General features: G+C 43.2%; 1 protein-coding gene across 2 annotated transcripts; it reads right to left on the reverse strand.

Annotated features, from left to right (window-relative positions):
• Positions 1-890: 890 nt before the first annotated feature.
• Positions 891-51,534, reverse strand: LCP1 (lymphocyte cytosolic protein 1). Of its 2 annotated transcripts, none has more exons than XM_054848357.1 (16): positions 51,451-51,534; positions 21,282-21,372; positions 19,450-19,601; positions 18,563-18,692; positions 17,162-17,294; positions 16,474-16,555; positions 14,507-14,672; positions 10,906-11,048; positions 8,773-8,868; positions 8,049-8,244; positions 7,276-7,354; positions 6,943-7,057; positions 5,986-6,119; positions 4,865-4,988; positions 3,832-3,956; positions 891-2,385 (listed from the first exon to the last, which is right to left on the reverse strand). In XM_054848357.1, exons 2-16 carry the CDS (start codon positions 21,346-21,348, stop codon positions 2,253-2,255), a joined length of 1,875 nt encoding a protein of 624 aa, XP_054704332.1. In that variant the 5' UTR covers positions 21,349-21,372; positions 51,451-51,534; the 3' UTR covers positions 891-2,252. The 2 variants fall into 2 exon arrangements, with proteins under 2 accessions (XP_054704332.1, XP_054704342.1); XM_054848367.1 differs by lacking the exon at positions 51,451-51,534 and adding an exon at positions 31,553-32,012.
• Positions 51,535-72,089: the final 20,555 nt, after the last annotated feature.

Here is a 72,089-nt window from a genome sequence, read left to right on the forward strand (position 1 = left end):
TTATAAGGGGCTTGGGGAAGAGGAAGGGGGCGGGGGGGCGGCATTTGGAGTGATGGCGTTTGTCTTCCCAAGTCACCATTACACATGACAGAGCCCTGCTGTCCTGGGGATGGCTGAACACCTGCCTGCCCATGGGAAGTGGTGAATTCCTTGTCTTGCTTTGCTTGTGCGTGCAGCTTTTGCTTTACCTATTAAAATGTCTTTATTTCAACCCACGAGTTTTCTCACTTTCACTCTTCCGATTCTCTCCCCCATCCCAACACGGGGGAGTAAGCGAGAGGCTGTGTGGTGCTCAGCTGCCGGCTGGGGTAAAACCATGACACTCCCCCTTGATGGGTAATAGTCTGGGGTGACATCTCCATTGTATAACACTCAAAATGTTCTCCTCCTCTGCCAGCACTGGGAAATATTGTGACCAGACGGGACTGGCCTTGGGATGCCGTTCCTTTCCCACCCTGTATTAAATACACAGATAGCTTCATGAGAGGAACGGGGCAGCCAGATCAATCAGGAACAGGATCTGACCGTTAGTACAGAAATCAAGTGGCACATCTGCATTGCAGAATACATAAAAAAGCAAAATTTATGGGTATATGAGCAAGGGAAGAGGATGACAGGTATTGCGCTGAATGGGGAAAATTGTACCGGGTCAGGCAGCAGGTCCAGCCAGCACAGTGTCCCATCTGAGCACAGTGCCTCAGAGTGGCAGGTACAGAAATGACCTAGGAAATAATGCTTCCTGATTTCTGCAGTCTGTGGTTTCAATAACAATATGGAAGACACATCCTTAGCGAGCCCACAGTGTTTTTTAAAAAAATCTATCCCCATTTCAGCTATATGATACACATTTCCCCATTAGCACATGCATTACTGAAAGGAAAGACTACACATTTGACTTTATAGAATATTTATTTGGAGAGACTTCTCATGTTATTGAATATTGGTTTTTATTAAGGCAATTCTGAAGGGGCTGGAGGGGCGGGAGGAGAAGAGGGAGGGGACTGAGACTGTGTCAACGGGATTGCATTAAGGCAAAATTCCCTCCTTCTGCATTTCACCACAGTAAAATCCGTGTAAAGGCCAGAACAGTAAATGACTTATGCCAAGGAAGAGATTCAGTGCAAATATAACCTACTGACTATCCGCAGATGGGGCTAGGTCCTTGACTGAGGCAAACTGACAGCGCCTTGTTAGCTGCAAAGCTAGCTGATTTAGCTCCTTTGAGGATCCCAGCCTGGGTTCAGGGAAGCATTTTAGTATGTGTTTCATATGCAAGCACAGATTTAAATGCTCTCCTGAACCAGGGCCACAGCCCTTTGAGTGCAAGTCTGTGAAGTTAAGAGAGTTTAATTTTTATTCACCCCATCATAAATATATCATTCTGCATCCCTTTGGTTCACTTATATTGCTACTAACTGGGTATATCCCCTTAGTTTCTTTAACATGTTTTTCATTTCTATCATGCTTTGCGATCTGCTTATGTTTTAAGTGTATTGTGACATAAAAATGAATTATCCTTTGGAGAGCATTTCTGGCAAAGGTTCCAGATTTTGGTGTTCTTGGAGGACCAGGTTAAGGTATGGTTTTTTCAGTGAGTAGTAACGTACTCTGTGAGTAATGCCACTGATGGCAGAGGCATAACTTGCAGGGAAAAGTACTGCTCAGATTACATACCAGCAACACATCGCAGACCCCAAACACTTGTCTCTTTCTACAAGAATTTCCTAAGAGGATCGTACTGTTCCAAAAACATAGTCACTAATACTTGCATTGGCTTGGGGAAACCCTTTCTGTTATCCTGGGTGCAAACCGAAGGAAAGTATGGCAGAAATGCTACCAAAAGCATGAAGACATTTTCAGGCAGAAGCAGTATATAACATTTCATAATCCTAAAAGCTGTCCGTACATTCCAAGACAAAGATCTCCAGGTGACCTCTGACAGAAAACCCTGGTATCCATTAATAAAAGGATATGTATAGGCCTCGCTATTGAAAACTTATTCAGGAATATGAAATGGGTATATCTAGCAAAGTGGAAAATAAGGCAAAGAAATCAAGCACATGTTACTGTTCAAAACAAAACATTTCCTGGATACACTCAGATACACAACTTTTGTACGATCGGGAACTGTGTATAACATTCACACCTGAAAAGCATGAGCACCTTGCATTTTTCCTTGATACGGAGAAGAGCATCCAGTTTGAGGGAATCAAAAGGGTGAATACCAGGCATCAGTACAAGTCTTTTGTGCTTTAAACTTTCTTCATGCCTTTTCCCATAAGGCAAGCAAACACTGTCATGACCATTTTGGGTTTTACTTCAACCAGGTCTTCTGGAAGGGCATAGACTCTTGCTCCAATTTTTCTTGCCATAGAGATGGCATATCTGCATTGCAGGGGTGAAAAAAACCACAAAAACAACAGAGAAATAAATAAATCAGTGCAGTAGCATTAATTTTCCCTCTGTTAAGAAGTTTTTAACATGATCAATAGTAGAGTGGGTTGGGAACTTCCTTACTGATTCATCAAAATTAAACTTTTCTATACGAATGTATGAAAGAGGTTCATAGAGAACTGAATTTCTAGTAAAAGGTGGAGTGTATTCCCTGATGATTAGAGCACTGATTACCTGCAGCACGGGACACTGCAGGTCAAACTCTGCTATGAAACATTTAGTCTCCTATCCCCTGAAATATTATCCTCACAACCAGCCACTCTGGTCTTGCTCCTCCTCAATCTCTAACTTGGTCTTTGTGCATAAATACACAAGGATGGAAAGCAGAAGGCTGATGTTGATGGAGATCAGTGTTGTTGGAAATCAACATTCAGGGACTTATCTTCTGCTTGAGTCACACCCAGAATTTGCAAGCTGACCTTCCCGTCTCCATGCTCAGAGTGCACTGTTGCATGGCTACTGGCTGTTCTCCAGTGGGTATGTCTCTTCTCTCTATTTTTTCATGAAAAAAAGCTAGAAAATCCCAGGTTCTTCCCACTGCAGAGCACATACATTTTTGAAATTCTCCCAAAAATGCAGAGAAACATATTGGGGGAGAGAGGGGTGAAGAAAAGGAAGGGAAAAGAGGAAAGCATCAGCAGAGGGATGAAGAAATCAAGTATGGAGAGAAGCACATGTAGGATTGCAAGGAAAGAAAGAGAGCAGATGGTAGGAAATGGAAGGGGGAAAGAGCAGTGGGAAAAGTCTTTATAAAAATGATGGCAGTTCTGATTGCCTTACAGTCATCCTCTTCTCTTTTGTTATTGCCATATGGCAAAGGAGAAGCTAAACTGATGGCCAGGCTGGGAGGTGATCTGTATAACTCTGAAAGGAAAGGGAGATGCCCCCAAGATTGGCGCTCTGCTAGGAAATGGTTTGCACTCAAGAAAAAAAGATCAATATCCACATTGATAAAATCAGTTTTTCAGTCATGAATCCTGTCCTCCCCCTTCTCTCTTAAATATGCCCTTGTTCCACCTGTGACTAAAGAGGTACCATGACCTCTAATCACTGGTTTCTATGGCTCACTATTGTTGGCATTGTTCTCTGATCTCTGAAAGAATTTTAAATTTAATGAGAGAAAATAGGAGCTTGTGAAGCCAAGTGATTTTGATCCCTTCAAGGGAATTATAAAGCAGGAATTATAACATTACACACTTCATTTCCATTGATAGTCTTTTTTACTGCCTAACTCCTAGCCTTCATGCTTCTAACTCTGGAGGTATTTCTCAGTTGAGGTTGTGCCAGATGAGAATGATAGCAGAGCAGTTTCCAAAGACAGAGTCAGGCAAGCCTGAGCAGGTAACCCGAGTTAAGTGTCACTTGGCACGAACGTACTTAGCATTATTTAGTTTCTCCTCATCATTCAGGTCCTCTGTTTTCAAGAGGTCATATTTGATTGATCCTGGCTGAATGGCATCAATGAGATCCAGGACTGGCATACTGGTGCTGATTTTGCTGTCCTGCATAGATGAAAAATAAAATTAGATGCAAGAACAGGATGACAGATTTCCCACAAAGCCAGAGTCTAGGCTCGAGAGCAATGGACAGCTTAGTCGAATACCTTTTAGATCTTCACAAAGGGCTACTTAGCATCGCTTTTCATTTAAGGCAGACTAAGAACCCTTTCAAGGATTTTTTTTTTTTTCCCCCTGCAATGGATGAGACATCATTAAAGCAAAAGATGGGGTGCTGGGCTAGTGAATTTGCTTCCTGTGGGGAGATGACACTGATACACGTCTACTGATGGGAGGTGCGAAGGGGACCAGCTGCGTGACTCCTCAGCTCATTACATGAAGTCTGATGGATCTGTCCTCGCCTGGTGCAAACTGCTGATTTACATTTGCTGTGTTGCCCAGCTTGGGAAGTGTCACAGATGCGTTAGCAAAACTAGAAGCTCTCTGGAACTGGTCTGTCTCTGTGTTTATATGGTACATTGCAAAATAGGGCAAGGAGCCCCGAATGGTACTACCAGATTGTAAAAGTATTGCTATTGTTCTTTTTAATACTGTCATTTGTAATTGGTATTGTTTAATAACCAACAGCACAACAGTTCCTTAATTCCAGTCATCGTTCCTGGCTCCACACTTTGATTTCCTATGTCAAACTGGCATTCAAGGTGTTTCCTCTTACATTCATATCATGTTTCTGTTACCTTTTCATAATAAAGCCCCTGGAATAAAATCTGTATATCTGAACATGCCTTTAAAAGGGAATGAAAAATAACCAAACTATGTAGTTAATTATATCATAATGTAGTGTGTGCACGTATATGCATATGTACATCTATATACAGGCAACATATATGACATACACACAAACACACTGAATATAAGATTCCTAAGCAGCAAATTCTAACAAAAAACTATACCTTGAAACTGGAGATGGTTGAATCCTTCCCGGCTGCAATCAGTGTTTCATTGACCCAGCTGACAATGATTTCATCATTGACCTTCTCTCCACCACCAATGTCTTCAAGGATATTCAGGGTGTACCTTAAGAGGGAAGCCAGGATACCTGCATTTGCTCAAAGCCTACCGTAACCTCAGAACCATGCTGTACATGCACAGCTTGGCTGGGATCACGCCAACAGTCCTCTTAGACCTGATATTGCCCTGCTTCCCACACACTCACAGTGTATATGAATTATAATATAACATGATAATTAATCTAATGGGTCTGATCCCAGTTCCCTAATCATTGGTTTGGGAGTGTCAAAAGTTTTTGATACTCAAAATTACTAAAAGGTCCCTCTTAGTGGATCTTGGTGTAAAACCCCTCATTCTCATAGTGCTTAAATAAATAATCACTGACCTTAAGGCCAGAAGGGAATTGTTATGCTCATCTAAGGCTGACCTTCTGCATAAACACAAGCTTATATGTCAGCATACACCTTGGAAAGACATCCCAAATTGAGGTAAGTAATCACCACATCCCTAGATTAATTACCTGCCTGATAAACCTATACCTTGCTTTATAGGCTGAATTTAGTCTGTATTCAGTTCCTAACCACTGGGTCTCTTCACACCCAATTATGGAGCTCTTAAACACACATACAAACACACACACATCCAGAATTACATTAAAGCGGGGACAGCTACTGAGTTGCATCCACTTCAGGTAGCAGATTACAAAACTTCTGCATCAATTCCTTTTTTCCAGTACATTCTCCTCATTCCCTGATACAGAGACCTTTCAACTTCTTTTTCTCTCTTCCATGCAATGAACATTTATTCGTGCTATACAGAGAGTGACAATATTAATCTTCTGCATGAGCTGACTGCAATGGCCTTGCCCACAAGATAATGTGCTTCCTGATCGCATCCCTAACTACGAGTGAGCAAAAGGTTACTCTGTCTTTGCATTTAAGTGCAAACAGAAAAGTGAGAAAGCTATAGCCTGTACAGCCTTCTCGGTGACAGCATCAGCAAACATTTACAACGCAAACTGAGTATACCAAAACACTTGGAAGTTTGTGTCGGACTGCCATACCTTCTCATCAACTGCCAGATTAAGGCCAACGTGAGCGTACGGTTTCCTTCATTCAGATCTTGCCCAGCGATGCCAACAAGGGAGAATTTGGCTTGATTCTTTCCCAGTTCCACTGCATAGTTGCAGTTTTCAAGCTGTTAATGACAGGGTCAATTAGCACGGTTCAAAAATACAGAAAAAACACAAGACAGTGTTACTTTAAATTCTTTGGATTGCTTAGCCCAGATCCTCCTGGGCAAACAGGAGCTTTGGGGCTCTGTGATAATACACCTGTTTGACTACCAGAAGCCAGTTCCATCCCAAAAATACCATGGTAAACAGTTAACATAGAAGGAAATGTCATACTTCATCATCAGGGCCTAAAAAACAGATTGTCCTGGAAAATACGAATCTATGGCTCATGGGTACATCAAGCATCATGGCATTGCGGAGACAAAGGATTAGTGTCCTAGTCAATAGTTTAGGTCAGTTAATCACTCTGGCCTAACTGGATGGAATTACTCATCCAGATAGCTGGGAGAAAGCTTTGTATTTAGCAGCAATTCTGTGATCGGTTCTTGAGGCATCTGGTCAAGAATGCTTATCATCACTGTCTTTCTTTGATGTGGAGGGCAGTGATCCAGACAACTGCAATTAAGCTGGTGCCATATGACTCACAGTGAAGATGCATTATGATTGGTGACTAAAACAGTAGCAAAAGTGGTCTGCAAATACAGTTTTTAAATATTGACACAAAAAGCATCAAGTCTTTTTACTTCACCTGTCAACAGAGCCAGTGAGTCAAATGTATGTTTCTTTCTCAGGATGAAAAATTATTCACTGACTAGACAAAAAATCATTTAATGTGCTGTACTTGGGACTTGCAAGCAACATGAGTGTCCACATTGCTGTTTGAAATTATATAGACATCCTTTGAGGATCAGGCAGCGCTACTGGAGCTATTCCAGCTTTTTGTACCTTCTTCATGTTGCCACCCAGTTTAGGATATGGTGGTTTGTTCACTCTGTTCCAGTCTACTGGCACTTTGATCTTTTCATAGAGCTGGAAGATAACCAAGGCATCTGACAGGTCACTGAAAACAATAAAAAAAGAAAGATATATCATTGTCCAAAGAACAGAGGAAAGGAACCCAACTAAACTATTAGTAGAAGTAAATGTAGTTTCCTACCAAAAAAAAAAGAAAAAGAAAAAGAAACATATATTCTTATAGGGCCCAAAAGTTTTTATGTTTTCGTAAACATTTTGCTGGCTGTATTTATCATCTGAAGGAGGTGTAATACCTCCTCTTACCTGTATAAGTGATTTACACGTGGATTAACGCCCAGGGAGTTCATCCAGTTCCTGAACGTCCTCTCTTCCCTTGTCTCACCTAAAACAACAGATACATCAATCGACAGGCCTGCAAAACACAACACTCCAGTAAAATAAAGTGTCTTGTGATGAAACCATAACTCAGAATTTACAGCACACTGAACCATAAACAGAAGGAGACACTGGTTGACATGTGAAATAAGAGAGCACAGTGCAGCATGTAATATTTCTTCATGCCCTATATATTATAGTATTTCAACAGATCAGCCTTCAAATGCCTTCAAGAACTCAAGAACAGCCCGTGCCTTAGCATGAACAGTTTCACTATGAGGCTGAGACAGAAGGAACTGGAGCTCAGCAAATGATGCGTACAACGGCAGTCCTGACCCCAACCCAGAGCAAGCAAGCAGCAGGTTTATGCAAGATCTAATTTTTAAATTATGTTCTCAATTAAGGGAATGCCAGATCAACTCTGATTTTAACTAACAAGCATGCTCAATAGTCCGTATTGGTTCAGACATCCCACAAACATTTTTGTCTTTCAACATGTGCTATCCACAGAACAGTCCCCCAAAATACCAGAAGCGACATGCAGGTGAAGAGCAGCCTCCCTTTCTCAAGGCTGCCTGTGCTAATGGTGCAGCGAAAATATGTCTGAAGGACAGAAGGTTAGGATAACACATCATCAACTCAGAGCTGGGGATACTGTGGCGTGGGTGGCCAGAAACACCCTTTATATGCATTTTCCTTACCTTCAATAGAGCTCCAGTCAATGTCCTGGTTCTCTGGCTTATGCAGGGCAGGGTATTTGTTGAACAAGTTGGCGATGAAGGCCAAGTTTAGCTTTGGGTTCCCCCGGACGACGTCGGTGGCCGTGACGAACTGGCGGCAGCCCAGCCGCTCCGCCTGCTGCAGCATGCACTCCGCTCGCTGCACATCGTCCTTCTCCTGCACCGGCAGAAAACGGGGCCGTCAACCTCACCCCACCAACCGGCACTGCACGCAAGACCCACTTGGGGTCTCCAGGTGTGGAGCTAGGTGTGGGGCTGTTAAATCAGGTCCTTGTCGGATTTATAGCTATTTCCTTTCCCACTTTTAGTAACAGCAGGTCTGTGTTTTCAAATGGGCTTTACCTGCAATCCAGCCATCTCACCATCTTTCTTTTACAGTTATATTCCGTAAAAAAGGAGATGGTTTGATGAAATTCCCAAATAAATGTATTTAAATATACTTGTTACATATTAGTAGTTCATCAGTGCGGTTCAACGGTTGTTAAGGTTTCAGCGATAATATCTAATGAAAGTCAAAACACATCATTTAATTCTTTGAAAGCTTTGATTTCTGAAATACAAGATCATGTTGCAATGCTAAAAAGAGTTTGCTTGTTCTGGCATCTCAGTGCAACTCTGTGTTGGCCAGCAATGCGAGTAATAGACAAAAAATATCGGCATTTACTCTAAACTTATCTCATCTTACCCTTAATCCTGACATGTCAATAGTAATAGCCGGAATGCCTTCTTCATCTCCCTTGGGGGCAACTTGGTTCAGCAAATGGTAATAAGCTCTTGAGTCCTGTGACAGACAGAGAAATTAAAGGGAGGAAAAATTACATCTAAAGCTCAGGTTTTGCACGCCAGTGCTCTCCTGAACAATGTGCCTGCATGCTTCGTTTTTATTACATCAGACATTGGGCTACATAATTAAATTAATTAAGCTGGAGGCACTTAGAAATTCCTACTTTATGCTGTATTTGCTGGATCTATTTCTTCCCTAAGCCAATATATACATGCTGCAGAACATTCAACGCACGAGACAAAATGCTGTGTGTTGCACTTACAGAAAGGACAGCAACAACAAAGAGATATTAGAATTTACTTAATCTGAACATTACATTAGAGATAAGAAAATGCATACCTTTATAATGCTGTAGAAGTCAGGCTGCTGAGCATTTAATAAAAGAAAATGCAGAAGGAGAAAGCAGATGTTTAAAGCGGATTTCAAAGCAATGCTAGAACAGTTATGGAAGAGAAAGCATAGTTTTCAAGGACAAAAGTTAAAACCGACAACAGTATCAGCATTTTTCAGGCAAAAAGGCAGGAACAAGACAAGGATTTAACATGTTGTGTCTTTAATATTTTATGAAATGTAATGTTGCTTCCACGTGTGGAAAATATTAATCTCACTTCAGAAATAATTCAAAGAACTAAAAATAAAGATACATGTTAGTGTCTAGAGACTTGACTAACTAACCCAACTAATACTCTTCAAAATATAAAGCAGATTACCTGATTTGTTTTAAATCTTATACATCTGCTTTACTATCCACCATATCCAGAAATGGTTATTTATAACAGAAGGGAGGTGGAGAGACACAATTAGAGAATGGCTGTAAAGGCTGGCCTCTGAGAGGTAAACTTGCACCTTATTTTCCAACTGTAAATATGGTAAGTGTGATTTATCTTTCAATTGCAAAGATGATTTAATCAGTTGCATTATGGTTCTCTTGGCCAGCCTACAGAAAGATGGGAAAGACTCCATTCCCTTCCCTTTCCATGGATATCCTCCAGTCACCTCCACCCAGTGAACCAAAATCTGTTACAATAAAAATTGTATTGTCAAATGTGACTCTCAGACTCTCCTGTTGCCTTCTCTAGTGGTTTTTTTTTTCCTGTATATCAAGTAAGTCATGGTAAATGACTTTTCATGCTTCAGTTCCTGGTGAAGCCTACAACCAGGCAGCTCTTAAGCGGGGCTTTTCCTGTGCTATGCTGGGAGTGGGCAGGTTGGGTCATGGCTGGTGAGGTCGGTGTGCCGGCAAGCCCCTGGCTTGCCTGGAATCCAGCTCAGACACCCTCCCTCATATATCCCCTACAGCACTGGGATGCTCACACCGTAGCTTTAGTGTCTGAAACTCATCAGTGTGTACCACTGAGGTTCAAATACATCTGTCTAGGAAGAATGAAGGTCCTACAGAGAAAGCTCTGCTGAAATCTGCATCCACAAGTCCATGAAGTCCCAAGTATGTGAAATATTCTGCACGGACTAGAGATCCATCCTTGCAAGTGCCGCCCCATCTAGCTATATTATTTAGAATAGACTCACTGATTTAAAACTTGCAGGTAAGTGCATGCAGGGTTATAGCAAAGGTTGGGACGGAGAAGCACATAACCCAGGTGCTGTACTGAAGGAAAGATCAAGTAGGGGAATTGGAAGAGCCCCATCCTCTTCCCCTACACCTAGTTACATGTCTGGGTAAGGTCCCAGGTCAAGAGGCATTTAAGGACATTTAAGAAGGAGGAGAGCAATAGAGGCAGGCAACTGAAAATACAGCGGTAGAGTCCGTATGCCCTGTCCAGAGCCAGCAGCCATTCCTTTCCCAGATGTTTGGTGTGCTGGGGCTGGCAGTGATGACTGGGAAGTCAGGAGGAGGAGGAATACTACTGAGAGGAAAGGTAAATCCCACTAAAATGATTTTATGTACCCCGCTCCATGTGTTCAGCAGAGCAGTCTCAGCTGCTTGGATTGTTTCAGTGCAAAATCCCTGTTTGGAGGACAGGGATTTGGGTATGGAGCTGCTGTTTTGCTGTTGTTGGCCAGTGTTTCTCATACCTTGATGTCTGAGCTGAAGTTGTTGACTTTGTTACATCCCGCATTCTCCAGGTGATAGTTTGCCCACCTCAGCAACAGTTCCTCTGGAGACAACTTCATCAGATCCTCCAGGCTCTCTCCTTCTCTCAGAAGAGCGATCAAGGCTAAACAGGGAAAAAATGAAAAAATTAATGACGTTGTGAATACTTGTAGAAGAGAATATATAACTATTTTCTCTCTTACACATTTTGCTACCCTAGTTTCTAAAAGTGAGCAACCAAAATGTTGCCAAAATTCAAGCTGGTTTAGCATGACAGAGGACATAAAAAAGGTTCTCAACAATAAAATGAGGACAAGGCTGTTTGCTGTGTATCTAGTAGTGGATCATATAGAAACACAAGACAATTTCATTGTGGTCTAAGAACTAGCAGATTTCCTTGCCTCAGATCTTAATGAAAACAGGATCATTGAATCATAGAATAGTTTGAGTTAGAAGGAACCTTTAAAAGTCATCTGGTCCAACCCCTCTGCAATGAGCAGGGACATCTTCAACTAGATCAGGTTGCTCAGAGCCCCTTCCAACCTGACCTTGAATGTTTCCCGGGATGGGGCACCTACCACCTCTCTGGGCAACCTGTTCCAGCATCTCACCACCCTCATTGTAAAAAATTTCTTCCTTATATCTACCCTATATTTACCCTTTTAGTTTAAAACAACTATCCCTTGTTCTATCACAACAGGCCCTGCTAAAAAGTTTGTCCCCATCTTTCTTATAGGCCCCCTTTAAGTACTGAAAAGCCACAGTAAGGTCTCCCTGGAGCCTTCTCTTCTCCAGGCTGAACAACCCCAACTCTCTCAGCCTGTCCTCACAGGAGAGGTGCTCCAGCCCTCTGATCGTTTTTGTGGCCCTCCTCTGGACTGGCTCCAATAGCTCCATGTCTCTCCTGTGCTGAGGGCTCCAGAGCTGGATGCAGTGATGTTAAGCACAGGGGCAAGATGGGAATGAAAAAATCAACACAGACTTTCTGCAGCTTAGATGAAAGAAATCTCAGTGACTTTCACACTGAAACTGGATCCACAGAGGTATGCTGAAGAACTTCCATATGACTTTATGGGCTCATGGGCCAATAGGGTTAACTCATCTGTCAGTTGGAGAAGATACCCTATTTATAGAAACATTAACATAGCAGTTATGTTCATAAAAGGAGGAAGAGGCAGGAGGGAAGGATAGACTCTTGCAACTGCAGTATGTTCAGCTGATCTCTGGAGCACTAAAGGCTTTAGAACAAGTTTTGAAAAGAACAACTAATAACATGCAAACTAGTTGTTATGTGATAAGAAGGGAGAGCGTGTCACACTACTCTGATCTCCTTCTGATATCTTTTTAAGCCTTTTTAAGATGAAGGAGGGTAGATTTAGATTAGATACTAGGAAAAAATTATTCTCTATGAGGGTGGTGAGGCACTGGCACAGGTTGCCCAGAGAGGTTGTGGAGGCCCCATCCCTGGAAATGTTCAAGGCCAGGTTGGATGGGGCTGTGGGCAACCTGGTCTAGTGGAGGGTGTCCCTGCCCATGGCAGGGGGGTTGGAACTAGATGATCTTTGAGGTCGCTTCCAACTCAAACCATTCTATGATTGTATGGTTGTACGATTCTATGATTCTATGGTCTTTTGTCATTACTTGAAAGAAAATGGATTTGCTACATAAAAGTAATAGTGGAGACCTACTGTATCTGGAGTTCCATAGATAATTTTATATAGGGTACTATGTGGTTAAACTGAACTAGAAGGTGATAATAGAAGCATTTGAAAGTAGACAGTGGATTTTATGAAGAGAACAATATTAACATTGAGAGAGTAGGCTGGAAGAAGGATTCTTGTGGAGTTGATAACAGATTGATTTTTGGATTAATGTTTTCCTTTTTTTTTTTTCATCAATTAACTTGGCACAAATACTAGCAATGTGCTAAAAATTTGATGATTATATTCACTAGGTGGCGTAGTCAATACAGAGGAAGTTCAGGATATCAGACAGAAAGAACTAGATGACTAATAAAAATAGAATGTAATTTAGTAGTGCCATGTTCAAAGACATTCACTAGGGAATTGATATGAATAACTGCTATTAGCTAAAAGCTTATACAAACAAAGGATGAGAACAACTTCAGTGTATTACATGTCTTCCGAGCTACTCTGATCCACCATGTGATATGACCAGGGGAAAACCAAACATGATATTAGTGTATATCCCAGGTATTTCCCATAGAGATTGGGATGTATTACTGCCTTGATACTGTGTGCTCATGAGAACTCATTGGAAATACAGTGTCCCATATTCAAAAAAGGGGAAATTCACCTGGAACAGCTTCAGAGAAGGGCTATCTGGGAAGGAAAGAACCTGAAAAGAAATCAAAATGATCTTGGCTTGTCTACCCTGACAAACTGAAGTCTCATATGAGAAGTGAAGGAGAAAATACCAGAAAGAGAAAAATAGCTATTAAGCAGGGTAAGGCTGCCTACAAAGGAATGGGAACTGCAAAATCTGGAAACTGGTGGCTCTAGCTATGAAAGGGATAGAAATATGCAAGGGGTGAAGCAATGAAGGTAACACCTGCGTGGTAACTGGAGGAAAGAAGTGTCACTGTTGGTTGAGTGGACTATCCAGAGGCACAGGGAACAAAGCAGCAAGATGAGGTGCCATGTGGACTGCATGTACACACCCACAGCCTCACGCTGAAGATATTTCATGGAGAATTTTGGTACTGGTGAGACACATCTGGAGTACTGTGTCCAGTTTGGGGCTCCCCAGTACGAGAGAGACATTGACAAACTGCAGCAGTTTTAGTGGAGGGAGACCAAGATGGTTGGGCTGGAGTATGTGATACATGAGAAGAGGATGAGAAAACTCGGTTTGTTTAGCCTGGAAAGAGGTCTGAAAGGGGAACAAGTATTGTCTTCAACAATTATAGAGGGGCCAGATCTATATTTTCCCCGTATTCACAGCAAAAGGATGAGAAGTTACAGTCACAAGGTGCAGGAAGTGAAGTTCATACTAGATAGAAGAAAAAAAAATCACAGCAAGAGTGATTGGGCTGTGGAACAGGCTGCCCAGAGCGCACTGGAAAAGGCCCTGAGTAACCTCATCTAACCTTGAGACTGGTACTGCTGTAAGTGGGTAGCTGGATAGTTGAACCAGAGGACCTCCAGGGTGGACCTCCAGAGGTCCTTCCAGCCTAAATTATTCTGTGAGTCTATAATTCTGATTTCACAAAGAAAGAGGAGATGTTTGGCAATCAAGAGCAAGAAAAGAGCAAAGCTTCCTGAATGCAGTGTAACGTTTCCTTATCCCAGATTTAGTGCCAAAACACCAATATACTTGGGTGTAGACCATCATTCCTGACCCGATGAGCATAAGATTGGCTCTGCACACACAAACCTAAACACACTCTTGGACTTTGGAGTGCTGGAACTTGTGAAGACCAAGGGAAATTAGAGCAGTCAAGAAGACAGGCAACAAATACTTGAAGAAAACATCGAATTAAGAATTTTTTAAAAAAACAGCTTTATCCTAAAGACTGTTCAGTGATAATCATGGAGCACTGAAATGAAGACCCATACATACCTTCATTCCTGCTGATTTCTATGTCAGCAAAGAGTCCAATTTTGATGACTTGCCATAAAAGACCCAAAACCAGGTAAGGTTTCCCTTCTTTTAAGTCTTCAGCTCCAATGTTAACAACATGGCACCCAATGGCTGAAGCGGAGTTCAGGGCCAGGTTCAGATTTTCCTAAGGAAAGAAGAGAACTTCCAAATAATGCAGTGACTGGAAAGCTGAGGATACAGGAAGGGAGCACAGCCAAAACCTTTGGCAAAGGCAAAAGATACCGTGTCACAAGGCATTGGAGCTCAGAGCATGTGTCTGCATTCACAGTGATGTCCTGGCTCAGCCCTGGTTATCAAAGCCAGGCTCTCCCTATAGCTAATGCACAAGCACACGTTCAAGTGTAGGCTTAGCTTCAGCATGGGGCAAGCTCTCCTCCACTCAGTCTTGCACAGATGGAGGAATGAGGGAGCTACAACCCAGCTGACCAGCAGATATTCCAGGTTCGGCTCTCCCTAAGCACAATGCAAAAGCCCTAACAGCTAAGATACAAATAAGTTGCTGGCTGGCAATGTGTCATAAGAATCAGTATGAATAGACCTGTTGAGTTTTTAACCTTGCAGTTCAGCCAAGGTCAGAATTGGTCAAGCCTGGATATTTTCTTTTTGAACTTTGGAGTACAGAGTCCTGGTCTGGAAGTGTTCAGCAGAAGTGGAGGGATTCTGTGATTCACAGCGAGGGGCAGAAATAAAGTGATGTTTCAGGAATGTTATATTCCTTCACCACTTCATTCCCATTTAAAACAAAGGGTAAAATAAACTCTGACCCACATGTCTGCACTATTTAAAAACGGTGGCTTGGTAAACAGAGGGCAAGTAAAGCAGGCAAAGAAGCCTGGAAAATATAATTTATCACACAGATTTGCAATTTTTCACATGAATTTAATCACTGCTGGCATGACAGAGAGATTTGATTAGATACAAAATGCAGACAGAGTTATAGTGCTCATAAGCTAAAAAAATTGGAGCGTTTCAAATTAATTACCTTTTCTCCACCAGACAGCTGTAAAAGGGTTAAGTTAAAGTGGAAGCTATATTGATCAAATCATGTCTACATGTGACAGGGATTGATCTGAGCTGCATCACTAAGCTATGCTGCTGACCAAAATGATTAGAACTGAAAAATGTGGTATACAGCATAAAAATCCAATTTAATGGCTTCTGAGCTTACTTGAGCCTGGCTAATGTTCCATCAAATCAGAGTAGCTGAGGGCTAAACTGGGTTAGGTTCATATCTATTCCATATATCTATTTATATTCTGTACCCAGATACATAGATGCTGTTCATATAAAAATATCTCTCCACATACCACTGAGTGAGAAACACGATAGACTTTAAATAGGTGAAAATTAACTTTTTTTGTCCAATCTTTAATTTATATACATGTGCACGTAATAGAAATAAAGAAGGGATTCTGTATTCAAGGTGAAATAGCATGGACTAGAAGGCGGGCAAAGGCTATGGTCCCATCTCAGGCATGTTGCATACCATGCTACTCTCTGGATCACAGTTAATGTTTTGGTGAGGACATCAGACTGCCAGTCCATGGCCATGCCTGTGTGACCTTGGATGTGAGGTTCAGCCTTCTGAGAGCTACTCCAACTGGAACTGGTGACCTTATTATCTATTTGCTCCTACATTCGTATGGCATCTACCACAAAGGTATCTAAAGCTTTGAACTGGTAAACATTATATATTGGGTTAAAGTGCAAATATAAACACAGTTTGTTCAGTCAGATTGCTCATATGTTTGGAAAGAAGCAGAAATATAAAGTCTTTATGTCTTTATGACATGGACCTGAGCATCTCACTTTGGCACAAACTACTTTGCCTGATTGTGTTGGGCAGGAGCATGTTATCTCCAGCATTTGCTTTTAAGTTATTATATCAAAGCATCCTAAGGGGAAAAGCAAAGAATCTTTAGTACCTGTATTGTGAAGGGCGTGAGTTTCTTTTTGTTGATTGTTCTCTCATCAATGGTATCTGGCACTGAAAAGTTGATCATCTTACTGGAAATAAATTAAAAACAACAAGAAATACACTACTAGCTATGTGTGCACAAAATACAATATACCTTTTGTCGCTACACCATAGGACAAGTCAAAGAGCTGGACAGTTACTGAACAAATATAGATAGTCAGCCTCTGGTTTTGCACGTACACACACAGGCACATACGCAATACTCGAGAAATTCTTTTGGGTCATGTGCAGATTGTACTGTAGGTGTGAGGCCAAAAATCCCACAAGGTGAAGTTGTGTGAGAAGTTTACTGTGCAGAAAATTTCTGTGAAAACACTCACTATCTTGTGCTGCTTCATGTGAACCCCAAAAAGTTGGACAAAAATAAAACCAACTAACTCCTCAAATTTCTCTGACTTAATCTTATTGCAAGGGTCTGGAGGCAAAGACAAATGCTCATTTAACATGAAAGAAGCTTTATATTTTCAAAGAGAAAAGAAAAAAAAACAACAAATGCAAAACGATAGCATTATTAAGGCTCTGAATCTGCAAAGACTCATAAGCTTAATGTAAAGTCAGCAGCTTCCATGTAAGCAGAGGTGTGAGCTTCTAGAGACTCATGGTTCCTATTTGTGAGAAAGATAGGTATTATTTACCAAAGCACTATGCCATCACCAACAGCCTGGAAGAGGTCATCTGTTTCTGGATTCATTGGGACCACGTGTTTACAGTCAGGGTCCTTCTCAAGGGCTTTATTAATCCAGTTGACAAAGGCATACTTTTCTTCCTCTGTGGACACAACATTAAATCCATCAGTTTGTTGTGCAGTACCTCTACAATCGTTTCACTTATAAAGGCAGAACTCCTGGGGGAGAAGACTCTCATCAGTGTGACTGATCAGTGAACTCCTACAAGGTAAGAAGGCTCTGAGGAGACAGGCAAATGATCTCAAGACAGCAATGGGCTTGAGATGGTTAATACTCCTTCCATACTCCTTCCCACTGACTGGGGTTGCCCAGTGTCATGAGGGCAGACCTATTATAGAGATTGGTAGTGAAGTTCATGTGATTCAACTGTATGTTGCAGTCGCTATGCTCTGCTAAGTGTAATTTGTACTTGCACTGTAATTTGAATGCATTGTTGTATCACTCTATTAAATTGAAATCCCACATAACTTCAAATAAGTTCAAATAAGTGAAGTCTTTATTGTACATTACACCCTCTATGTGTGGAATATCTAGAAGAGCGTGGCCAGGGTGTATTGAACTCCTACAAGGAGCATTCAGAGGGTAATGGGCAAATGTTCCCTGTAGTCCCAGGGCTGTAATGTAGCTGCCCTGTACCAGCAGCAGCTCACACCACCCCCAGAAGCTCAGAGAAGGTGTCCTCTGTGCTCAGGTGGGTGGAGACCTTGGAAGCATCCTTTGTTCCCCATTCTCCAGAGTTCCCTGTCCCTGAAGAAGACAGCCAAGGGTGGGACCTCCTCCCTGTGGAGCTGCCCAGGAAGCAGCAGAAGCAATCATGGCTGCCCCAAACCTTCAGCTTGGAGAAACGGGCTGGGAGAAGAGCCCTGATGGGGTCATGCCCTCTTTAGAAATAGGTCAGGAACCATTTGGTTACAGGTGAGTTTACAGAGAAACTACCAAAGAATTGGTAAAATGTACAAGGAAATAGGTTAGCAATAGCGGGGAACCCATGCCTTGACTCGCCGGTAAGTGGGGACAGCAATGGGCCAGACCTTGTGCTGCTGCAGCTGTGACAGGAGGCTGTTCTCCAGCAGGGCTGCAATGCCTTTATGGTAAGGGAAGCTAAGACGGCTGGAGCTTCCTTCCACAGCTCTGCCCACCTCAGTAAACCGGCTCACACTATTTTTTACAAAGACCCTGCTCTGGTGCTTTGTCACTTTCACAGCTCTTTGCCTTGCACCAGCCTCGCCTGAACAGCCGCCGAAGCTCACCGAGGCCAGAGCACCTGGGTTTGCACCAAGATAAGGTGCAGGTGATCTCCAAGGGCACACTTGTCCCTTGTTGCTATCAGTATAGGACAGCTGTACCTACCTGAGTAAGAGTGTTGTGTGCCAGCACTGGACTGCTCGGATGTCCCACCGATAGCACAGATCCCCTCCTTTTTGTTGATTTGTTTTCGGAATGACTTAGCAACGTCATCACTCTTCAGGTTTTGGAAAATCTTTCAAGCACAAGAGGCAGTTTTAAAATTTCGGCAGATTAAACCAAGACAAAACAGTGAGCTTTTGGGCCAGGAGACACCTCCTCTATGCTTCATACATAGGCAAGGACAGCTTGTGTGTTATTCAGTGAGTTTCTGTGTAAACTTTGTGTATCATCTGCTGTGGTGGAACAGGATCATACACAGCTTTTAAGTTGTCAAAGCAGTGAACAAAGGTCATCTAAGTAACAGAAACATACATGTTATGAAACCATGGAGCTAAAATGTGCAGGAGGAGGGCCTTTAACAATTTCAGTTTGAAGAAAGGAGAAGTAAAAATCTGTTTCTCCATCCCAAGGGAAACTCCACTATTTTAGCATTTGCTTTTGTCCCAGTTCAGACCAGAAAAAGAAACAGCTTTTTAATAGAAAAATATGCCCCATAAAGTTTTCAGTTTCAATCTGCTAAAATTTTTTGTAAGCATCTAGCTAGAACATAATATTTTTGCAACTTATAGCTGGAAAACTTCATCCCGCTGCATTAACCAAACAGAAAGATATTAAGTCTCTTCACACAGCTGCATTCATGTAAATTGTCTCAGTTAATTGCAGGAATTCTAGTTTGGTTACCTCCTACGCTCATTTTTTCCATTGAGAGGACTCCTTGGATTAACTAGGTGCCCATGAGACCTTGTGCTTGTGCCTCTGCTGTGCCCTGGGGACCACCTTGAGCATCCCACCTGGCATCTTACTTACTAAATAAATAACATCTTACTTACTGAAATAAATTCATCAAAACTGATCCTGCCATCCCCCGTGGTTGTCAAATTCTGAATGAGTTCTCTGGCTTTATATCCTGGGAGAGGGAGATTGGCTGCCTTCAACACATCTGTTAAATCATTGGCGTGGATAAAGCCGTTCCCACTGATATCTGCAAAGATTAAAGCAAACATTTAGATTCTACATCAGCCTAATGAAATTTCATGCACACAAAAGCTGTTGTTTTTATTTTACCTGGGGAAGTGTACTATATATATAAAGATTTGTTATCCTGAAATCCAGTATTTTCAACCCCTGCAGTGTCATTCACACCCAAGAAAAAATTACAATCACCATTTAACAAACAAAAACTCACAGTGATGAATTTGTGTTTTAGACGTATAGTAATATCTTAACAAAGTTATGTTTAGATGGATATAATTGACTTTCCAATGTTTATATAGAGACAAACATGTAAGTGATTTATTGAGGGAGTATCCTGTCTACAGAACAGCTAAAGAAAATGGAGCTGATGCAATACAGAGTTACACCTTACATGTGCATATAGTCAGAGATATAATGTGATTTTGGCTTCTTTTCTGCATCTAGTATCATCAGAAGTCATGAGTTTAGAGGCTTAAAATAAAAACTTGGGTGTTTCTCTGTGATGGTGCTAACACAGATAGTCCTGCTGAGCCTGTTACAAGAGTCAGGGCCAGATTTTATCGTAAGATCACTAGTTTCTGTTTAAACACTATGTTTATCTATGTAGTTTTATATATATATAGTTACATATGGTTATATATTTATATTTGTTTTTTATATAGCTATGTGCTTCTTGTTCTGAAGGCTTTTTTCCCCGAGCCTAGAGCCAAGGTGATTTCATGAAGCATGTGCCGATTTCCCGCATGGTAAGTTGCAACGTGAGTCACTTGTTGCGTGCAGCAAAAAGGCACTCAGCTCTCAGCACCTGTAGCACAGGGTAATACAGATGCAAAGAGCATCCTATCTATTTCTGAAGTCATACAACAAAAGGATCTGGACTTGGAGAGGGAAATATCTGGGTGATGAATGAGCGCTTCCTTCCAGCATTTGCTTTGTCAGTACGTCGGGGGTACTGGGCACGCACAGTGACCAGATGTTTAAGATTGCCAGCCTGGACTACTGTGTGCTCAGAAATCCAACAATCATCACCTGAAGCAATAAGGACAACTGATGAACACATAATCCAGCAAGGCTGACAGATCTGCAAACAAAAGTTAAGTGAGCAGTGAGAAACACAAGGATTTTTGTTAGAATTTGGGCAGACAGTGATGGATCTGCTTGACTTTAAAGGAGGCAAATCAGATGAGACCTTTAAAGGCTTGGAAAGGAAACACACACTTTAAAAATATAGAGAGCTTGAAAGGCCGTAGTAAAGGCATTACAAATTTTGTAGCAATTTCCACATCTGTCGTCTCCAGACTCTTCTTCCCCAGAGGGAGTACTCAGTTTACATTAAAATTAAAACTTCTTGCCTTCCAAATAATTTGCCAGAAATATACAATATTCTTAGGAAAACACTTGAGAGTATTTCCAACATGGTTTTCTGTACAGCTTTTGAGGTTATTTCATAAACCCTGCTGCTCATTGCCCTGCCATCTCTCTCCGGTAAGAGGCCATTGCTCTGCAGCGTGCTGGTGTGGTTTCATCTAGAAGCTGTGCAGTGGCAGGAAAAGGACTTTGTGGTTTCTATGACACAGCAGATCAGCGCTGGAGTAAGCTCCATTTCCTCACGGCTGGTCAGTACATGAGAAAGGAGCCTGCTACAGCTTCACATTTCTGCAGCATCTTTCCTGTTTGCTGTACTCACCGACTTTGCTGAAAGCCTCTCGTAGCTCTGCCATCTCCTCCTCCGAGAAGTGTGCTGTCGATGCCATTTCTTATTTCTCTGAGTGGCAGGTCTGTAAGAAGAAAGCACTTGTTTTTATTTGGTGCCTTTTTGGGTTTGTAATCATGATGAAGAAGAGGGTGTTTCACTTGGATTTTCAAAGTCTCAGAGCAGTTCCCCATAGCTGAAAACCTAGTTCCTCTCTGTATCCCCAAATCAAGTGAAGGGGTAAAATCCTGTACATGAGATACAAATCCATGTCCCTCCTGTTGTTTTGTCAGGCCCTGCTCAAAATCCCAACAGTTTTATTTATGCTAATTTAATTGAAATCAGATCCTACCTCTGCTAACTTTTGTTTCTCATGGAGAAAGCAGACAAAATTGTGCTGGTTCTTGTTATTCCTCCTTTGGAAATACAATTCACCATGTGCTTCTTCAGCAGTGCTGCCAGAGAAGCCACAGCCATGTCTGCTCCTGCGGCTCAGGGTTGGAGCCGGAGCCCCAGGGGATATTTGCACCGCTTACCTTTGGGTACCTAATGAGGAGGCTGGTCACCCTTACGGGATGGATGGATGGATGGATGGATGGATGGAGAGAAGCTCCTTCACAAGGTGTTAAGAGCACCAAGTTGGGCTCCCCAGAGGGCTACTGCTCTTCCTGACGATGGGGAGAGTTTAGGAACTTGCCCCCCAAGGTACCTAAGTTAGTGCCTGAGGTTGGGTGGCACTTTAGGAATGGGCGGCTGGAAGGAGTTTTCCTGCCTTTCCTCTCATAAAAGATATAAAGCAGGAGGAAGGATTGATTAGACCGTCCCTTTCTAGGCACCTTTCTTAATAATCAGAAAGGGAAAGTTTACTTCTGTTTGTCACATCATTTAATACACTGCCAGAAGATGCACATTATTCCCCTCTGCTTTTTCATGCACCTACTGTCCCTTGCATCTATTCATGAGGAAGCTGTTCAGGAGAAAGACTATCTATTATTCTGTATTTGTGAGAATTACTCTAGTGTCCTATATCTCTTTAAGTATTAATTAACCAAGCAACTATTTAAATAGAATAGAATGGAAACCTGAGTTGATTCTGGAAAGTGGTTGCTGTAGCTACTGTGTTCAAATAAGGAAAAAAAAATCAGAAATACCTTATTCCCAGACTAAAACCAACATTGCATCCTTCAGGCTAGGATTCCAAACTTTATAGAAAGATATACAGGGATAATTTTAAAAAGTACAGATTTGCTATAGCCCTCTACAAAGACATAGAGTTGTATACAGCCTATATGGGCTTCACATTTAATGCTCTCCTGAACTCATGCATTGATTCCTTGCGTCTGTGAGAACCACTATGGACATGGCTTTGAAACAGCCCAAAGGCAATCTCACATGGTTGGCTTTTTGTCTGCTGTCTCCCTGTAGGATCACGCACCCTTTATCTTCCTCATCACTGTGATTTTAGGGTGAGGACAGCTTCCAGAGAAAAATTTGTTCAATCACTCCAACCTTCATAAGTAGAGAAACGTAGCATAATCCATAATGTAATCGCTCTTGGGGCACGAGAACTGATGTGCAGTTTTCAGCACAACAGAGCTGGTGATTACTACTGAAATACTAATATACTGTTAAAAGTGGTTCTAACCAGCGTACTTTCAAGGATTACCTGCAAAAATCTCTGTGATCCACTAGCAATGTGGGTTATGTAGACTATGGTAAAATTAGATCCATAGTCTTCCTCCTTCATCCTGGTATCTTCCTGCACCTGATTCCTCACTACCAATCTTTTTCTGTTGCATGCTGTATGTTTTTGCAACATGTGGCTTACCAAAAATGCGCCTGGGCACATGAAAATCTTACACTACCACAAGAAAATCCATATTCCACTGCAAGATCATCTCTTCCAGTCCAGTCACTTGATCAAGCAATATAATTTGCAACACAACTTTTAATAGCATTAAGACTGTTCTAGACCTTAACAAATAAGAAACATCACAGGTTGTTGCCTATAGCAGTACTTTTGCAAAGTGTTTTATAACCTTGAAAAAAATTATCACCAACACAAAATGGACTTTTCTTGATTGCATAAGAAGTTGTGGCCTCTGATCAGTAACTAACTGATCTGTTAAATACAGACAATCCCATTAATAGTACATATGTGTACATGCACAGGCATTTATAGTAATAATACATAATAGGATGAAGAGCTTTGCTGTAATGAACCCTTATGACATCTTTTTTAGGTCAATATTATCCACTCTGTTGTAAAGGTGGCTACGCTTAGCCGAGAAATGAGATGAATCTCTGAACCCAGTGCGAGAACTGGTCCTCGATCACCCGAGTAGTAGTTGTACTCGGGTGACGGAGGTATCGTCACTGCCCGCTCCAACACGTAACTGAGTTTCTTCTGCATTTTCATCCCCTTAGTATCTCTTCATTTCAGCCTGTCAGCTCCAGCATCTAAGATCACCTGGTCTCACCGACTAAAAACCCACTGTCTGTTTGCACAGGGATGAGATTCGGACAGGCACCCTCCGTCCGGCAGCCCCACGCTGCCAACTGCACAGCTCTTTTGGCAGGTCAAGTGCATCGTAACCCGTCATCTCTCTGGGGGTTTGACACTGGTGCCCATCACAGTACATCTGCCATGTAAAATCCCTACCAGCAAGAAAATCCCTTTATGCCCACCACCTCTACACAGTTTCAGGGTTACCTCTAGTCCCAGTTTTGGCAAGGGACTGCAATAAAGGCAGGGAAAGAGTTGAAAGTCTTCGCTGTGGGTCTTCTAGGCTCATCTGCAGCCAAAAGACCTCTGTGAAGTGCGTGAAAGCCTTCAAATTTACACTCAATTAATCAAAATCAGAATTTTCAGATTACAGGTTTCAGAGTTATTCACAACTAAAAATTGCTGTCATTTTTTAAATTGTTTGAGTAGTAAAAGAAAAAAAACCAGGGAAAACGAGAGTAGAAGTCCAAAGCTTTAGCAACGCACAGCAAAAAGGAGCAAATCCACTTTCAAAAAGCTACTTTTCAGTATATAAACTGCTTATTTTGCTTAGATCATTAAAAGTAAATGATGATATTTAGGCACACAGAAATTTAAAATGCTTCTGGATAATTCCTTCTGATTTTATCACCAAGAGCAGAGTCATTTGCTTCCAGGGGTCAAACACTTCCAGCACTTCACCGTCCTCAATGCAAAATGAAAACACCTTGGGCATCCCATCAAGAGGGCATCCAACAGCCTTGGGTGAATAGTCCAATTACTGGTAATCTACAAGGTATCGTAAGCATACGGTGCACTGCTCTGTTCCAAACCATTTGCAAAATCAGTATGACAAGATGCAGATAAAAAAATGCAGAGGATGAAACAACAGCAAAGGACAATATGTGGAGACGACGGGCAATATGAACAAGTTGAAACAGCTTCTTTGAAGGGAATAGCTGTTGAGGAGCTGAGGGAGGAGCAAAGGGAAAATCAGCTGATGAGAACCAGGTGATGGCTTTGAGCACAGAGATGTACGGCAAGAAGCAAAGAGAAAAGCTGGGTGGGGGAGGCATGACAAGAGGGAGGGGAGTTTGAGAAGGAATGAATTCAAACAGCTTAGCTGTCAGCACAAATGAGATTTTGAAGGTCAGCAGCAGCTGAGAGGAAGGATCTTGAACTTGGCATGATCGAAGATCAGTAAAAGAACTGAAGTTCCTTAGAGAGAGCAAGATGAACGTCAGAACATCAGCATGGATGTGGAGGCAAGACACCGAGGAGGGGAAGACAGCTACATGGGTCAGAGCAAGACAGACAGTGGAACTGCCAACAAGAAAGAAATGGAATGTAATAAAAATTCAGAAGGCAAATAAAACACACCTGGAGACAGACTGAACCTCAGATGGCATCAGGACATCTGAATTACACATTGCCTGGAAGTGACACTTTGTCTTGTTTGCCAAACAGCATAAACCCGCTATTGCAAAAGCAAAAAAAGTTGTGCAAACACACTCTTCCTCCCCAGAAGACTGTTGAGTTACAGGTTCATGTAAAAAGGGGAAAATGGTCTCACTAAAGCTGCTGAGAATCGTAACAAACTGGTATCAAAAGAGCTTCTACGAAGCACTCCCTTTCGTACCATCATTTCCAAACCAATACATTACAGCCGTACCGTAAAGCCTCCTTTTGTTTGACCTTATCCTCAGAAGAACTTACTATCACACTGATGTTTTACGAGTTCTAGTAACAAACTATTTTCAGCCTGGAATATAAAGGAAGAACTAAAATAATCTCAAACCTGAACCTTACTGCTAAATTGAAACACAGTGATATTGATGCTCTTTCATCTCTTTCAATTTTGAAGCCATAGTCTGAGAAGCTGCCTGGTTATGTATTACTTGGCAAAGTGTGCACCCACCATGCAATATAAATAATAAATGGCAAAGCCATTAAAACCTAAAGATTTCCAAGACTTGTATTAAATGGTTACCTTGTTTCATATTTTCCACCACTTCTCTGGTATGTAAGCTTTATTGCAAGCAAGGCGATGAAAACCTTGAAGATGTGAAACTGCACTTTACATCTAGACATAAAGTTGTACCTTTCCCCAAAGCAAGAAAGCAGATTTCATGGGGCAACATTATATTTCACAAACACACATTTAAGTCATCAGGAACGACTTAACTGTGAATTTGGTGCCAAGAAAGTTGGATATAATACTAATGTTTACTCACTTTCTACCATCAGGGCTGTGTTTTGTTAGCACACTAGTACTTTGTTAACAATACGATAACCCCTCTAGCTGTTGGAGAGTGAAGAGATAAAGGATTTTATGTGTGTTCCCTGTCATATATAAATTGCCCTACTTCTTCTGCTATCGTCTCTTCAAACTTGTTTATTTTTTCTGAAAGTGATGAAATAAGAGGCGCTCGACGTTGCAAAACACAGCTGTTAGAGTTGCACGGGGCAGCGTAAGACTGTGTCCCACTCTGCACACAAAACTCTGCCTTCTACTTTATCAGAGCTCACAGCTCCAGTTCCTTTTCTTTTCTCTTTTTTGTCTCATCCACAAATTCAATTTCCAAATGTCCGGCTTTCCGTAAGGGTTGGGGAATACTTCCCCAGCTCTTTTCTGCATTAGCCTTTCCTTCCCAGCTGATACCAAAGAGGCACCACCAGCAATCCTCCCCCAAGCACAGCCTGCCCTGCACAGTGCCGCCAGCAGGCGGGAGTAAGAGAAGTCGCCCCAGAATTGCACAGAAACTCTTGTGATAGATCTGAAGTGTCATGCAGACCAGAAAAATTTAAGGGAAAATGGAGATTCTTGAGCATATTTGATCCCACACTTCTTGCACCTTTGGGGCTCTCCTCGTTCCTGGTCACTCATCAGACTATCCCTGATAGAATATTCCTCCCCAGAAATATTTCCCTCTACCTTTCTCTCATAAGGTCCCACACCTAAGTCTGTATATCCATATGCATTTCTGTTCAAATTACGTGTCTCAGTTAGCTTATTTTGTACAGTATGGAAGGGCTAAAGAGGAAACAAGAAAGGAGAAGATTTATGAGTTAGGCTGTGATAAATATTTTCCTTCGGGAGACAGGTTTTTGTCATTTTTGTTCTCACCAAGGGATGAGAAAAAGAGAAATTATTCATTGGATCTTATGTTGAAGGAAGAATCAATGCTATAACCACAACAGTGTGGCTTAGAAGTTCCTCAATTTTAAAGTTTCATCTTGTGCTCATCAGCAAAAAAAGACCTTCCACTAAAATGCAACAGGCAAAGCCATCTTGTCAGCCAAACATATTCTTTTGCATAATCCAGAATAGTTTGTCTCCTAGTTAAACTTCATATTCTCAGCATACTTGCTATTATCATGCTTCTCGCATATATTTATTATTCTCTGTTGTTATTCTTAACAGTTCTGATCAAAATAATGTGCTTGTGTCCCTGCACTAGCAGGGAGATCCGTGGTGCACCCACAGCAAAGTAGGATGACACTAAATTTCCCCAGCCTTAGTGCCAGTTTGGAGCAGTGATAATTAGCAGCGATCGCTCTAGGGTGTCCACCCACCTTAGACAAACGAACAATCCCATCCATGTCCTTTATTCTTGTTTGGCGTCACAGCTTCCAGGCAGATAGCATGGATATTTTTTTGTGATAGGTTTTCTTCTGCTGACGATGTAAGATAAAAACTAGAATCCATACGTTTCTTCCTTGCTGGTGAGTTATTCAGCTACCCAGCTACTCACCATGACTGACAGCACCAGCAAATACCATCCGGTTTTGAACCACGTGTCAATTAGATGCATTTTGTGCACAAGAACTTTGAAAATCATTGGAGAAGCACGAAGAATTGCTGCATCTTTGAACAGGTGAGGAGGTTCATCAAAAAAATGTTCATTTTTCAAGCTGTGCACTTAGTGGTATTGCTATTTCCCTATTTAAATTGCTATAGATACACACATGGATATGGGCTTTTTCTCATTTCCTCAAAGATGCTGAGTTAAATTTTAAATCCTGAAGTAGACAGAAACGTACTTGGCTCTATTAGTAATGTGTAACTTGGATATTACAGTACCTTCAATCTGGGTGGGATCTTGCTGTTTAAATCAGCATACAAAATACAGAGAGGAGTCTTTCTGAAGTTATAACAAACAGTTCCTCCCTGGTATATGATAAAGTTTCACAGTTTAGCCTACAATAAATGACACTCTCTGCCTCAAAGGCATTTTAAAAGACTGGTGCCTGCACCAGCAAAATCTCGCAGGCACTGGAATTGTTAAACAGTTGCACTTCACATTTTATTTTGTATACAATTTGAAGAAATGCAGAGAAAAGACATTTATTGCTCTTCAGAAAGCAACATGGTGATGCCCATGAGTTATTTTCTTAATGTTCCGTTTTATAAAGGATCTTATTTGTCAATGCGATGCCTGAGTCCTAAATCAAATATGAGACAACAGGGCTTAGGAAAGGAAAATCCACAGAGTTTGTAAAGAAATGGAGATCTCTTACCAATATACCACTCCATGGCAGGGAGTGCTAATCCTTCAAGGAAATTAAGACATTGAAGAAGCAGAGCTGTGAACCCATAAATACTCTCCTTATATGTCTTTTATCTGTCAGATACATCCTACCAGGGAGACAGCACACATGTGCATATTTTTTTCAATCAAAGCCTGTAGAATTTTTTTTTAAAAAACAAAGTATTGATCCAGTACAGTACATTTTTTATTGGGTCGCTTATGGTTTCAATCCCTTTACCAACACAAACTAGCTAGCTTTTAAGAATTTTTGCACAGAAAAAGGAACATTTATATTCTTAAATGCTTTCCAGTGGTTTTTTTCTTCTTCTTTTTTTTTTTTTTTTTTTGGCCAAAACCAAATTGACCGACATCTTCTCTTCAGTCATTCAGCAGATGCCCTATTTGGCAAGGAAATCTCTGCCCCACCCAGTTCCACCTTTGCTGACTAAGGTGGGAGAAGAGGACAACATCTACAGGGGATGCTTTGGGTACAGGTACAAGCAGTTACCCCACCTTTGCCCTATCACGACCAGTGGTGGATGGGACACAAAACCTTGGGGCAGACAGATAAATGCCCCTCTTCCTGTTCCCATGAGGTAGTCATCATACCGCAGCCCAATGGCAGAAGGTCAGGTCACGAAGTATTGACTCAGTCCCAAATGTCCTGTGAAAGCCTGGTATCTGATACAAGAAAAGGAGAACATAGCCTTGTGTTTCCACCTTGTTAGCAGGAGAACAGTTCCTCTATGCATGGAAAATATTAAAAACATGTTCCAGCTGTAAAAAGGAGGTGGATGTATTGTTTTTAGATACAAATGTATATTCGCATTTGACTGACTCCACCTGGATTTGTGAATCTGTTGCTGTTGCTCCCATGCTGGGAGCTGTATTCTGTCCTCAGCTTTGCAGGACTCCTCACTGATTTCAGCAGGGATTCACAGGGGCTTAGCAAGGCCCTTCCTCCCACCAAACCAGACCAGAAAACAGAGAGCACATCTCAACATAGCCTCGTGGGTTGTCCTGCTGCTGGGGACCCCCTCCTGCAGTGGTGCCACGCTGGGAGCTGTAGGGTCTCTGAGCGTGCAATGGGGAACCAAAGCAGGAACTGGAGCAGCAGGAGGCACAGGTCTCTCGTGCCCCTTTCCTCTGAAGAATAATTTGGCCTTATGGTGTGGTCCCTGAGCCCTCACTGCCAGGCACCCCTCGTGGCAGCGTGCTGCCCTTCTCCTTGCGAGCACTGCCTCCATGTCTGGGGCACCCCGCTTGCCTCACCCGGGGGTGGTGATTTATTTCCCATCCTACAGCTTTCCCCTCTGATAACAGCAAAGACGCACAGAGCGACCAATGCAGAGCCCCCTACTCCATCTTGCAGCACAGCTGGTTTCAGTACCCTAAATAGTGTTTCATATTTTTTTTCGTAAATATTTTTCGGTTTGATAAATATTTTACGTTTTGTATCAGCATTTCACTGGAGTCTGCTGTTTTGCATGAAAGAGCTAAAAGCATGAAAATCAGCCACATTTCTGAATGCACTGTACTCTCCTGATCTCTCTCATCTCTTTCCTTCCTTCCCTTTTACTCAATCTCTTTCATACTTTAGAAAAAACATACAGTGATGACTTTTACTGTAGGATTTCTATCAAGATAGCTCTGCTCCATGCTACACAGCTGCATTTTAAGCTGCTCATGACTGAAATCACAAGGAAACAGGATAAAAAAAAAAAAAGGTAGCATTACACAGCACGATGGAGTTCATGGTATGTTCTGTGAGCAGGGAGAGAGAAGCAACACCACTAAACTTGTTGAAATACAATGAGTTTCATATAGGATCTCAAACATTTTATAACCATAACAGTATTCAGTCCAAACCCTTACTTGATTTCAGTTGAGGAAACAGATTCAAAACCAGCAACATAATACCTTTTTCTGAGCACCATCTTCAGCTTCTGAGCTGAGTAAATCTGTACCTCATAGTCCAGATTGAAGCAGAAATCCCCACTCCAGTTACCAGCAGGCAGACAGGTACTTCCCATCCCTCCTGGCTCTAGCATCAGTCCTTGATGGAGTTTCCCACCATGGAGGGGGTTTCCACATCTCCTGTCTTTGCCCAGAGACTTTTCCCAAACCCCCCAGAGACCCTCTGGCCCCATCTCGGGAGGGCAAACCGCTCCTGCATGACAAGCAAGAGGGGAGGAAGATGACATGCTGGAGTTTCTCTATAGGAGAGGTTTCAGGGCGTGATCTACTTTTATCAAGATAACCACACAGCCATTTGCTGAGCACCCATCTGCACTTCTGATGGCACAATCTTGCCTGCCATTTGCTAGAGATCATCTTCACTTGATTTCTGCAGCACTGAGGGGTCAGCCCGCCAGTGCTGTCTGTGACTTCGGCTACGCTGACAAAGACCTGAGGTCCTATTTACTTGAAAAGTCAAGTTACTCACAGGCTTAAGGGTCAGTTGTACAGACAGTGTTCGAACCAAATGCACATGCTGAGAAAACAACTGTCTGACAAAACCAGCAAGCCTCCTGCTCTCAGAGAGCAAAAAGTTAAGCCCAAAGGCTCCTGTTCACAATACTACCGCCTAAAATGCCTGTAGACCTTTGCAAGTCACAGTTCATCCACAGCCTGAGCTGAAACCCCAAAGAAGACAAGGGACAAGCCTGACCAGCTTCAACAGATAAGATCTTAAAAGGCAACTATAATGTTAGGACCACCACATATCACCATTTTTTAAAGCAGAGGTTCCTACTACAATCAGGCTCCATTATGAATCAGTTTGATTTATTCTCTGGAGAGTAAAATAGCACTTATAAAAGGCTAGTATGAACGTCCTAACAGGCAGCAGAGTGTATTGTAAACAATACAGGCCAAAATACATTAGCTTTATGAATCAGTGTTTTTCATCACTAGAATTAGAATTACCCTCTTACGGGGATTCACTCTGCAATCTAAATAACAGCTTCTTACTTTATCACACCCTGCCAAACTAATGAGATGACAGCAAATGCAAATTCAAAGACTACCACTCTAGTCAGTCAAAGACCACTCTGCCCAATTAAATCCATCAAACACTTTCCTGAAGGTCAGTAGAAATGCCATGCACAAGACAACTGCAAAATGCTTCATGCTAATACAGAACCTGCACTGTTTTTTCATGGTACCACAATTTCCTGTGCAGTTAAACTGCTCGTACACACAATGAAGGCAGCTTGCTAAAAAAACAACAGGTGCTGTGATCTTACCTCCCAAGCTCAAGCGGTGGGTCCAACCTGCGGAGCAACTGCTCGAGAGCTGCAAATCCAGTGGAAAGGGAAGAACTTCTTTAAAAAGAAAAATAAAACTTTTTGTAGGCTGGGGAACTGCAAAGTAGTATGCTGAAGCAGGTTGCTGCGTGACTAGGAAAACCCTCCTTTTACGCAGAGCAGCTAGTCAAGCCCAAGACTGCAAGCCCGAGACTGAGCCCAGAGAAGGAAGTAACTGGTGAAAAAACGTCATAGTAAAATAGATTTTTTTGTCTTTATAAGGCAATACAGCGCTACTACCATAGGTCCATGAGCATGGTCCGCTTTCTTGCACTTTTACGCCTCTTCAGTTCCATTCTCTAAGCACATGCATGCGCGCACACACGCGCACACGAAACACCTTCTCTCTTTGGCAATTAAACGCAGACGCATTTTAGACTCACAGAACAACAAGGTCTCCAGTTCTACCCCGTGCTCAACGCAGGGCTGGCTGCAAAGTCAGGCTGGGGTGCTCCAGGCAGTGTCTCCAGGGATGGAGACTCCTCAGCATCTCTGGGCAACCTCTGCCAATGTTTGACTGTCCTCACTGTGAAAACTTTTGTCCTTGCATGTGGTTGGAATTTCCCTTGATGCAACTTGTGGCCTTTTTGTTCTCAGTGTGCACCTCTGACAAAAGGCTGGCTCCATCTTCTCTGTAAGCTCTGATTAGGTAGGTGTAGACACCAAGCAGATCCCTCTTAGCTCTCTCCTCTCCAAGCTGAACAAGTCCAGCCCCCCGTGCCTCTTCTTGGACCTTGTGTGCTCCATCCCATGACCATCCTGGTAGCTCATTAAAGTTTGTCAAAGCCTTTCTTGTACAGGAGATCCTCAAGCAGGACACAGTGCTCTTCATGTCACCTCACAACTGACATCGATTTTAAGGACACATTTCCCAGCTATACTGAGGGTCAAGTGTAAAAGTGCTTGATGGATGCAAATATTAGCTGTCTTTCAACCCTGATGAGGCAGCATTGCAGAAGCCTTAACAGAACTGAAAACACAACATCAATAGATAAAAGTGATTCATCAACCCTGTGGGGATTTTAAAAAATGTCCTCCCTTAACAGCAAAATTCCTACCACGTTCCACAGGCTGAAAAATCATCCTTCTGCTTTTTTAACAACTTCTGTTCTCTTACCTCTGAAAACAAGCAGCTGAAAAAGAACCAAACTGAATGGTTTTAATGAAAAAGCTGTCATCCATAATTCATCAGACCGGCTAGACCATCAGCAACATGCTGCTGTAGAGAGCTTCAGGAAAACCTTCTCACGAACAAATCCCCATAGTTAAGATCCATCCTTGAAGCACGTGTACATTTGCTGTATTCAGAATGACGCTGAAACGTGTTTCAGGCATTTTCGATGACTTTCTTCTACTAGAAAAATACCTCCCCTATGGTACTTCATTATTTGATAGACCATGCCACAACTCCTCTTCTTTGTTTTCTAGGATATTTAACACCAGCCTGATGGTTTGCCCCAACTTTTTTCTTACAGACGTTTTTCAAATCCTTAATTATTCCTGTTGCTGTCCACGACATCTCCTTGAATGCTGCAGTACCTTTTCGGAGACAGGGAAGAGGGCACCAAACAGATGCATGCCTTAAATCTGTCATCTTTCTTGCACAGGAAAACTAGAGGTGGGTGTTTCCTTATCTGAGATGTCTGCTAAGCACTCTTAACATCCTCTCTTGAGTTATTATAGTTTATGCAGAAGGTAGGTGAGGGACTCAGATTTTCCACCCTAGCATATGAAAATATATTCATCTCACTTAGACTGAGCTCAATACTGTGTTATCAGTACACAGCACTGATTCATACAGTACTTACCAATAGACACCAGCTGTGCTAAACCAGTGCTCGAACAAGCTTAGAAATACAAGGACAGCAGGAATGAGTTTTAAAGCATGATGGATTTATAAGGCAAGTATAAACAAGATGTTTTGATATATTTGCCACGTGGACCATGAATCTCTTTCCCTTTTTCTGCTTTATTTCAAGACCTACTGGAATGTTGCTGTGTATACCTAATAATGCTGTCTCACCACACATTATTAAACTTAAGTAGTCTTTACATGTAACCCCAGCTGTCACGACAATGCACTGTTTAAATTCTGCACTGTGCATCCTTGAAGCATCACACAAATAACAATTTTATTAGGCAGCATTGAAATACATTTAACTGGTATGGTGCAATAGTTAACTGCTACCTCTACCTGGCTAACTTGTACCTGTGTGATGTTCGTTTGTGGTATTGCTGACAATGTATGATTATATGCAATGATCTCTGTAATGTAATTTCTTACACGGGGTAGGATACTGCGGGCAATCACTGTAATATTGATTTCCTAGAAGTGTGTTGAATCGCAACTCTTCAATATGAAGAGCTTGTATTTTGTAATAAAATATGCTTATGGTTAGCAACAGGCTAGCTGGTGTTACGATAGGGTGTACCGTGATATTGAGTTAAATGTCCATTACTGTCCCGCATTAGAAAAATAATACACTTGACCTACAGCTCTAGTCTTAGGGCCAAAATCCCATTGCAGCTACTTTGAGATTTACTTGCATAAAAGGCAGAAGAGTCAGAGGGGGGTGTTCCTCCAGTTACAGGCAAAGACATTAGGAAACAGCTAAGATGTCTACGGATTAAGTGCCATAAATTAACATGCACTGTGTCTAATCACTCACATAGGGAGGACTATAATTATAAACAGACCATGCCCCTAAGCCACAGCTGAACAGGTCAAAAACAATCTCTTTTCACCTCTAAAGCACTTCAAAAGCCTTGCCCCTTATCGTCCCTGTGCCTGAAAGACCTTTCTTTCCACACACCTTTTGCAACGCTGACGCTGGCATCCTGCTGCCCGTGCAATGCAGCCACGCTTCACTGCAGGTCAGCCAGACCGTGTCACCGCAGGCTTCAAACCCTTCCACAGCTTTTCTCCTCCTCTCCCGCAGCCTCGGCTCTCCTCTGCTTCTGCATCAGCCCCGCAGCTCTGAGCAGCAGCACGCGTCCACTGCCGCCTCCTTGCCTGCCGACGGGCTCTCACCTTCCTCCCTTCACCCCCGGGTGCCTTGGGGAGCCTTAGGAAGGGCAGTGACTGCTCGCTTTCTCCCGTCATCAAGCTTGGATATTTCTTAGCAAGGTAAGTGGCAACCCAAAAAGCCTGGAGGAACCATTGATCCCGTTACTGCCAATGAATGGGAATTACATTCAGAGGAACTGGGACATCCGCCTAAGAAGAGACAGAGCAGCTTCATCTTACTCGGCAGCATTGCGTTCTGGCAGCCCGGAGGCGGGTTGCAGGGATCCCCAGCTGAGAAGGGAGTTGGGGGTCTGCTGTAGGTGAACAGTTTCCTTGTGGGAACTAGGGAAGGGTACTCCTGCAGTGGCCTTTTCTGGCACGACCACCTCTTGGCTCTTGCGTTTGTAACTGCCCACTGCGGTCTCCCAAGACCTTTGCCTTCCTGCAGGCTGCTTCTGCTTCAGGCAATGAGTTTCTCCAAAAGCCATTATTTTGCAAAATCACATTCGTATAATGCAATTCCTTCCTTACCGCTGGTGATACAGTCACGGGTTGTGGACATGTCCTCCATCTGAGAACATACACAGGATGGGGAAGGGCGCGGTGGGGAGCAGAGCAGGGACAGCAGCACAGATCTTCCAAGCTGATAGTGGAAGCTTCCTGCGGACCTTGCAAAGTATCTTTGTTTTAATGACAGCACAATTTTAAATGAACCCTTTGAGGGGAACCTCCTGGTCCATGAAAAACTAGGGCAAATCAAAACGAACGGAAATTATTTAAAAGTGATCTCATTTAAACAAATAATGTCTTACCCTTATATAAGTACAGAGGACCCGATTTAATTCTCACTACAGTTTGATGCAATATGAATCACACCTTTATTCCATGTGACCCTGTTCTTGTTCCTATTAAAGTCAGTGACACTTCCTGTAGCCACTAGTGATTTAGGTACTGAAATGCCTGCCTCGTTTCTGAAAATGGACCCTGAAAACTTAAATGCTGTTGAAAGGTAAATGAGTCCTCGTAAAGCAAGAGTCATTACTCTGATGGCATGTGCTCAGGTGGGGGGAGGAAATTTGACCCACTGGTGGGACTGTGTGTTAGCAGTGTATCCTGAAATGCCACATGTGATATCTGCAAGAGAGAGAATACCAAAGACTGGGGGATTTGCAGAATGCGTGTCAAAATAATACCTTTTACGCTGTATTCTTTCTGCATTACATTTGCCAGAAAAAGCCTTGAGAATGCAAAGCAATGGTGGGTGATCCCATTGAACCTGTCACAACATAAATACTAGGGTCTTTGGGGAATGGAACCATGATATCATGAAATACCTGTTGGTGCAACAACAGCATCTCACTCTGTCTCGATCTGTTCATGCAGGAAGGAGTGGGGCAGACCTACCCCTGCAGGGCTTCACCTCTAGCTGGAGTCATGGGATCCCTGAGACATGGGATCTCCAACCCCCATACAACCACTGCCCTCCACGCCAGGACCCACTGACCCCCATGGACCTCTGGTATCAGCATTCCCAGCGGTGCCCTGCACAGCTGCTGCGTGGAGCCGGAGGAGGAGGGAGAAGGTAGCATGGAGGGTGATGACCCAGGCCTACAAAGATGTGAAGAAAATGAAGGGAAATCTCTGCCACATAGCAGAGCTGGCAACCTCCAGTGCAAATCAGCAAAAAGGCCTTTACTCTTGGGCTGGGAAGGACACCTAGGCTTGTATACTGGCACGTCTGGAGACAGAAGCATGTAAAAAGAAGTTCTCTCATGCTGAAAAGCGTGTTTTTGGTGGGGTCATTCTGAGAAGCAGTGGCTCTCAAAACCTCACCCTTTCCCGTGGACCTGGGCACAGGAAGGGCCAGGAGGATAAAGTCCCGTTAAACCTAGGCTGGGAGACTGGTTTATGATTTTACATGCTTGTGTAGCTTTCACTATCCAAATCCATAACTCTGAAAATCTGTCTTTGAGTCTTCTAAGGAAATCTTTATTTCTGTTTCACTGACAGGCTGTCTTATTTAGGAATCAAGATGAGCCACAAAGATCAAACATCTGTGAGTAGGCTGTTTCCACAAAGCAAAGCAAAAGATCACTTCTAAGCAGGGGGTACAACCTACAACCAGACTAGAAAGATTTACACTCCCCAAAACATATGTGCAGAGGGCTAGGAGAGAACAGTGCCTGCTGGCAGAGGAGGAGATGGGGCAAGGATCAGTCACTGGTCTTGGAGCAGGTTGTGCCCTCAGCAGAAGGAGCCGAACATCCCTGTGAAACAAAAATCAGATACCTCTGAGACCAGGGATGAACTTTGGGCTGTCAGACTTGGTATCAAAGTCCCAAAGTCATTTGCTTCAAAGAGATCTCCCGCACTGAAGTGACTGTGTCTGAAAGTTTTCCTTACGGCGCAGTCCCAGGCGCCTGCGGTAAGAGCTTAGCCTTACTTAAAAGGCGTAAGGAACGAGACTAATTTCCTGCAAGCAGTCTGAACTTTGAAAAAGGGGCATTTAAGCGAGTGAAAAATGAAATAGCAGGGGAAAAAAAACAACAAACAACCTGTAAAATGAAAGCAATGTTAAATAAATAACATGAAAGTGTACACCCCGCTACAAATTTAATAGGCTACGCCCAGCCATGAATTATTGAGCAGAACAGTCCATTTGCTGCCATGGGCAGTACTAGTGAAATATTAATAACAGTGCATGAGCTAATCTTAGCTTTTACTTGGTGGGGGGGAGAGCAGAAGAGGTTGGGAAAGCCTGGCCACTATTAGCCACCCAAGCAGCCACGTCCCACAGTCAGCCCCCGGCTGGGGGAGGAGGTGCCCCTGGCTCTCCCGGGAAAGCGCCCGAATCTCCAGTCTCCAACAGAGACTGGCAGCGACTCCCTGAGCTGATAAACACATTTCCAGAAGGATATGGGTCTAGAAGTGTCATTCACAGGGGCTGTTGCAAAAGTATTGGCTCTCATGGTTTTGGGGGTTTTTTGCACTCAAAACCAGAGTTTTGGTTAGACCCTGACTCAGCCTGAAATCTGTTTCCTAACTGCTCTGTGTTTTTTTCAGGAAATATTTCACCTTTGGGATCGGGGAAAAAGGTATCAAAATGTGACTAAGCTGGCTAGATGCTTACAGGAGTAGAAAGCATAGCAGAACAGATGGAAAAAATGTTTTATTTTTAATTATAATAATTATGACAGATTTTTTGCAAAGCTAGGAGGAAACAAAGTCATGATTTTCAAAAATCTGGATCTGGCAAAAGCTGTCTCATAGTTTACCAACCTTCTCATTTACCTGTTACACGTAATAGCCTCAATCTCACTCAATTTTTGATGAGTGAGCCGTAGGTGGCTTTGGCACTGTAGGAAAATGGGCTTCCCCAGGCACCCTCCCCTGCCCGCTACGTGGGCGCAGGGCTCCGCCACGTGCCCAGGGCGGCTGTCACAGCTGATAAAGCTGATAAAGCTGATAAAGCATCTCTGCTGGGAACCCAGGCACCACCATCCCAACACCAGCATTTCAAGTACCTGTCTTCTGCTGCAAACCGGTGCGACAGCAGGGAAAAAAAAACAAACCCAAACAATTATAAATGAAGCTGCTCTCCCACCCGAACAAATTCTCCACAGATGGCTTTTTGCCAAGAAAAGGATAATTCAATTTGCTTTGGATCCAGACAGAAATCTGCACACAGACACCTGTAGGACTGAACAAAATGTCGTGTGCATACAGGCCTGCTTGCATGCATACTTTATTGTATATTGTATCATTATGGTTTGATTTTATATGTTTTTAAATGCTGGAAATTTTAACTCCCTAGGCTATTTGCTTTGCTCTTAGCTTATTTTTCATTTTTTTTTCACTCAGCTTTTTTAAAACCTATATTCCTGTATCTCTTCCTCTTTTTTGGCATGTTTCCCTTTATGCTCTCATTTTCCCTTTGGCACATTTTCTATAATTATTTCCCTTCTCCCTGAACCTCTTGCCATTTCCTCACTCCCTGACTCCTGTCCTAGCAGTTTCTGTTGGCTTGCACTCAAGCAGTGGGTTTCTGTCAGCGTTCTTCATAATATTTCTAAGTGTATTCAGCTCAGAAGCCCCACTTCTTTTTGCAGCCTTTCACTTGCATTTTCCAAGCCTGGGAGTCAATGGCTTGAAATTCTGCACAGAAACTGCTGCTCAGAAAACCGTACAAGCAGTTATTAGTTCCCTGTTGGAAGGGGAAGTTTGCCTCCCCCAGGAGGAACTTGATGTCTTTTTACAGCAAATCCGAAAAAATAATAAATCTCAGTACAGAATCTGGAGAGCAAATGCCTGAACCAAGGGGGGGTTGTTTCCAGCCTTGCTGCGGCTGTGTTTGCAGAGCCGGCTCTGCTTCTGGCTCTGCATCAGGGGGTCTTGCCACCCTCCCGCGGGTGAAGGATGAAAGCCAGCGCTACGTTGACTATATGTGCCGTGTTCGGTGACAGCCTTTCACTCAGAAGGAACATGTCCTGCATCGACTGAAGCTGCAGGAAGACAAAAAAAGATTGTGGGGTTTTTTTCATCTTGCTGGTCAAACACCTTCTTGTCCTAGTGGTTGGCACTGGTAACTCTTGGAAGCTCAGCTGAGATAAGGTTCAAGAGATGCGGATATGCTCTGCAAGGCAATTGAAGGTATTCATCCAAAGACACGTTCCTATTCTAGAAGTCTATATAGAGCAGTAGCCAGGCTTTGACAGTAACGGTGGCCAAGATTGCGAGGCTTTGCACACCTAAGCAAAAGTTTGAGGCAGCCTGGACAAGTTTTAGCAAAAAATGTATTTAGCACCTGACTAAAATATGGTCAGGAAGATCCTCTATATTGGGATAATTAGCAATCATACAGAAGGCCCACGTTGTAAAAGTGAAAACTAGACTTCAATTTTGTTGATTGCTTAAAGTGAAAGACCTTTGGTGGAATACAGAGACATGGAAGATCCACCACTTGAGAGCAAGTGCCAAGAGTGAAGTGTCAGATGCGTATGAGGTGGCATGAGTTTGCTGACACAGATGCTGCTCGTGTTGCTACCAGTAGGTATCATACACGAGCTGCCTGCGCTGCTAGTATATAGGCAGAGCACATCCTCAGACAAGCAGAGGAGTTTCTCATCTCCTCATCCTCACTTAGCTGCTTCATTTTCTGTGCTGCTGTGGCCAATGCACTCTGAAAGCTAACGAGGCAAAGTCATCAGGTGTGTTTTCAAATGTCAGAAGACTCAAAAGAGCCCCTAAACAACTGGTCTTGAAAAAGAGCACAAAACATTAGCTCTTGAGTGTTATCTAAAGGACAGATAAACTTGAAACAAACATTAATTGCTCTTTTGACACAGCTTTCAAGAGGCACAGGGGAAACTGAAATGTTAAACAATTCGGTAGCAAATGAAAACTCCACAACTGTATTGATTTTGTGTGTGTGTTTGTCGCTGGTGTCAGGAATTTAGAAATCAAGGCCTTCTGCAGAGCAGAGCCAGGAGACAAGCCCTGTGCTATCCAAGTGACACACACTGGAAATCCCAGCAAGTGCCCTCTTTGCTCTCACAGATCATGGAAAAAGAACAAACTCTTCCAGGCAGCTGCCCAGAAATCCCCTGTATAAACGGCCCAGGGAGCAATAGCGTTTGGCCATATTCAGCTCTGCAGCCCACTAAATAAATGCACAGACCATGACATCCCTGCAGGTCACACCTCAAGTCAACAGTGAGGTCCATTTTCCCAGGTACTCACTGACCTGCAGGGAGCAAGAGCACACAACCCATCCCCTAAACTGATACCCTATAAGGTACAGTGTCAGTAGTGCTGCAGCTTTGTTGCCCGGTTTCCATCGCTCATTGTACAGCTGAGCCAATAAGCGGGATGGCTTTGGAGATGATCTCAGGCAGATGTGTTTAGCCCCTTCTCGGATATTTCAGTGCCTGATGCAATGAAGGGTGAATTCCAACAGCTCTGAGCTCAGCTGTTCCCATACTGCGGGGACATAGACCCCTGAACACATTCAAGATGAAGGAAACCTCTGCAGATGATACCACTGGCCAGCTTATGTCATGACCTGGAAGCAGGCAACTGGCCAGTATGGACAACCAAGGCATGGCCGGCAGCCCCGCTGTCACTCCCCCTGGCCAGGCAGCTGAAGCTGTGCCAAGGACAACACACAGGCACATACGGAGCTTGAGGTTGGTGCCTGCCCTATGGCAGCAGGAGGGAAGGGGGAGAGCAGGTCATCCATGGACAGGGGGAGGATGGAGCCAGACCAACTTCTCAAATAGCTGAGAGCCATTCATGGAAGCTTTTTCTCTGCCTTGATCTCCTCTGCACACCCCACATGGGTTAACTGAGGGCACACAGAGGAGGGACGGGCAGGACAGAGTGGCAGGATTTCTTGGTGCACCATCAGTATGAGATGATTTCCTCCTGCAGCTCTGACACCCTGCAGTGCTGGCAGCGTTTTGCATGCTCTATGGGCACGAGGACTGAGCCAAAGAGGCTGCAGTGTAAGTCCTCTGCAGATCTCCACAGGCAGGAGTATCTACACATCCACCCTGGGGTTGCTAGTCCTGTTCTGCCGGGCGCGTTCCCACTGAAGCTGGTGGCAAAGACACACCTGGCAAGCGCTGCCATGGGCAATATGTACAGACTGACCTTGGAGTCCAAAACTCCAAAACCTCAGGACCAGGTACAACGAGCCACATTACTGCTCATAGATGAAAATGGCCATTAGTTGCTGTGAAGTGCTGGTGAGAAACCCCCCTCCCCGGCACCTCAGGTTTGCATAGAGGAATGGGTAATATAGCCAGGATTTTTCTTCCAGAATGCTCCTGGGCGCTCAGCTTTTTTTCGCTTCACATCTTTGTATCTTCTTTGTTCCTAGGGCTGGTTTCTACAAGAGCTCCTGGAGCCTCTGGGTACTGTGGTTCCAGGAATGAAGAAAGACAGAGGGTAAGAAAGAAAGCTTCCCCAAAGGGCTTGCACTCTCTCAGATGAGACAGAGGGGGAGGTAAGAGAAATCAGATATAACAGACAGGCACGATGGTTTGCTGTCATTCAGAGAGCTGCAAAAGGCGGGGGAAGAAAACAGGAGCATCTTCAGTTTTTATTTCAATCCCCTTTGCTAGCCAGGGCTGAAGGACCGGCGCACATGAGAGGTGGAATGAGACTGAGATAAAAGGTTAGTGTCAAGAGTGGCAGGAGCAGTCTGCCTCCTGGTTAAACTTGCTTTGGCTGGTTTAATGCTCCTTCAGGCATTTCTTTGCCTTTTCCCACCTGGTGAGTTATGAGCTTCACATGAGCAGCAATGAGTTTCCTGCAGGACAGTAACTCCAAATCATCTTCTAAACATTAGTGTGGAAAGCATCTAAGTTTTAGATATAACAAAACATGTTCTTCAGCTCTTCACAGCATTACATATTATATGATTGAATAGTTTGTAATGAAATACCTGTTTTAGCTGTGTGGTGGGTTGACCCTGGCTGGAGGCCAGGTGCCCACCAGAGCCGCTCTCTCACTCCCCTCACTAAACAGGGGAGAAAAGGCATAACGAAATGCTTGTAGGTCGAGATAAGGACAGGGAGAGATCACTCACTAATTATCGTCACGAGCAAAACAGACCGAACTTAGAGAGGGAATTAATCTAATTTATTACTAGGCAAAACAGAGTAGAGGAATGAGAAAATAAAATCAACTCTTAAAACACTTCCCCCCACCCCTCCCATCTTCCCGGGCTCAACTTCACTCCCGGCTTCAACCTTCCCCCCCCTCAGCGGCACAGGGGGACGGGGAGTGGGGGTTACGGTCAGTTCATCACATGGTGTTTCTGTCGCTTCTTCATCCTCAGGGGGAGGACTCCTCTCATCGTTCCCCTGCTCCAGCATGGAGTCCCTCTCACGGGGTGCAGACCTTCAGGAGCAAACTGCTCCAGCGTGGGGTCCCCCACGGGGTCACAAGTCCTGCCAGCAAACCTGCCCTGGCGTGGGCTCCCCTCTTCACGGGTCCACAGGTCCTGCCAGGAACTTGCTCCAGCGTGGGCTTCCCACGGGCCACAGCCTCCTTCAGGTGCCTCCACCTGCTCCGGTGTGGGGTCCTCCACGGGCTGCAGGTGGAATCTCTACACCCCCTCATCCTTCCTCCATGGGCTGCAGGGGGACAGCCTGCTTCACCATGGCCTTCACCACGGGCTGCAGGGGGATCTCTGCTCCGGCGCCTGGAGCACCTCCTCCCCCTCCATCTGCACTGACCTTGGTGTCTGCAGAGTTTCTTACATCTTCTCACTCCTCTCTCCAGCTGCAAAAGCTCTCTCTCTCTAAGTGTTTTTCTTCTTCTTAAATATGTTATCACAGAGGCGCTGATTGGCTTGGCCTTGGCCAGCGGCGGGCCCGTCTTAGAGCCGGCTGGCATTGGCTCTATCAGACACAGGGGGAGCTTCTAGCAGCTTCTCACAGAAGCCACCCCTGTAGCCCCTCCCGCTACCAAAACCTTGCCACGCAAACCCAACACAAGCTGTCAGAAACACTGGGCAGCCAAAATGTAGCAGAGCCAGGCAAAGATCTCACACTGAAGGAAATCCCACCAGTTTGCTCGGTCCCTCTCCCTCCTCTGCATGTGAGCTGTTTCCACAACTGCAACAGGAAGAGGAACAAAAACTGGGGGGGGGGGGGGGGGAATGGGGGATGGTGTGTGGCTCTGATGCCCTGCAACAATCCCCTACAAACCAATCTTCTCCTGATTCATTTCACAGAGAAGACCCACCATGCTCCTGTGCAGCACAGCAACACTGTAAGTGCATCCTCAACTGCACGCTGCAGGCTCTGACTCTCACATCTAAACACGAGGGTTTGCAGGTGCCTTTGCAAAGACTATATTTAGTTCAGCCTGTTTACGTTTCCTCAGTAGTTTCAGCTGTGTGTTGCAATCTTTGTTCCCTCCATGGCTGAAGAGCTGTTACCTTTCATTTAAACAATAAGTGCATTTCCACATCCCAGTGAGATTTCAGTACTGTGGGCTTTCTGTACTTGAAGCTCCGGGACACCTTTGGCAGGTGCATTTCTGGCCACAGCCACATGAATGAGGCACGGTGAGGATGGGTGGCACGGTGAACTACGATGCTCCAGGTGCTCTATGCCCAAGGGTATGTTCCAGCAATGAATGCAAGAGATGTTGACTCATGAATGAGAAAGAAATTACTGTGCATTCACTAAGATCCTGTGCGCCAGCTGCCCTGCAGCCTCCCCGCAAAGCTTCGTGGTCTCCCTTCCTCCCCACACACAGGTATCTGCAGCCGTAAACCCCATCTTTTATAAAGGCCATCTTTTTGGCAGGTCCTCCTACCTGCCTTTGCAAAGTAAGTCAGCATTTAAGCAAAGGCTGTGTGCTTCTGTCCAAAATTTCTGGGATACGCTGCTGCATAGGTTCTGTGCACATGGGGCAACACAGGAGAGTCCTCAAATCCCACCACAAGAAAGGCTCTGAGAGGAAGGATGAGAGGACAAATACATGGCAGATAGATGGTCACAGCCTAAGGGGATACCTCTCTTGCAGCTACTAGGATTTCTGGTCACCATTGGTTGCACAAACCCATTTAACTAAGGGCATGTAGACACTGAAGGCAGACTAGTGCAGAAATACCTGAGTTTACTTAAAGATGAATGCTTGGCCACTCGAAGCTTTGCAGCAAGAAAGGGTTCTCTCGAAATCAGTGTAAAATGCCAATCCTCACCTGAGGGCTGCTTTTGAATTGGCTTGAAAATTTATTTTCTCATCTATGTGTGTAGCATCCACACGAAAATACTGGGGCTCACTGGTATATCACAGCATTAAGACTGAGCTGCCTTTTTAACTGAATCAACACCCAAAATGAAAAGGTCGCAGGGGAGGGGTGGTATTTCTTAAAAAGATTTGATTAACAAATATTTTGATTCCTTCTGATACTAGAAATGAGATGTAAAATGTGTCAGTTATGCTGTTACTTACACGAGACCAGAGGTGGGTCTAACAGATCTTTAGTAAGGACATTTTCCTTCGCTGATTGACTATAAATCCCTTTCTCATTTTCTGGGAAGTATCTCTCCTTTGGTATCTCTTTTTTGACCTAGCAATCTCTCTGAGGCAAACAGAAAATATAAGAATAACAAAACTGATTACTACCTCATCCTGTAATACATCTACCATTGTCAAGAACCAAAACGTGCAAAACATTTCTATTTTTTTTAATTCTTTGTCCCAAATGCCCTGTGCATACTGACACCTCCAGTACTACCTAAAGCCCAGCAACTTCTGCAAATACCAGGTTTCCTACTGACATGCATATTCAAAGACGGCTAAAGAGTTTCTGGTTGGTGTTAGTCCTGAGAAACACACTCTTAGGAGCATGGGAGACCTTCAGTGGCTGATGACCCCACCTCATCAGGAAAGGAGTAGGACAGTGTTACTTCCTCTGCCCCAGTGTCCCCTTGCATCATCGATCCATGTGATGTCTATGCTATTGCTGCACCACTTCACAGGCAGCAGATGCCCCCAGGCTTATCACTTGATGGCACCGCAGGTCTCCCCCACCAGGTACAGGGGAGCCTGTTCCCACACTCAGAGATGGCTTCTTTACCAGGGCAACCCCACCAGTCAGTTTGGCGAGACATTTGGCTTTGGGTACCTGGTCAGGAGGATGCTTTCCTCTGATTCTTGGTCGTCTTAGCAAGGGGAGCTCATCCAAACCAGGAGTTACTCTGCCTAGCCTTCCAACAGAGCAGTCAGGGAGGACTCCCCTGATGAGCAGGGTCCAAGCGGATGGGAAAGCATGCTCATGGAGAAGTGGCAAGGTGGGTATTTTAATATAGAGCTGTTAGAAGAAACTAAGGTGTTTTTTTTAAAGAACGCATTAACTACTTCATTTTAATTCACAGGCAAAAATAACTCTTCTGACATTGTTGCTCTTTGCATGTCCCTACTCATACTTCCTGTGTTAATCACATTTCTGATTAACTTTGCTCATTAAAGCCAAGCTGATCAAGTCATTAACATGCAAATGACATCGCTGTGCCTGCAAAACATAATTCAAGCTACTTCCACTTATGTTGTGTGGTCTTTGCTGTTTTCTCTAACCCTGAGTGGAACTGGATGAACTCCAAGATCCAGATCCTGAGGACTTCCACGAACTTCTAGTCTGCAGGTCTTCCAGAAAGCCTGGATGCATTCCTCTTCCCTGGGACCTTAAGGAGTACAGTACAGCTTTCTGACAGTAGCTGTTCAACGCTTTCTAGAGTCTGCTCTATTTTTTTCATGTCATAAACTGGGTAATCTGAAATCTAAGTTTTATTTTGAAAACTCTGGCCTGGATACACACGTGAAAAAACTGAGGAGCAAAGTCATGACACCTGCCTGCACATTAAGACAGCAAACATACAAGGAGGGGAAGAAAAGTTGTCTGCCAAAGCTAACTAAGAGGAGCCAGTTAAATTTTGAAAAGTTTATTACCAATATTTCATGATAAAAAAATCTCACAAACTGAATTTCATATTTCTCTTTACAGAATGTCAGGCAACCAAGGACTGTATACAAAACAACAGGGCATAAATGCTAGAACAGTTTGCTGATATTTAGGAGTACAGAAGCTTCTGAATTTAAAAGTAAGGTAAAAGTTGTATAGTTTGTAAAGAGATTTTGACATATGGCATAAATTATTTATTTTCTTGTAAATGCAAAGAAGCATTTGTCTGTAAGACACACTGAAATCTCATCTTTGGGTTCTTCCCATAAGCAACAGAAGAAAAGATATATTGACAACTTCCTAGAGTCAACCATGCAGAAACTTGTTTATATAAAAATTAGACAATGTTCTCAGGTGTCTTTACTTAATCGTGAAACAAAGTTGTTTCTAAAGACACTATTTTTAGTTATGTCTTCAGTGATTCAACTTGAGACTTCTGCTTAAAAGCAGACACTGAGGTTTACATTTTTCATGTAATTTAACATGATGGCCATATAAAACTACTGGGGGGGGGAAGCAGTAACTCTGGGTTTTTTTTAGATTTTTTTTCACTCAATTCCACTCTTACCCAGCACACTGGCTCCCTTTTATCAGTACACACAAGAAAATGAAATGGTTCTTGTGTTTGTTTTCTGCCCGGTGAGGGATAGGCAATTCAGTCCCAACAAGGCAACATGCATTTGTAAAAAGTTAATAAAACTGCTTTCATTTCAAGGTCAGGCATCATAACAGCACAGTGACAGGAACTGTAATGAGGAAAGAAATTCCACTTTGATAAGAAATACAGCTATTTCTGCTTACAGGAACAAAAACATTTTGTAAAATATTCAGGTCCCTGAAACAAATATTTTTTTTACTGTAGTTTTACAGTGCTTTATCTTTGGGGAAATCAATTCCAGAATGATGCTGACCTCCTTTTCCAAAAACTTTTGGACTCGCTGATTTAAGTGTGATGTGAAAGGCAAGTGCTGCCACTCTGCTGTCCCAAATACTTCAACACTAGAGTTTTAACCATGCTTTTCCATCCCGTGGTACTCAGTTTAAACAGGCTAAGAAGGATGGACTGTGGATATGTTGGTTGGAAGGGACCTCTGGAGTTCATCTACCCAAATCTCATGCTCAGTGGGTTACATTAAAATGCAATGCTACGATGAAGGAAACTTTTTTGATGTAAAAGCACACATGCTTACTTAGCTCATATGTATGAGTGCTCCCAGCTAGAACAGTCCACTTTCTGCAGGATAAGGGCTTGCAGTAGCAACATGAAATGTGTTGACCTTCTTCTGAGATTTTCTTTAAAGAAAAAACCCTACAAAACGATTTTGTGGCTTCCTGAAACAGTAGTAGTCAAGGGCGTACATTCACAATCTAATAAAGGTCTACTAGTACCAAAATATCACAACAGGAAAGGAAGAGTAAATATTGAAGGTTCAGTAATGAAAACCAAGAAAGATAAATATATTTTAAACTAGGGAAATGTTAATTAGGTAAAAATGTTAAATATTGATTCAGAATAGAACCCTAAAAAAAAGAAGTATAAGGATGATCACAATAGAAACAGATTAAATATGACTAAAGCAGATTAAAAACTAAGTTAGGTTTATTCAATATGCTGATTAAGTGGACTAGCTATCTACCCACAAGGGAGAAGGGAATTGGACTAGCTGTCTTCCTCTTAAGTGAGAACGAAATAAATGCACTGTAAATACTAAGGGTCACCAGGTCACTAGGTAAGGTAGGAAAGAAAAGAGGAAGCCTACGGACTGCAGATGTTTACACGGGGAGTATTCCCCTCCCCAACACTGAGCACCCGACTGAGGCTCCTAAGCCTGCATGCAGCGGGACAACTTCAGGGCTCTGAGAGCTGGCTGGCTCAGGGGGTCTGCTCGGGCACTCTCCAGAGGGTCTCTGCCCACAGGCAGCACAGGAAGAGCCTGAAAAAAGCAAAATATTGAGAGAAAAGAAGCAGGTGTTTTCTTTGCAGAGTCCACTTTCAATTTAGAAATCCATCCCTCAACTCCACCCTGTAATGCTATTACCAATTTGTGAATTTTCCAGTTGTGTGCTCCCTATGTGGCCAATACTAAAGGTCAGTAGGAGGACTAGCAGCACGGTCCTAGCTTCTTCTTGATGAAAATCATTCCAGTTTGGTAACTCACATGTTACAATTGGCACTTATTTCATCCAGCCCTCAAAACTGAAATGAAGAAACTAATAACAAGGAAGAGACTATAATTCCTGATGAATGATTGTATTTTCATGAGAAAAACCTGTGGGTTATCTGTAAAATAAATAAATACATAAATAAATAAGTCTGGTTATTTAGCGATAGTACAGATTACACATGGGCATGCAGAGGAGCAGAAGATGTTTATCTCCGAGTTCCTCCTCTAGATCTCCCGGCGTGTGTTCCCAACACAACCCAGCCTATGGTTCCTCACTGCTCCTTTCTTGGTTTTTGCATGGATGATCAGAGGGTATGAATTTTCTGAGGACTTATTTTTTAGCAAGGGCTACCTTCCCATTGCACACAGGAAAATTCAGGAATTGCAGGTCTGTGATAGAAATGGTGATGGGATGTGAGAGCCAAAGCGTTAATGGTGAGGAAGCACCACATGATGTGGTGGGAAATGGAGTTTCACCTGAGTTTCACCTTGTTTTCTAACTCAGGAATAACATGTATAGCATACTCCGTTACTGGACTGCCACTGTTGCTGATGTTCTCACTCACAATTAGTACGTCTTAACAATTATTAAAGCAATAGAGGGGATAATTTTGGAAGCAGCTGATGGAAGCACCGTCCAACCAGTGACTCAAGGCAGATGACCAATGGAGATCAGTGCCAGACACTGCTGGGGATCCCTCCCATGTGTCTTGTCACACCAGACGCCCGGTCAGATGGCTGTGCCACCACCCAGTTGCTGTCACAGCCCCTGCCATCACCGTGGGAAGGGTCTGGAACAGAAAATGGAAAAAGGCTCTTTCCCCACCACAGAAAATTCACACAAGCCTTTGAGTGAGATGGTGTTTTAAGCACGGCTCTTGTAACTGACTTTTATGCTGAAACAAAAATACATAGGCCTTGATCTTGCAAACGCAAAGGCCACCTTATTCCTCTCATCTGAAAGGAGGAAAACCCCAATCCCACTGAACCCTGGAGAAGTTTTGCCAGGAGCCTCTACAAGACCAAAATTTCATCCCACTTGCAGAATACAAGATATGAAACTTCCTCGGGAGGGGAAGCCCAAATCACACTCTGGTATTTGACAAGAAGGGTTTTCAGTCTGGGGTCCACATAGTACCTAGCACTGGCCCATACAGGCATGGCTGCAGAGCCAGGAGACAGCACTACGGGAAAGGCTTCCCCTACCGCCCCTGCTAGCGGGTACTGGGCAGAAGGGACCTGGCCAAGCCCAAGCACAGAACCATCATCTGCTGGAGTTGGGCCGACCCGACGTCCCACCTGCCAAACGCTTGGCTTGGTGCATGTTGATGAAACTGCAAACCCCACTGAAGTCAGTGCTCCAGTGAAGAAAACCTAAAAATTTTGGCAAGGTTTTATTGATTATCCCTATTACCAGTCATAAAATTCCACATTTACCTCCAAGGGAAGACTGCAACCCAGTATTTCTCTGTCAATGGCATGAACACATACAAAATGTTTCAGTAGGAGGAATCCAGTATCCTTCTGGTATCCTTCTAGCTTTCCTCAGGGTGTCATCTTCAGTGCACGTGCCTACATCTGACCAGAGGACTCAGGAGTGTGTCCGAGCTCCCAGGTCTGGATGCTCACCCTGGTCGTTCCCTAACTCCAAACCCAAAGGCAGGCACGGACACCCCCATTCTGCCTCCCACAGAAAGGGGTGCCGGGGCGGGAAGTGAGGTGTCCCACCAGCCCCGAGCACCACGCGGCAGGTGGCCGCACCATGGCGGAGATGCAACCGTTGCTACTGTGCAAAGCTAGTGACATCAGAGGTCCTGCCCAAAGGAGCTTACAGCTTAATGAGGGAGAGCTCGCAATTTTGCATGGCACACACATAATGTGTATTTCTTCGTTGTGACGTTTTGCTTTGAATCTTGCACCGCTAAGCGCAAAAGCCAATGATAAAATAAATCACTCGGGCATCGTATTGATTCCTGAATGATGATTACATAAAAAAATGTAAATGCTTTGGTGTGTTACATAAATTATTCCCCTCTGGCATCTATTATGCACGTAGCAGCCATACCTTTAATTTAATTTACACAGCTTTTTTTGCGGAAAGACATCCAAATTTTTCCCTCAGCCTATTCCACTCACTTTACACAGTGGAGTATGTGCAAAGGAAGAGCAGAAGCAGAGGCAAGAGAGGGAAATTGATTGCTGCCAGCCTGGTGGGGAAACGTTAACCTTGCAGGCAGGGGACAAACAGCAGAGTCATCTGCAACATGCAAACCAGCTTCTTCATTTCCATAGTGAGGCAAAGGAAATGCCCTTCAGAAATTCTCAAAACTATTACCGCTATAAAAAAGTTGTCTTTAGCGGGACCCTGTGGATAAAAAGGAATTTAAAAAATAAATACTAAGATTAAATGTATCAGCTAAGCAGTTTTTGACACAGAAAATGATGGTGGGTGGTCGGTATTCACATAACACAGATGCAGACTACTCATCAGTCCCTAAATGCAACATAATGAGATCATTTTCAGCTAACAGAGATGCTAAAACTAACTGCACTTTGGTGTCCCACCCCTCCCGGCCCTGTCCAGCCCCCCTCGCTGCCCTATTCCCCATTCCTAAGTCGCTCACAACAGACTTTACACCCAGACCGGATTTCTCTCACGCTGGACCAAATGGACTTTGCTTGAATCACGACTGCAGCGCCGGATCTATTTCTGAAATTAATTATATTTCTGAGACTAATTTGAAGAGGTTTGGCTCAGCTCGACCCAGTTTGCGTTCAGAAGCACCGGATTTACACCTGCTATGCCATCCAGCCGGCGCACCCGCAGGCAGCAGGGCAGAGAGTGAAACCAAAGGCAGCCGAGCCCCGTTTCCTCCCCCCTCCTCCCCGCCCCGACGATGTCCGCTCTCCCTGCACGGCTCCACACCCGCACACCCGCTCTCAGCCGCCCACCGGACCCAGCGCCCCGTGCCACCCCCTGCTCCGCCGCCGCCGGGACTCCCGCACCGCTCCCCGGTGCGGACACGGTGTCACCGACCGCTACGCGGCTGCTCTCCCCGGCCCCTCCCGGGCCAGCCGCGTGGGCTCAATTTAATTTAATTTATTTTTTTCCCGTGAGTACCGAGTGGGAAATAATAGTAGTAATAATAATAATAATAATAGAAGAAGAAGAAGAAGATACCTATTATAATTATTGCAGAATAGTTACCAGCGAGGAGCGGCGCTGCAACAGGCGATGCCGGGCCCCGGGGCGGGCGGGCAGGCTGCCGCAGCCCCCCTCCGCCTGCTCCCAGCCCCCCTCCGCCTGCTCCCACCGGCGCCGCGCCGGGCAGAGCCGAGCCGCGCCGGGCGGCACCGCCCACTCCCCGTATGGCCACGCCCCCAGGCACGCCCCTTTCGCCTCTCGCCGCGCGCCGCAGTAGCGGCGGGCTGTGAGGCGTTGCCTGTAACGGCTGTCGCTGCGGCGGGGAGCCCCGGGTTGGGTGGGGGGTGAGAGGGAACCGGCACCCCTGGGTGCCCCAAACCCGCCTCGGGTGGCCTTGCACCAGGGTGGGGGACGCCTGGCCGCCCCCGGCAAGCCCCGGTTCCCAGAGGCCTGTCACTGAAGGGGGCCCGCGCCACCTCTGGGAGACTCAGCCCGGAGAGCGCCTCAGCTCCCAGGCTGAGGGCCGGCAGCAGGGTGCCCGGAGCAGCCTGTCGGGGACGGGCAGCAATGGATGAATCAAAGTGAGAAGTCCCGAGCGTGTGTACAGTGCTTGGACATGTTTGCATGGTGTGGCTGAGCTGCCTCTTCTTAGATCAGAGGTGGGAACCTCTTCTGTTGAAAGGTTCGCTTGTTCTGCTTGTGTCGGACAATGCTGTGCAAGGCATTTTTTACATAAAGATGTAAAAAGCATCATAAGGAGAAGGGAAAATTTTAGCTTAAAGGTGGGAAAGATTCCGTGTGAAGAACAAAACCAAGCACAATCTTATTAGTATTGTGTATGACACTGTACAGTTGCTATATTGCTTAAGAAGATACATTTTTAGAAGGGTACCTCTGTGAAAAGTTTTGCTCTAAGTTCATACACTGAACAGATGCTTTTTCCTCATCGTTAACCTGGTTTTGATACCAAGCAGCAGAAAGTTCCTGATACTTGGCCACAGTTGGAGCAGAATACAACTGTATCAAGGTTTCTTTTGATCCACATCTGAAGTCACTCTGTGCTACTCTCTTCATGATACGTTTGTGGTAAATTGTTTCCCCCCCTCTTCTGCCCCTGACTTTGGTCTTCTCCCATAGCAAGGTCTCTGCATCACAGACACCTCCTTCCTTTGCTCCTGTATTGGTCACTCTGCTCCTGCATATTCACGAGGCTGAATTTCCCCACTACTAATTTTCTTTTTCCCTTCTTCATCATTGATGAGTCTTGTGGGCTCAGCTGTCTGGTATCTTGAACTCAACTAGACCTACAGTAGAGACCACAGCCATGTTTTTGTGACCACAGTCTTTATACTTCTTGGTTCTGCTTTCATTTTGATTTTTACCTAGAACCCCACCAACTATAATGGCCAATTTTATCTCATGAGAAAATCATGTTCCCTCTCCCTTCGTTTTGCTTTTATCCTTCCTGCCTCTTAGCTTCCTTCCCTGCCAGAAACAGAAGGGTTTCTTGCCTGCGCTGCATTTGCTCCACTGTCCCCACCCAGTCTTCTGCTTTTCTTCTTATCCACCCTGCTCATCTCCATAACTTCAGGGTTTCTGCTGGTGTTTTGACGTCCTTCCCTGACTCTGAGCCAATTCAATGTGCTGTGTGCACCTACTGTCAGGAGTTCTTTCACTCCACTTTCATCCTAGGCCTTAATTTCTTTCCAGTCTGTTCTGCAGGCAGTGCTCCTCCAGGCACTGATTTCTTCTTAATGAAATCTGAGAACATTTCTCACCCTCCTGGATCTGTCAGCCAGTTTCAACTGAAGCTACCTATAAAAGAGAAAACAAGAACATTTATCTATCTTTAGATGTGTGCCTTACCCGGGTGTGTATTCTATGTCTTGATTTTTATCAGGGTTGGAAGGAGGCCCAGAGGTTGCCCAGAGGGTTTGTGGGGTCTCCATCCTTGGGTAAAGCTCCGAGTAATCTGCTCAGAAGTCATAGTCAACTCTGCTGTGAGCAGGAGGTTGGACTAGAGACCTGAGGTATCTTCCAACCTGTCCTGTGGCAGGTGCCAGAACCCTTATCCTGAAGAGTGAAAGACTGGAATGGTAAGATGCAGGGGTTCTTTGATTGAAATCAGTATCGTTGTATGCATTCATAAACTAATAGGATGTCAGAAAGAAGCATAAAATTGCTGCTTGCAGACTCAGCCTTTCACCAGGATTAACTGTTGCTCTTATTAAATCTGTTTATCCAGCAGAAAACTGTTTCCAGGAGTGTTCCGAATGCTTGACATGGGATGTTTCTCTATTTTACTGTTCCTACTTTGGCTCAGAGATTAAAAACTCCAATTGCCTCACCTTTTGTGACAGAGGTGCTGAGAAACATTCTTTAATGCAAGTATTCCAAAGTTAATAGAATAGCTCTTTTACTTTTTCTTCTTCTTCTTCTTCTTTTTTTTTTTTTAAATAATATCCCTGATTTATTTCCTGAAACACTAACAATAACTACAAAAACTGTTGAATCAGTCACTAAGAGAACAAATGCCCTTTTTGGCCACTTCTCCTGTTTTAGGATTCTTTTATCACCTGGTTTATCTGAGCGGCATTTACAGTTCAGCACCTTAAACTAGAGAGGACTATTTCTTTTTTTTTTTCCTTGTCAGATTTTTCTGATTTTTTGAAATATTTTCAGTCATCTGGCAGGAACACAGGCAAAGCAGAAAATGGTTGAGCAGCCAAAACCTCTTCATAGACCTCTGCCTCTAAACTGTTTACACCAAGAAAGAATGTTGGTAAAGGTAAATTGTACAAAGACAGTTCCTGTAGTGCATAGTTTCAAATTCCATGTGTTCTCTAAAATTAACATAGAAGAAGATAGATTGGAAGTTAAGCTACTAGTGCAAAGTATCTCTTTCGGAGACTTTTCATGTAAATAGTGGAAGAGTCATCAGGGCAGGTCCTGGAACTTGGTCTTCCACCTATCAACCTTGAACACTACTGCACTGGATAATAGAGGCATTCCCCCTAGCTCATCCAAAGCTATGAGAGATAACATGAAAAACTGTTGGCATCAAGGAAATTTAAATTAAATCACATGGAGTCAGACCATACAGAGATACAACTTTGATTCATACAAAATGAAAAAAATGAAGGTTTGGGGGATGGTTCTGCTCTTCTCAGAATATATATCCATGTCAAAAGACATATTTTGGCTTATATTATTTTTAAAGCATCAAGGATTTCTAATAAAAACAAAGGACTTGCAGTGCCATATGGTTCAGGAATAACTGGCCATTTTGTGTGCCTGTATATCTGAATGAAAAGCTCTTTCCAGTTTATATAAAGTAGCTACTGATTAAATATGTAAGGACTAACCTTTAAAACAATAACATGATCTATAATCAAAACATTTTTAGCCTAAGTAATAAAAAAAGAAAAAGCTGGAAACCAGGCACCAATCCTGAAAGCAGATCTGTAGAGAAGGACGCTGGCATCTGAACAGGTTCACTGACTTCTGTCAAAAATGTCAGTCCCCAGGATCTGCTGAAGAAGTATATATAGCATACAAAAATTTTACAATTTTTTTTCACAGATGAGCACAGTAGAATAAAGTGGTAGCATGATAAAACAATGCTGTCCCTACAAACTGGGTTAAAGAGACCGAAGCAAGCTTTTCTTTTTTTTTTTTTCCCATCTAGCTTCTGTAATTCTGTAGGAGTATCTAAATAGCTAAAACTCCTCAATCTTTACATGGTCAGTACAGCAGGAAAACAGAAAGAAGATAAATCAAAATTGTTTTTATGATGTTTGAAATAAATTTTAAGTAATTTGACTTTTTGTTTTGTTAGAATACTGTCACGCTATATTTGTTATTATCATTATGTAATATTAATTCAAAAGTAATAGCAATAATATGTTAGAAGTAATACCTTTATAACAGTATTAAAAATAGTACAGAAAATTCAGTTAGAGAAGTAAGGTTGAAAAGTCAGATGATATAATTATTGGCCCCTTGATATTATTAAGGCCTTCTGAATATTAGTTTGAAAGGCTGGTAAAATCTATTTATTTCAGTACAATACATTTCCAATCTGGTGCTGTCCAAACAGATGTAAATATTTCTTGCTCACTACCAGAGCTGTGCTTCAATGATTTAATCCATTTTAAAAGTGATAGATAAACCTTTTATCCTGAAGCAAAACTCGGTTGTGATGGCTCTCCTTGTAGTAGTACATATTAGTGATGGATGTTATATATGGATTATGTATTTTGTATAGTAAACCTGACAAGAATCTAAGACCTGCACAGTAAAGTCTGTTCAAGGATCATTTCTCCAAATGTAACCATTACACCTGAAAGATATTTATACAGCAGCATGCCCATTGATCAGCAAGCAACTCCTCAGCAATGGTAATTCGATCATCTTGGTGGATGGAATTGTTTTGTGCTTCATGAAGTGTGAGATTGAAACCTGACAGCAGGAGCCCTGGGCTAGGAAAAAAGTGTGGTGTGGCATAAGCGTATTTTCCCCTGCAGGGGAGTATAGAAAGTGAGGGTATAACACAGTGAAGCACTTGACTGAAAAGGCAGCAGAGATGTCAGGGGGTGGACTGTGCCCAGCAAAGGGCTGGAAGCTGTCAGCCACAGTGGTGGAGGGCAAGAAAGCCAAGGAGATACACCAAGGGTCCCAGCTTTCTTTGAGAGCTGAGCTGTAGCAGAGGGCTACAAAGAGTAACTTCTCCCTCAGCAGATCCCTGGAAATGAGTGTGCCTAGCAAAGGGAACAGAGCATCAAGCTTGTGGAACTACACAGGCTGAATGAAGGATAATTGACTATTTCTTTGTTGATAAAAATGTTCAGGACTAAATGACCACTAGCTGCAGTACTGTTTAGAAACTGGAGACTAGCTAGGAACCAATGGACCTCCAGAATGAGGTCTTTGGGGACAGCCCTGGCAGCAAAGCCTATCTCTTGTGTGAGGTGTATGAAATGAACCTCTGCCTCAGTGGGGTGGGACACAAGGGTTCAGTCCTATCCCACCACACACTAGTCATTGAATGGAGGTGAATAAACTAAGCAAATGAAGTTTCTAAGCCTCTTGGTAATCAGTGAAGAGAGGTAAGCAATTTCAGTGAGTTTTCAGCTGGCCGAAGATCTGGTTCACGCTCTGAATGGGTCTTTCCCCTCTTCTGAAGAGAGGAATTGTATATCCTGTGGTATTACTGAAAGGACCCAGGACAGGAGCAGACAGGCTTCTGACTCTGGTGCTTCAGCTGGGTGCCTAACAGTAGAAGAATGAATCCAGACCTCAAGGGCTGATTGCAGTGCTTCTGCACAGGTATGATAAACTCTGTGAAGCTGCTGATGACTTGGAAAAGATCCTGCTGTCGCTTTTGAGACAGTTTCCAGAAGCTGATTCCCCTGTTCTTGTCACAGTCTGACCACAACTGACCTCACTTGTATCATCATAATTTAAACAAGTCCATTCCATGGTGCTTTTTTGATACAGAAGCTCTCTGAATGTTTGCCCCTTTTCAGTAGGGTTAGATGAGGTGCAAAGGGTTAGAAGGGCTATCGCTGTGGAGCACACAGAGGAACACTCACCGAAGGAGCCCCATCTACTTCTCCGGTGAAAGATCTCGTTGCATTGTCATGTGGCACCTAGCAGAATGGATTCAGGATCCCTAAACATGGACTTGTTGGCAATACAAATTGCCACGTGCCACAGACAGTAGAACATTGCTCATACATTCTTTAAACTGTGTAACTTGTAAGGTACCTCTGAAAACCTCCCCTTTCCGTCTTGCTTGTTACCAAACTCTTCTACTGCATACTACACGTCATTCAATATACTGTGTAGGTGAATTCCATTTGTGTTGAAAAAAACGTTAACGTATTTTGTGATTGGCAGTGCTGCGATGCTTAGTCTTAATTGTGCATTTCCTCTGAAGAAGAAAAATCCATATAGGACATAGAGAATTGGTCAGACAAACGTTTCCTCGAAAAGTGTGCCAGAGTATGCCTCATTATAGATGTCTTTTTTTCTCTTGTCTTCAGCAGGCAGGAGTTTTTGGCCAGTACCTAACCAGAGCAATAAGGAATGCAAATGATGAAAATGGAAAAGCAGTGTCTGGCAGTTATGTCAGTGCTCAAGGGCAAGTCAAGCAGACAGATGTTTCCCTCAGCAATGATCATGTATCCTGCAGTCCAGTGCAAATCCAACCCAAAGACACATGCCTGTCCATCAGATTTGTCATGGTCAAACACAAATCCAACTCAGAGACCCTCCTCTTTAGACTCAGTTCCAGCCCCAGTTTGACCACATTTCTTCTTGCCCAATACATTTCCAGCGCAGACCTCCATATCTCCTTAATCAAGACAGTAACCATAGGCAAATACAGTTCCAGCCCAAAATTACAGGTTTCCATGACCTAAGGAGAGGTTTCATTCTTGAAGCAAGTTTCCAGACAGAGAAAGTGGAGCAAAAAGATGATAGATGTTCTCCAGGTTTAGTTCATAAGAATAACAACCCTGCATGTTGGTCTTTACCAGGTATTACTGCAAGAAGAGTTGATAAATATTAAGTTATTCCTTGAGTAGAAAAACAGACAAATGCCAAACCAAAGCAAAGAGAAAAAACATTTTTTCTGTCCAAACTCCTAGGAGAGATTTTATTATTACTAAAAATCCTAGTGGGCCTGGGAGCTTACCATCTCACAAAAAATCATAGATTCTCTCGTATGAAGCACAGAGAATTACAGAGCACTGTCCCTGCCCATTTCACTCCTATATTTACACTGGAAAGTCTAGCTGCGGGTTTGTCTTCTCACCCTCTGCCTCTGAACAGCACTCAAAAAGCTGCTTGTTTCTCACTACAACTGTGAAGTTCTCAGTAGCCGGTTAATGACCAAAATGAGGAGCTTGCAGACTGAAGTTAACACAGTGATTTTGTCTGATATTGATTTACTACTGTTTGAAACAAGAAAGCCTGAGCAACAGAAGATCCTATGTAATTAATATTAAATATCTTAGTACCCTTTCACTGGTGCAGTATTTTACTGAAAGCTTTTCGTAAGCATGTCTTGCAGGGAGAAGAAAACCCCTGCATTTATGTTGGTGTGAGTATTAGAAGTTGCCCTTATCACTTGAGAAATACACAGCACAAAATTATAGCTTGTGATAACTAAATGAAATGTTGTGTTTTAAGGTAACAGCAAATGATGATTTAAATGTGTGTAAGTATTATAACTGAAGGGAACTGTAAAAAGTCCCCTTTCAGAAGACTTTGAAAATTGTGGGCCCATCTATCACCAGAATTTAGGAAGGCGATTCTAACACTGTCATGGATCTTTGATCTGGTCTCCCAGTATCAGGTATAGCCAACTAATGGAATGCACAATGAGGAACAGATGTGACTGTATTCATTTTTTCAGATCTTTGCAACTGCTTTAGGTCCTACAAAATCCTTATGTCACTGATACTTGTGCAGATAGGTGACCCTACAGACTATTACCACGAAGGTAATGCTTCATGTGTCCCAGCCCAGTATTGGAAGTGATCCTGGGTATTTCTTCTTTCCTTCAAGGCAAGTGCCCTGCAGTCAAATTCCTGAGCTGTCAGTAACATAGATGCCACTGAATCATATTTCCCCCCTTCTTTTACTTAAGTATGTTAATGTGTGTTGGTAGAAATGTGACCCAGCAGATAGGACTCTGTTCTGTATTTCAGTTTTTATAGGAACTTCTGTTTACTAAAAAATCAAATGAAATGACAAAAGTTTAGACATTGAGTATAAGGTTGAGATATTACTTAATTTTTGCTAATGTTCCCTAAAAAATGTATCCATACAGATAAAATAATGATGGTCCTTTAAAAAAACAACAAAACCGAACAAACTTGTTCACTTGCCCCCTCATTAGGTCATTGTGTATCTTCTCCCATGTTTGTAAGAAATTAGAATGGGCTGAGAGCAGTCTTTTGGCCACACTAGGATCCTAACGTGATTCCTAGACTGCAGGTCAGTAGGATTTGCTCTGTAGAGTAATGTAGCTCTTCAGTAGCAGAAGGCTTTTAGTGCCAGGGTAAACTTGCTTGGACTTTGCTTTCATGGCAAAAAAATATGTTCAGAGAGAATGAGCTCATGTCAAGTTTCTGTAAGCCTGAGCTTCCAACGCAAGCTGCACTGACTGTGGCTGGTGCATTATGCTGCTTCTCCAGTCATGCTTTCACGTTATGCATGTTTAAAAACACTACTGGCATCTTGTTCCTTGCCCTGCACAACATCTACCATCAAGATATACTGTCTACCCCTTCAGCTGTGCTGAAACAAGTGTTTGTGTGGCCATGCTGCAGACCAGATCAAGAAATTTATCCAGCTTGAAAAAAAAAAAAAGCTGTATTTATTAAACTCATGAGGGGAAGTGTTTGCCTCATCCTGCTGTGGTATTCTAGAAGCAGCTGTACAGCTATTTCTGTACTTCTACTATAAATCATTCACATGGTGGAAATGGTGTTTTGATGTGTGATAATGATATGAAAGGTGCAAATGCAGCCCCTCAAGTAATTGTCAGACACTGGTTTTGGCTTGTGCTATGGCACAGAGGACGTGATCCTATGGTAGTTCTCACTGCTGAAGTGTAGTTTTGCAGCACAGATTGCATGGGCAGAACTTCAAGAGGGCAGCCATTCCACTGGCAGCAACTCCGCTGTGCTTGGAGTTTGAGAGGTGTGCTGCATCTTGGAAGGAAAAAGCAGCACTCAGAGATTTTCTGACAGACACTTTGCTGTAATGTTCATGTTCCTAGTTGTATCCAGTCTACCCAAACCTGTGAAACTCTAAAAGCAGCATTGTATGGTTGCCACAGATTTTTCTGCTGACTGTAGTTTGATCCAAACTCTTTGCATGGGTAGGAATACAGTTGCTGTGTCACCAGGGACTAGAAGAGTGGTTTTGAGGAAATGGCTGATAACGCATGGAGGTTTCATCCTACTGAAAAGATGTTTTGTTAGAGGCATACTCTGGTGTTTCTTTTCAGCAACATTGAAAGAAGAAAAATATAATAGACTCCAAGCATTTTCTAAGGCCTTGTCTCAGCCTCCTCTGTCCCATTCAGGGAGGCCATCAGAGTTGGGAATAGCTGATGCTGTGTGTCCCCTTCTCTGTCTCTTTCTCAGGCAGGTGCACCCTTTCTTATTCCTAACTCTCTCTGTTGTCCAAAACTGTTTCTAAAAAATTCTGTGAAGTTGGCAAACCACTGCTTCCTTCCATGACAGTGGGGCAGACTCCATCAAATCTAACTGAAACCTCAAGGAGGGAGGTCATCTCACCTAACTTTCCCTGAAGTTAATCACTTAATCACAACCAGGAATGCATGCTGCTTCTTTAACCCATGGAGAGCGGGACAGAAACTTCCAGAAGGCAATTTTTACTACCCCACAGTATACATCTAAAATGGGTGAACTGAATCAAGCACAAAATAGGTATCTGCTTTTTGACCATTTATAGTAAAATACAGTTTTGCGGTGTCCCTGGCTGACACTTGATGTTATATACCCGTGATCAGCTGTAAAACTGCACAAAATGCAGCAAACCATATTAGTTGTATTTTAAGCACAGAAACTTGTAGCTGTTCACTGTAGCCAGCGCAGAGGTCTGTACCGGTTGCTTACACTGCAGACGCAGGTATGGTGATTGTGGCTGAGAGGAGGGAGGTACCTGAGACTGATTGTGAGAAACAGTAAGTTGAGTGTACACGGCCATTAAGTTATATATTTGTTCACTGGCTGGGTCTGGTCAGGAATATTACTATTTAATCTCAATTTTTGAAGCTGAGAATGTTTTGGGTTTTTTTTAAATGAAATTATTTCATAATATCTGCAGTACAGCATAAACTATTTTATGGTTGTGGTAGGTTGACCTTGGCTGGCTGCCAGACCCCCACCCAGCCACTCTCTCACTCCCCTTCCTCAACAGGACAGAGGAGAAAATAAGATGGGCATGCTTGTGGGTTCAGATGAAGGCAGTTTAATGAGAAAAGCAAAGGCCGCACACAGAAGCAAAGCAAAAAGAGACTTATTATTATTTTATTAACAACAGACAGAGTTAGGAATAAGAAAGGGTGCACCTGCCTGAGAAAGAGACAGAGAAGGGGACACACAGCATCAGCTATTCCCAACTCTGATGACCTCCCTGAACGGGACAGGAGAGGCTGAGACAAGGCCTTAGAAAACGCTTGGGGCCTATTATATTTTTCTTCTTTCAATGCTGCTGAAAAACAGGTGATGTCCAGCCACTTCATGGCCCTCAGGCCATGTAGCAGTTACTTCAGAAGATGAACACGAATGCCCCCCACTCCAAGGGATGGGGAATGGGGGTTGTGGTCAGTCCATAACAGTTCCTCTCTGCCACTCCTTCCTTACACTTTCCTCTGTTCCAATGTAGAGTCCCTCCCGTGGGATGCAGTCCTTCAAGAACTACTCCAGCACAAATCCTTTCCACAGGGTACAGTCCTTCAGGAACAGACTGCTCTGGAGTGGGTTGCATGGGCTGCAGTTCCTGCCAGAAAACCTGCTCCTGCGTTGGCTCTCCATGGGCTGCAGGGTGGGTATCTGCTTCAACGTGGTCCTCCATGGGCCACAGGGGAACAACGTGTGTCGCCGTGGTCTTCTCCACGGGCTGCAGGGGAATCTCTGCTCTGGCACCTGGAGCACCTCCTCCCCCTCCTTCTTCACTGGCCCTGGTGTTGCAGGGCTGTTTCTCTCACATTGTTCTCATTCCTCTCTGTCACAGCTGCAGTGCAGTGTTTTGCCCTTTTTAAAATACATTTTCCCCAAGGAAAATGTATTCACCACCATCTTGGCTAACAGTCTCAGCTGTGCCGTGTGGTGGGTCCAGTTGGAACTGGCTGTGTCTGACATGGGGACAGCCCCTGACCTCTTCTCACAGAAGCCACCCCTGCAGTTTCCCACTACCAAAACCTTGCCACGTACACCCAATACAACAATAAACTACAAAATCTTAGGCTCAGATTTCCCAGGATGTAATTACCCCTCATGCTCCAGTACCGGCTGGGTCCAACTGACTGGAAAGTGGCTTTGTAGAAAAGGACCAGAGGTCCTGACAGATGACAAGTGGAACACAAGCCAGCATCGTGCCCTTGTGGTAAAGAAGGCCAACCGGATGCTGGCATATTAACAACCTCATAGCCAGAAGGTCAAGAGCAATTATTATAACCCCATAGTCAGAACTTGTAAAACCACATCTGAAGTACTGTGTCCTTTTTGTGACTTCCCAGTATAAGACACACTCCAACAGAGGCCCACCAAGATGGTCAGGGGGCTGGAGCACATGACATGTAAGGAGAGACTGAGAGAGCTGGGTTTGTTCAGCGTTTAGAGGAGATGCTTAAAGGAAGATCCTACTGCTGTGTTCAGCTCAAGTCAAACTCTTCTCAGGGCAGCAGAAAAGGCAAATGACACAAGTTGGAAAATGGGAAATTCCAGTTAGATATGAGGATTCTGAACCATATGTATAAAGTAATCTATTTCTTGTCGTGCAATGTGTCTTTCACTATTATTTTGCACTTCTCTTTACAAATGGCCTTGGAAGAAAAAATGAGAAAATCTGGGTCACCAGAGCAACTTTTGCAAGAGGAAAAGAAAGAAAAAGCATATACTATAGATTGCTTAAAGCTGCCTGAACCTGAAAGAGAAGAAGGACTCTTTATAGGTAGGATCAAGAAGTATATGTCACTTTTGAGAGAGAAACTAGATGGATGACATGGGTTGACAGTCATAAAATGGTATTATGGGAAATGAGACTCTCAGAAATGCAGCATGCCACTTGTAGACTCTGGAGGACTACAACCACTACATCTTATTGCATTAGTGAAATAGTGGAATTATAGCATAACAAATTAATCTGCATTTGGCATTGAAGTGACAGTGAGGTTGAAAGTACAAGACCTAAAGCACTCAGGAGAGGGATGCCACTTCTGAACTGTTTTGGGTTGCATGCACTCCAGCACAATGAGAAGCCTGTGGTCTTTGTAACTGGAAATGGTGGCTATGGAGGAAGGCAAACGACTGCCATTGCTGTAGGCCATAACCCAATTCTACTGACAGGCCCCTTTTTTCTGTACATGAAGAGTTATTCTTCTCCCATCAAAGGAAAAAGAAAGGAAGTGTTTGTAAAGAACCTGCAGTCTTTATATCTTTATGCGAGTATTCATGAGTTAATTGATTACTGTGTGAGGCCTTTGTCTGAGTATGGCAACAGAGGATCTCAAGGATTAGATGTAGGAGGTTTGCAGAACACTTCTCATTCTGTCTTTATTTTCTAGTGTTTGCTTTCCCCTAAGAAGTTCTGTGATGCCTGCCATCCTTTTTTTATATTATAGACTCTAACGATGCCACTGATGGCAATAGTGTAGAGGATGTTTAGGAAACTAATTTCCATTTTATAGCAAGCAAGCAATATGAAGAGGAAAAACTAATGTCTAGGTCCCAAGTGGAAGTATTATGTTGCTTCTTGTACCAGAAGATTGCTCTTACCCTTCAGGTGTATCCTTTAAAGATGCATCACTTATGTTGCTGTATTTAATAGTCAACAGCAGCTTTCATTCAAAGTATCTTTTGGCTTTGTAACCTCATTCACAGAAAAATTATCTTAAATTTTTTACTGTACCACTGCATGAAAAAGAAGTGCTTAGAATGATTTAAAACTCTTTTGTTAACATTAGAATAGCTGTAGGGATAACTGGTTTACATGCTTTTCTTCTATAGTTCCCTTGCCTTAAATTCTCCATTGTTTATTTCTTCTTTTCTTTTGTCTCACCTTCTTTTGCCATTTCCTCTGTACTTCTACTGTGTCTCATTTTCTTTCTGATGCATCCTGCATAATTTTCACGGCACTTGCTCAGCACTGTACCTATTGCCAAAGTGTAATTCAACCCAAGTTATGTCAGCACCATGCAAAGTAGCTGTCAGATGTGGAAAATGAGAGAAGGTGCCTCTTGCTTTTGGTAAGGAACCAGAGATTTAGTATTTCATGGTTTCTGGGAATTTGCCTGCCGATCTAAACTTTGTCCATTGATGGGTCTGAACCAGCAGTTTAGTCTCCTAGCTGAACAAGCCAGAGGAAGCTTCACCCAAACTCCTGTGTGGGATCCTCTGCCAGAATTTATGTTTCTGCCTTCACAGAGGACACAAATCCAAGGCACTTGACATGAGGAAATTGTTTTCTAAGCCACCTTATCTAGTGGTTTGTAGGCTTCACCCAACTGCCTGCTGCAGGCTGCCACTGGAATAGGTGTTGCTGTCTGGATCAACAAGCTCCTCCTTGGAGATAAATAGTGGATTTCAGGTATGGACTTTAATATCTCAGAATAAATATATCTAGTGAGAGGGTGGATCAGGAATAATTGATTAGGGATTTTGAGAATAATTCTAGCTGGATACATTCTGCTTTAAGTGAACCTCAATCTTGAGCAAATGCTCTGTGTAAATAAACTGTAAATATTCCATCCCTTTTTCCAAGTCCTTGAAAGAATTGGTATAATTGTTCCCTTTCCTGTTCTATCATCTAGAAAACCTGTTGAAATGTCAGTATTCACAGTGCACTTGCTTGGTGCCTGAAAATGTTGTGCTGTGATATGGTCGTGTTTAGAAGATGTGATAAGAAGTATCCCGTGTTGTTGTAGCAATATGGTACAAATTTTGTCTGATACCTACTTATTTTGAGGTTCTTCGGTACCATATGTGTAAGAAGTTTAATTATCAAATCAAACAGATTATGTCACTTTATTGTCCATTTCAGCAAGTGTGGAAACTGTCAATGACAGAGATGGAAATACCAGAACCATTATCACAAGCAAACAATGCTGGGAGTTCTCTTTCTTGGTACTATAAAAAACAATTATTGATTTTTCACATTCTTGCCAGCAATACCCTTATGTGGGTGTACAGAAAAGTATTTATAGATCTTTTTTCTCTTTGTTGAAAAGTGTACAGTGTATACATTCCTCAGCTGTATAAATCATCTCCGAAGCATCCAAATCAATGGAGCTACTCCCCACTTTACCAGCTGACAGCTGAGATCCTCACATGATCCCCCCTTTCCTTATTTTATTCAACTTATCTACACTTTGCCTAGAGTTTATTAAAAGAACTATTTGCTCACACTACTATAATTTTGCTGACTTTTTGAGAGGGGAAAGACTCTTGTCAGGTCTTGCCACATACTAAAAAGATTCTTGATTCACAGTTACCACTGGTGAAATCTTCTTTGCTGTGCTGCATCTGTTCTTCTTTTCAGGTGAGCTACTTAAATTATTTTTAATTACTTAAAAGTACTTAAATACCGCAGCATTGTGAGAGCCTATTCACCTTTTGCATGTTGCAGAGAGCTCCAGGCTAGCCTTGAGTGGGCTGACACATCCACCCAGTGAGGTAGAGTTACGTGCAGGGACACGGGCTGCAGAACAACCAGTGCAGAGGGGGAGCCAGGGCAGCCCTGCCTCTCCGCTCATGCACAGCAATGCACTGCCGCGGTTGTGCTGCTTCTTTTCTGGAGCAGGTTGGCTTCAGTTCTTCCTAGAGTCTCCCCACTGCTGTCTGAGGTCTGAAACACCTTATTGCACAGTATATATGTATATAACTTTATGCAGCATCTGAATGCAATGATCTCTGCAGCTTTGCTGAGGCTTCCAATAAGGGAAATAAAGATTTGTCATGTTGTGCTTTTTTTTTTTTTGTCTGTGGGAGAACTGAGAGACCTGATGCTTTGCTGAGGCTGGGGTTCTGTTCCTGAAAATTCACCATTTCCAGAAACTCCAGAAGTCTGGGTCACTGTGTTGGTCTGCTGTACAGCAGTGAAGATCTGTGCGTAAAGAAATTGTAAGATCAATATATAGACTCATGCCAAATATTAATAGCAGAATGAAGATTAGGGGGGGGCCTCATTTCAGAGTAAGTATTCTGGTGTTCTAGATACATCTTGGCCACCATTAAAAATTAGTCTAAAATTTTCCAGTGAAATTGAATTACAAGAATGGTCAACATTTTCAATTTTCTTTTAAATGTCTTTATTTCTGTTTTGCAAAACACATTTTGTATTTGTCTAAAGCACATTTCCTTTGAAATGTCAGCTTATTTATTAAAGCAGATTCATAAAAGAATTAAATAGTAACAATATCTTCCTAAGTCATCAAGACATTTTCATTTGCTCAATACAAACCAAACCTAAATGTCATTGATATTGCTTTCTTTTGGGAACAGGAAATATTTTTCAGCATCTTAGAACCAGGTTAGATATGAAAACAGGTTTCCATGCAACTCTACAGTAAGTCTTGCTTTTGTGCTTAAAGATGTAATTACAAACTCCAGCAAAAGCAGTACTTTAACTCAGTAATATATAGAATCATAGCATCATTTAGGTTGGAAGAGACCTTTAAGATCATCAGGTTCAACCATTAACCTAGCACTGCCAAGTCCCCCACTAAACCATGTCCCTAAGCGCCACGTCTACGCATCTTCTAAATACCTCCAGGGATGGTGACTCAACCACTTCCCTGGGCGGCCTCTTCCAGTGATTGACAACCCTTTCAGTGAAGAAATTTTTCCTAATATCCAATCTAAACCTCCCCTGGCACAACTTGAGGCCATTTCCTCTCGTCCTGTCACTTGTAACTTGGCAGAAGAGACCAACACCCACCTGGCTACAACCTCCTTTCAGGTAGTTGTAGACAGCAATAAGGTCTCCCCTCAGCCTCCTCTTCTCCAGGCTAAACAACCCCAGTTCCCTCAGCCGCTCCTTGTCAGACTTGTGCTCTAGACCCTTCACCAGATTTGTTGCCCTTCTCTGGACACGCTCCAGCACCTCAACGTCCTTCCTGTAGTGAGGGACCCAAAACTGAACACAGTACTCGAGGTGCGGCCTCACCAGTGCCGAGTACAGGGGGACGATCACTTCCCTGGTCCTGCTGGCCACACTCTTGCTGATACAAGCCAGGATGCTGTTGGCCTTCTTGGCCACCTGGGCACGCTGCTGGCTCATATTCAGCTGGCTGTCGACCAACACCCCCAGGTCCTCTTCTGCCAGGCAGCTTTCCAGCCACTCTTCCCAAGCCTGTAGTGTTGCATGGGGTTGTTGTGACCCAAGTGCAGGACCCGGCACTGAGCCTTGTTGAACCTCATACAGTTGGCCTTGGCCCATGGATCCAGCATGTCCAGACCCCTCTGTAGAGCCTTCCTGCCCTCCAGCAGATCAACACTCCCACCCAACTTGGTGTTGTCTGCAAACTTAGTGAGGGTGCACTCGATCCCCTTATGCAGATCATTGATAGAGATATTAAAGAGAACTGGCCCCAGTATTGAGCCCTGGGGAACACCACTTGTGACCAACCACCAACTGGAATTTAACTCCATTCACCACAACTCTTTGGGCCCAGCCATCCAGTCAGTTTTTTATCCAACAAAGAATATGCCTGTCCAAGTCATGAGCAGCCATAGTTTGTTGTTGTTGGAGAAACACCACACTAAATTTGCCCTGCTTTTGAGCTTTTATGATCCTATCAGCAAATGAAACCATAAGTACTTAGCCCACTATCTTGTCCCTGGTGGAGCCAAAGAAACGTATCTGTCTGAATGGGGAATGTGACCGAATAGCCAAACTCCCTCTTTCACACAGGGCCCAGGAGCTGCTGCCTCCAGAGCACTCTCTGGAGAAGGGAGGAAGGCCAGAGATGCACCTCTTCTCCAGAGGCACTGCCTGACAGCCCTCCTGCCTAGGCCCACCAAGGAATTGCACATGAAGCAGAGTGACCACAATTTACACAGTTCAGTAAATGTCAAGATACTTGTTCTCAGGTTTATCATATTGCTTAGAAGATGAAGTGCTTCTGGTTTTGCTTCTACATCCTCAAAGGTAGTTCTTTAAAAGCAGAAGGAATTGTTGCAGCTGTTTGCTAAATTAGTGAACTTTGTTCTATATGAGGAACAGATACTTGAGAGCTCTTATCTGTTGTTCATGAATTACACAGTTTGAAACAATTCATCAGCATAACAAATTTGAACTCCATGACAAAATCTTTCAAGTATCGCAGACTGTCTTGTCCATACTACATCTCCTGAAAGTTTCACAACTACCAATAAGAACATCTGCAATGGATTTTCATTTTTGCTGGAACTATTTTTCATCTTTATAACTGCATTTTGTAGATTTTTCTTTACATCCAGAAGAATTTTCATTTTGGTTTTTAATTTTAATGAAATATAGATGATGCTTTTAAACTACAGTTATCTGCTGCTACCCTGGGAAATATTCAGCACCGAAGCATTGTTTTTCTTGCAAAACAGATTCCAGGAATCTAAGAAAATTCTGAACTTCAATGCAGTATATAAATCCTGATTCATTATAATAATCTTCATTATTTACATTCAGGTATCTATTTAATACAACTTAGATTTTATCCTATTGTATCATAACCCTTAGATTTAGATTTTGTATGACTGCAGGCAATTTAATAGGTAGTGTATGTTATATAGATACACTTTATTGTGTATTTGTCATAAGCCAAGTCTGGCTTACAGGGAACGAGATGCTAGATTGTATATATTAATGTGTATTTGAGATTATATGTGATACCAGTTAAATATTATCTCAGCACCTATGTAGTTTGAGGCAGCGTGGGTAACAACTGTCTATTTTCCTGAGGAGTCATAATAATGCAGAAGCAGTGTTCTCCTAGCAGAGTTTGTAGAAAATTTCCTAGGTTAGAAGTGAAAGAGAGTTTAATAAAGGAGCAACAAAATAAAGAGTTTCACCACCTGGGCACTGGAGATGTTTTGAATTGCATGTTTGGATGTTTCGGATCCTCTCTAGAGGATGAGTATATTCCAGAACTTGACTGGGCTGTCTGAGCTAATATATTCCCTGTGCCTTAGGAGGGTCACAAAGGGAAGTCTAATACAGTTTGAACAACATGGGAGAGCAGGATAAAAAGAAAATGCAAGCCTAACATGATAGAGCTTAGAGGCAGCCACAGAACTGGGCTGCTTACTTCATCTCACAATTCAGAAAGCAGCCTGAACCAGGGCACTGGTAAGAGAGAAGACCTTGCTGCTCTCAGTGATTCCAGGTGTAGATCTTGTGTGTCAACGTTTGTACTCTATTACGTGTGGGCAAAAATAGTCATTCATCCCCAGGATTTTTTGGTGTGAGCAAACAGCTTCCTCTATAGCACAACCCTACTGTAGTGCTGCGGGGGGTTCATTGCAGGGGCCGAAAGTAGCAAGCTGTATGGACAAGGCTGTACATGATTTGTCCCCCTTTTCCATATTAATTGAATGCTTTAGGCCTTGTCACCCTCTACCTTCCTGTATGCTATTGTACGTACTATAAAGACAGCGATATGGTAGGCTTCAGGAAGTGTCCTCACTTTATTTCAGACTCTGCAATTTGGAAGAAAAAAAAACCCCAAACCTTGCAAAATAATAATTATGCATGAAAGCAGAGAGGATACCATGGCCTACATACAGGTTATTTGGATTTGATGGAAGGGAGAAGGAATGGCAGTGAAGGATCGAGGGGCAAGGTGGGCTGGGCTTTGACACACTAATATGGCCTTCAGGCATATCTTTGACACTACTTAAACTGACTCCATCCACAGAGGGATCAAATTGTGGTATTTCTGGCTTTGTTTCATGATAAATCTGCGAGCCCGGAGGAATTGTTCTTAAGGAGGTTACTTTTTTGCATTTAAATGAAAAGGCTGAGAGGTTTCTTTATGCAGCTGACTCATTTTTTTATATATCTTTTAGGCCTACTTTTTGTTTCACTTTCGAGAGCTGACCCCTTTAATGGACACTTTGGTCTACCTTAACTTCTTGTTCAATAATTTACTCTTCTTTCCTACAAAGGTATGTGCTGCTTATTTTCCATGACTTCACTAAAATGACGTAAGGCTGAAGTTTTACAGTTTAGATATAAAAAGACTCATGATTTAATCAGTGAGACAAATGGCATAGCAGAGATACTTAAAACAAATGAAAACTAATAATTTACAATATTCAACTTCTATACATTTTTGGTTATTTGGAATTCAGGAAGAATCACAGGAAGAATCACAGAAGTCTTCATGGCTGTCTGTCTGCTTGCATGGGTCTTCTTGTCCCTTATCCACCATCTTCCCCCCAAACTGAGCAACCTGTAGCTACAAGTCCCAGTGGTCTCAGTGTGCCCAACTCATTTACGATATCCAGATGTGATCTGCAGCAGCTAAAAATTGGCAGTTACTGGGAAAATCAAAGTTAAAGCAAGCTTAGTGGGAACAGAATCACCAGAAATGAGCAGCTACTAAAATCGAGAAAAGCTTTAGTGAACATATGTAGAATCTATAAATTGCAAACACTTGCACTTTGAGCAAATTCTGACAGATGTGTCCATCTTAGGGCACTGTGGACATTTCCCCGCTCCTTGTTTTCACAAGCGCTGCCCGCAACAGCACAGGCACTGCCGTGCTACCCCATACGGTGGTAGCTACGTGGTTACATGGTCTCTCCCCTGCTCAGGCCTGGGGCTGTGTCTGCCTTGGCAAAGGCTGTCCTTGGACAACTTACAGTTGTAGATGCAGGCTGGAAGGGAGCTCTGGAGGTCATCTGGTCCAAACCTCCACTCAACACCAGTTTAGACCTTCAGATGTCTTCCTCAAGAGCACAGGGCTCTTAAGCTAAGGAGCTAAAAAGGAATTTTTCAAACTTCTCTAAAACGCGATCCTCTCCCTCCCTGCCTCTGTGACTCACCATTTTTATGCAGCCTACCATAAGACCTTAAAAAGTCAGATGAGTAAGTTAAATGAAGGTGCTTCTAATAGTCCAACCTCTCTTCTGAAAATTTTCACTACTCCTTTTGTGGTTTTGAGCCATGATTTGAAAAACACTACCCTTTCAAAAGCAGGAATGTTTATCAGGGTGGGTTTGTTTATGATCTTTTTAAATGCAGACCAAACAAAATACTTTTCTGATTTCCTTTCATATGGTTTTAGCGAAAACGTTCTTCAAGCAGACAGTATAGAAATGGAGAATTTAATCTCAAAAAGTTAGGATGTGACACCAGGCACAAAACCAAGGCTCATAAGGGGAAGTGCTGGATAATCTTTACACCCAGCAGCACTAGCAGCTCTGCTTTGCAATTCCCAATCACAGTGTTGTAATTGATACAGTAAGTGTTTGGCAATTGTATCTCACACTGTATCTGCAGTAATGCTTACAGTAGTTAGCTATATCTATGTATACAGTACTTGTACTAGCTAATCTTACAATATTTATTTCTCAGTTCTTCCAGCATAGTTTACTGATACTAGAAATACAGAATACTTATCACAAAACTGTGACATGCTTTGTGATGTACAGCCATTGTTTTTTCCACTCACTTTCCCCTTTCCTCCTCGGGTGTTTAATATTAAAACCCTACAAGTCCTGGTACTCCGAACAACCCCATCAGAGAAATCTCTAATGACATTCACAGACTGAAGTCACTGAAGAAATTTACAATTTCCTTCAATTTGCTATCACATCTTCCATCTGGGTAAGATTTTTTTTATTAACTAAGAGGATTGCAGCATTTATAAGCACAAACAAGGATTTCTATCTTGACCTACATTATAATCATTCACTAATTTCCATTCT

The sequence above is a fragment of the Grus americana genome, chromosome 1 (assembly GCF_028858705.1).
Source record: "Grus americana isolate bGruAme1 chromosome 1, bGruAme1.mat, whole genome shotgun sequence".
In the NCBI taxonomy this organism is placed as follows: domain Eukaryota; kingdom Metazoa; phylum Chordata; class Aves; order Gruiformes; family Gruidae; genus Grus; species Grus americana.

Coding starts and splice junctions, on each gene's coding strand:
- LCP1 (XM_054848357.1), bottom strand. CDS start 21,348: ATGGCATCGACAGCACACTTCTCGGAGGAGGAGATGGCAGAGCTACGA. Junction 16,556..17,161: donor GGTGATGGCATAGTGCTTTG/GTAAATAATACC, acceptor ATTTATTTCCAG/TAAGATGATCAACTTTTCAG. Junction 4,989..5,985: donor ATCTGGCAGTTGATGAGAAG/GTATGGCAGTCC, acceptor TTCCCTCTTAAG/GTACACCCTGAATATCCTTG.